Source organism: Heteronotia binoei, chromosome 5 (assembly GCF_032191835.1).
Source record: "Heteronotia binoei isolate CCM8104 ecotype False Entrance Well chromosome 5, APGP_CSIRO_Hbin_v1, whole genome shotgun sequence".
NCBI lineage: Eukaryota > Metazoa > Chordata > Lepidosauria > Squamata > Gekkonidae > Heteronotia > Heteronotia binoei.
This window is the reverse complement of record NC_083227.1, coordinates 60,902,429-60,964,051: the sequence shown is the minus strand read 5'-3', so window position 1 is coordinate 60,964,051 and position 61,623 is coordinate 60,902,429. Positions and strand designations below refer to the sequence as shown.

At 42.3% G+C, this 61,623-nt stretch overlaps 1 protein-coding gene across 1 annotated transcript; it reads right to left on the bottom strand.

The window, feature by feature from the left end:
- Positions 1-22,891: 22,891 nt before the first annotated feature.
- Positions 22,892-61,290, bottom strand: GXYLT2 (glucoside xylosyltransferase 2). Its single transcript, XM_060239556.1, has 7 exons — positions 60,778-61,290; positions 37,306-37,498; positions 36,982-37,113; positions 28,805-29,056; positions 27,847-27,970; positions 24,638-24,810; positions 22,892-23,573 (listed from the first exon to the last, which is right to left on the bottom strand). The coding sequence occupies exons 1-7, from the start codon at positions 61,080-61,082 to the stop codon at positions 23,391-23,393; spliced, it is 1,362 nt and encodes a 453-aa protein (XP_060095539.1). The 5' UTR covers positions 61,083-61,290; the 3' UTR covers positions 22,892-23,390.
- Positions 61,291-61,623: the final 333 nt, after the last annotated feature.

Sequence of the window (61,623 nt, the reverse complement as noted above, 5' to 3'; positions counted from 1 at the left end):
GATCTGTTGTGCCTACAGGAAACTCACAAAAAAATAAATGATAGAAAACCATTGATAAAAGATTTGAGGTGGCAGGTTTTAGCAGAAGCAAGAGGGTCTTTCAAAGCCAGAGGGGTAGCTACATTGATTCGTAAGGATACTAAGGTGGAGGACATTGAAAAATTAGATAAGGAAGGTAGATACCTGTTAGTTAAGTTTAAGCTGGAAGCCATAAAAATCACTATAGTAAATGTTTATGCACCAAATAAAAGTCAAAGGAAATTCTTAAACTTGGTTTTTAAGAAGATACAACAGTTTTCAGAGGGCGAACTAATCGTAGTGGGTGATTTAAATATGGACATAACCAAGAACAATAGTATTAAGCTAAGAGATTGGGGCTTGAAGGACGCTCATGAGTTTACCAACACGAGACCCAGCCCGACACACATTTCTACTAGACATAAAACAGCATCCCACTTAGATTATATAATTTTGGAAAAAAATAATAATATGGCGGTTAAAGAAATCAAGACCCATCCAATTTTGATTTCTGACCATGCCCCTTTAAGTATAGAATTAGAACTAAAACTTCCCTCGACAAACAGACCTTGGAGGTAAAACAACCTGGTAATGGCAAAATAAGAGGATAGGGAATACTTAATGACACAGTTAAAATTATATTTTAAGGAAAATAGAGGCACTGTGTCAACTAATATATTATGGGACGCTGCTAAAGTGGTAATAAGGGGCCATTTGGTTAGGAAAGAAAAAGACATAAAAAGAGAATGGTATAAAAAAAGGCAAACAAAACTTAATGAATTGGAGGAGTCACAAAAAGAAATAATGGCAAAGACAAAGATGCTGGATGGATGCTGACATGGAAGTAGGCATCCTTGAGATCCAATGTTGCCATCCAGTCCCTTTAGTTGATGAGGGGAAGGATTGTTTGCAGAGTAGACATCCTGAATTTCTGATACACGATAAACTTGTTCAGATTTCGAAGGTCCATGATTGGTCTCAGTCCCCCATCCCGTTTGGGAACCAGGAAATAACGAGAATAGAACCCTCCCGTTCTGGCTGCTATCGGGACCGGTTCTATGGCTTGTTTCTGCAAGAGGTTGCTTACTTCCTCTAGCAGAGGGGGGAGGGAGGTGTGGTAACAATCACTGACTGAGTCTATCTTGTAACCTTCTGCTATGATGGAAAGAACCCATCTGTCTGTGGAGATGGACTCCCAAGCTGGTAGATGGTGATGGAGGCGGATGTGATAAGAAAGAGGGGTGATGGTGTGTGCAGCGGAAAAGTCAAAGGCCCTGCTTCTGAGGGCGGGAGCCCTTAGATTTGTTGGTGGTCGCAGCAGGCGAGGCAAACCTGGACTTGTTGTTTCCCCGATGAAATCTACTCTCTATCTGAGAAGAGCAAGGTCTCCACGATTGGTCAGGGGAAAATTTCTGATAAGGCCTCTTGGGCCAAGATTTGTGCAACTGCTTAGGCTTGCCAGCCCTAGTTGACACCGGGACGCCAAGGTTCCTTGGGGTCTTTATACTTTTGTCCATTTCCTAAAGTACACTTTTAGTGGTGGAACTGAAAAGACCTTCACTCTCAAAAGGAAGGTCTTCGACATAAGCCCTGGTGTCAGGCTGAAGAGCTGTAGACCATAGCCAAGAGTGATGGCGCAGGGAGACGGCAGAAGTGAGGGTCTTGGCAGAGACATCCACCATGTGTTTTGACACAGCCAGCCGTTGTTCGGCCACAGCAAATTCCTCTCTTTGTAGCTTCTTAAATGAAGCCCACTTCTTCTCACTCAAGGATGACATCAACAGTGTGAGCTGCTCCCAAATCGAATATTGGTAGTGAGCCATACATGCAGTAGGGATTTTTACTCCCAGAGCTCCCGCTGAGTAGAATCATCTGCCAGCATTGTCGATTTTCTTGCCCTCTTTATCAGGTGGGGAAGAGTGGGTCTTATACACCTTTGAAAATGATGAAACCACCACTGAATTAGGCTTGGGGTAGGAGAACAGGAACTCAGCACCAGCCTCCTGAACACAGCACATGTGGTCCAGGCAACGCGTAGAGCTTGGTGCGGATGTCGGCTTTGCCCAGGGTTCATTCACTGCCTGCAGGATAACTTTAGTTACAGGAAGTGCCACAGCCATCAATGTAGCCCTCTGCATTATGTCAAATACAGTGTCATCAACGATTGGCTGTGATTGGACTACTGGAAGGGAGAGAAACTGTGCCATCCGCTTCACCAGGCCCCCATAAGACTTGAGATCTTCCAATGGAGATATGGGAAGGTCCTCAGCAATATGCGAATCTGGAGAAGGTTCCACTGCTCTGTCCGGATCATCGGTACTGACCTCGGAGTCCGATGTCGAAGGCTCTCTCCTCACAGAGTGTTCGGATAACATCGGGGTCGAAGCACGTTTGGGCAAACGAAGCGATACCGACGGATGAGCTTGCCGATCCCCAGACCGCTCTCTGCGTCTCTCAGGAGGAATCGACACTGATGCCTAAGGTGAACGCCGAGTGGCCGATTGATGTGAAAACCTCGAAAAAGAGGCTTCCGACCGCTGATCCCATTCTGGCAACTCATGGGGAGGGTACCATGGGTATGGTGATGAATACGAGTACAGTCCATATGAGCAAGGCCACTGTCGTTGGTCCCAAAATGGAGAAGGTGGGAAACGACGCATCACAGCACATGGCTTGAGCTCTCTCTGTCCTGTAATAGGCGGCAATGGTGCTAGAGGTTTGTTCGGCGCTGAAGCCTCAACTTCCGATACTGAACCACTGTCGCTCTGACGATGCGACCCCGACCTGGATGAATGAGTCCACTGAGTTAAGTCTATTTCCTGCTCCGATCCCAAAAGATGGAGTGGCTGCGAACTGTGGCTTCTTGGTACTGCCAGGCTTCGAGGACTGGGAGACGCCAGAATCCTCTGAGGTAGAGCGACTTGCGCTGACACCGACTCCATCGAGGCATCCCGAGAAGGAGTGCGGGAAAGTCTGTCCATCTTCCGCTTCTCCTTCGATTTCATCTTCTTCGGGAGGGACGATTGGGTCCCTGAATCGTCCTGACGTTTCTTAGATGGTGTGGATGCCGCTAACCCTTCAGGGGGTCGTTTTGTGGGTCGACCCCGCTCTGGTGACGATGGATCGACCGATGTCAAAGCCAGAGCCTGAGTAGCATTCCCCATCGATACTGACGGATCCGCAGCTATTTTAGGTGGGCGAAGAGCCAACTAAGGCCATCGATAGCCTTGCCGCATGATTTTTTCGGGTTTGTTTTGAAAACCTCAAACAATGCGGGCACGAGTCTACACAGTGTCCCTCACTCAGGCACAACAAGCAGAGGGAGTGACCGTCAGGGGTGCAATCTTGCTACCGCGCTTCAAGCAGCGTTTGAAGAGCCCCCAACGCCTTTCCATAGGACCGCAGCCCACAAGGGAAGGGGGAAATAAAGCCCCGAGGGGCAAAGTCCAACACAAAGTCCCTTTTTAAAAAACAACAACTACTACTAACTATTAACAGGGAAAAACAACAAACGGGCAAGAAGAGGAAAATCCAACGGATTACCAGGCACCAACTGGAGCAGTCAAAAGCAGATCCTTTCAACGCGGCAGTCAAGAAGGAACTGGCGGGATCCTCGCGCTGGCTCCGGTGAGCATGCGTACTGGGATGCCTGTGCATGCCCACTGGTGCCAAGCATGAAAAAATCCCGGGCTTTTTAGGTACCGATTCAATCCTATGAGTGCGAAGGACAGAGACCACGAAGAAGATCTGGGCCTGCATTCCCCGTCTGAGGGAACGCATTCCCAACTGCCATTCCCAGATAGGAAATCTTTGTTTTCTGTTAATAGTATTACAACAAAATAGTCAATTGCACCTTAAAGACCAACAGTTTTATTCAGAACGTAAGCCTTCATGTGCATGCACACTTCTTCAGGAATGGAGTATTACAACAATAAAGATTTCCTAGAACCAATATAGTGCTGGAGGACAAAACAACCCGAGTTGCGCTTCTATGACTCTCCTGAGAATTGTTAACTTTATTGCACATGACATGGGGTTCTTTCTCCTTTCTGCCACTCACAGAACTGCCTGTTCTGGTTCTTCTTCCAAGAGATATCATCTTTTCTTTCTCCTCAGACAAGAGCAAACAGCCTCGTCATAATTCAGAACCACAGCAAATGCATTCCTGTAGCTGCCCAGCTACTTTCTTCAAATCCAGGAAATTCTTGAGAGCCAGAGGAGTTGGGGAATCTCCTCAAGCGCCCAAGAATAGCATCTAACTCATCCAAGGGATGGGTTTCCTTTGACAGTAAGTACACTGAGCATTTAGTCTCTAGAGATTAATCAATTAATTTAATTTTAAAATTTGTCTTATCTCAGTCTTAAATTTCACAGGCAGACCCAATAAAACAATATCCCATCAGTGAATGGGAAGATGCCATGTACATGCTGCTCTAGTCTTCACAAGCCTGGACTTGCCCAGAGGTGACTAGCTGGCAATATCCATTCTGTCCTGCATCTCTAAAGAGGAAGAGAACTGATTCAGGCCTAGCCAGAAGAGAATAGAGACTTCTAAGACTTCCAGCAGGAATTAAATGAACCGAAAGGTGCTCTTGGCTAAATCTCATATCACAGAAATTCCACCTGTTGGAACTAGGGTTGCCAAGTCCAATTCAAGAAAAATCTGGGGACTTTGGGGGTGGAGCCAGGAGAAAGGTTGTGACAAGCATAATTGAACTCCAAAGGAAGTTCTGGCCATCACATTGAAAGGGACCATACACCTTTTAAATGCCTTCCCTCCGTTGGAAATAATGAAGGATAGGGGCACCTTCTTTTGGGGCTCATAGATTTGGACCCCCTGGTCCAATCTTTTTAAAACTTGGAGGGTATTTTAGGCAGAGGCACTGGATGCTATGCTGAGAATTTGGTGCCTCTACCTCAAACAACAGCTCTCCCCTGCAGTTTGGTGTAGTGGTTAAGTGCCTGTTTGGTGTAGTGGTTCAGTGTGTGGACTCTTATCTGGGAGAACTGGGTTTGATTCCCCACTCCTCCACTTAAGAACATAAGAGAAGCCATGTTAGATCAGGCCAATGGCCCATCCAGTCCAACACTCTGTACACACAGTGGCAAAAAATTTATATATATATATACACACACACACACACTGTGGCTAATAGCCACTGATGGACCTCTGCTCCATATTTTTATCTAAACCCCTCTTGAAGGTGGCTATGCTTGTGGCCGCCAGCACCTCCTGTGGCAGTGAATTCCACATGTTAATCACCCTTTGGGTGAAGAAGTACTTCCTTTTATCCTTTTTAACCTGTCTGCTCAGCAATTTCATTGAATGCCCACGAGTTCTTGTATTGTGAGAAAGGGAGAAAAGTACTTCTTTCTCTACTTTCTCCATCCCATGCATTATCTTGTAAACCTCTATCATGTCACCCCGCAGTCGATGTTTCTCCAAGCTAAAGAGCCCCAAGCGTTTCAACCTTTCTTCATAGGGAAAGTGTTCCAGCCCTTTAATCATTCTAGTTGCCCTTTTCTGAACTTTCCCCAATGCTATAATATCCTTTCTGAGGTGCGGCAACCAGAACTGCACCCAGTACTCCAAATGACACCGCACCATCGATTTATACAGGGGCATTATGATACTGGCTGATTTGTTTTCAATTCCCTTCCTAATAATTCCCAGCATGGCATTGGGAATTGAGGGCTTGTACTTGCACCTGCTAGCATGGCCTTGGGTCAGCCATAACTCTGGCAGAGGTTGTCCTTGAAAGGGCAGCTGCTGTGAGAGCCCTCTCCAGCCCCACCCACCTCACAGGGTGTCTGTTGTGGGGGAGGAAGGTAAAGGAGATTGTGAGCCGCTCCAAGACTCTTTGGAGTGGAGGGCAAGATATAAATCCAATATCTTCTTCTTCTCCCCCCTCCCCACCCCAGATACCCGTGTATTAATTCTCCATTTTTTCCTATGGGAATTGGTTTCTATAGGGAATAATGAGCGCCCAGCAGACATTTCCCTCTCCCTACCCCTTGCTTTCTAATGACCCTGAAGCGGGGGGAGGGCTCCCAAACCGGGGCATCCCCTTCCCCCACCTGGGGATTGGGAAGCCTAGCTGGAACAGAAGGCAGTATTTTGTCAGACTTCAGGTGAAGCCTAGAGTTCTCCCAGAATTATGATTACTCTCCAGTCTACAGAGAGCAGTCCTCCTGGACAGAATGGCAGGTTCAGAGGGTGGGTTTTATGGCATCACATATCTGCAGAGCTCCTTCCTCAAACTCTACCTTCCTCAGGCTCCACCCCCAAATCACTAGAAATTTCCTTACCCAGAGTTGGCAAATCTATTTAGAAAGTGCATCATCAGCTCACCCAAAACACTTCTAGAAAATCAGCTGTTCACTTTATATAAAATGTCAGCAGCAACTATGCCATCTCACAATTTGAGGGCTTGTACTTCAGTTTCCTTTCCTAAAATTAGGGAAACATGTAAGAAACTGCAAGTCCCACATAATGTCCATTTACTCTCTTGTAATTTGTCTGGTTAGACCGCCTCATGGCCAGCCAGTAAATCTCCTTCTATGCATGGCTCATATTTAAAGCAATACAAACTAAGATCAGGAAGTAGTCCTAAACAAGGCACCTTTAAAGGACATACTATTTGGGGCTGCCCAATGGGGCATGTATGTTTGAGAGTACATAAGCAGGCAATCATCAAAGTGTCAGAATCAGAAAAACCCTTCTATTCTAGAAAAAAAAAATAGAGGCTTCAAAAACAAGGGTTGCTCAAGGGTTCATTTATTTACACTAACAGACTAAAATTGCAAATGACTTTGAAATGCACTGTAATTACCTCCTTAGGAGCTATAAACATATGGTGCACTTGTCAAATAAAAAAAATACAAGACACTGAAGTGGTATGACATTGACTGTTAACACCTTACACACATACTAAGACTTATGGATTTATACATATGCAAATAAATTTCCATTTTCCACTACAGAAATTTGGATCATTGCCATATGCAACTGATACAGGCATTCAGGGTCAGGCCTTTAGTGGATTAGCCTTAGCAGGAAATACATCCAGTGATATCTTGAATATCTCCTTTCTCCCAACAAATATCCTTAAAGCAGGTATTACTGACCCAGTTGTGTGCCTAAGAATGGCAGCAGACTGTGAGGGGCCTATGGAACATGGGGGCATGCTGCAAGCAAATTGACATCACTTCTGGGGAAAACCCAGAAGTAACATCAGGCAGCTGTATGAATCATGGAAACTGCCCCCCACCGGCATTTCCTAGAGCTAACCAAGATATATGAATGATGGAAATTGTTTTTTCCCGGGCATTTCTTAGAAGTACCCAATGTCAGTACTGGGTTTTCCCCAGAAGTGATGTCACACACTGTTTTAAAAAAAAAGATCCTGCCACTTCAAGTGGTGGCAAGTAATACAGGCTTCCATAGCAGATAGCTTAAGAAACAGACAGTGCAATTCTAAGGAGAGTTACTCCAGTCTAAACTACTGAAATTTAATGAGCTTAGATTGGTGTAACTTTCCTTAGGATTACACTGAAAGTTTGTTTTCAGTTGTATGGTTGGACTCAGGTCTAATGCCACTGAGAAATCCTATTTGCCTTTTTTTCCCATATTGTACTGAAGATCTGTGCATGAAGCACAATCCTTTGGAAGTTTTATGCTAGAGCAACAGAAAGTAAGGTTTGTTTGCTTAGCAAACTAGCATGAACTATCAGTTTTGGGTTTGGGATCCAAACAAGCAATACTAATATGCTAAATACCATATTTACTAAGAGAGCTAATGACATGCTAAATGTTTGATTAAATGCTTCCTTCACTCATGACAGAATCTTCTGAGTTTGGTGGTGATAGAAAGTGCCCTCATGTCACAGATGGTGACTCTGTAGGGTTTTCAAAACAAGAGTTCAGAGGTAGTTTGCCATTGCCTGCCTTCATGCCATGACCTTCATATTCTTTGGAGGTCTCCCATCCAACTCTTGACCAGGGCCGACCTTATTTAGCTTCTGAGATCTGGCAAGATGGGGCTAGTTTGAGCTATCCTTCTGAGTTTAAGTTCTTTGAAATAAGGAATAGAGAACAATTGCAATCACAATCACTCTTGCAGCCCAATCCCATGTATTTCTAGGCATGCCAAAGATGGGCATGCCCACCTTTGCTCTGCTTAGGATGGGACTGCTCTGTGCACATGGCTCTGACTGATTTGAGGTAATTACAATATATGTTTAGGGCTGGGCAGAGCTTTTTTGTAGAAAAAGCCCAGCAGGAACTAATTTGCATATTAGGCCACACCCCCTGATGCCAAGCCAGCTGGAACTGCGTTCCTGCTCAAAAAAAGACCTGGGGCTGGGGATCTAATGACTTCTATAATACGATTTTAAGACCCACATTCAGTTTGCATTACTTATGCCACAAGCTTCCATATAGGTTTAGAGTCCATAAGGCAGAGGATCATAAGGCAAGTATTTGATCATGAGTTAGTCTGATACTGACCCTGCTTTTCAGTCCTGTAACCTTATATCCATTTATAGCTGTATCTTCCTAAGTCACAGTGAGGTCAATTCACAGCAAATACTTTCCCAGTAACTGTATCATAGTTCATAATATAATGCTACTTATGGATAATGAAAAGGTTACAGATATTGGCATCGGTCCAGTATTTTAAAATAAGTAATGGCTATTTTAAAAGAAATTATTATTATTATGTATGATATATAGAATAATAAGATGAAGATGGAAAAGCAAAACTACTGTTAAAACTGAAATGTTATATAGTTCTGAAAGTTGCAATAAAATATAAATTACTATTCTAAACTGACAAAGCAAAACATAAACATATTTATAGTTTTTTTTAAAAAAATCCATAAGTTTTGCAGTGCACCTCACAAAAAAGAATATACACAGAGGGGAAAAAAATCTTGCAGAATCCTCATAATATTGTGCAGATATCTGTTTCCATATTAAATCAAATCCTTCATAAATGAAATACAGATATTGTAAAAATACATTTTCTGGTAAAAGTTAAAACACAAACAACTGTGCATACACAATACAACATTGCAACTTCTGTAAACATATCAAGCACTTGTTAGAGATGATGCTTTTTTCAACAATGGACTCCAGGTTTTTTCCCCCCTTCCTTCATGATGAAGAACTCACTTACAATTTAGTGTAATGGTGTAACTGGAACTCAGTTTCTGAAGATGAGGTTACAGTGACTGAGCACATGATGTTGCCTTATAGGATGTCAGAATACTCGTCTAGCAAGATCAGCTTTGCCTATTCTCAGGGCTGCTGATAGATGGACACTGAGGGGACAAAATTTGGGAGTCTCAAGTCCTGGAACACAGTGCCACGCTGTATCCAGCAGAACCCAAACATCTTTTCATTTATTTTTCATGCAGTTCTGACTGCAGTCACTAGGGACGCAGGAAAGTCTGAGCATGGTAAAAGGCTCTACTATCAATTAGACTTCCTTTCTCCAAGACTGAAGTAAATGTGACCAACAGATCATGCTAAACCATCAACTAATCTTTTTAATAACATTAAAAATTACATTCATAACAAATACCATAGCCAGTCTTTCCCCCCAGTAGGGATTCAAAGCTGCATTGTTCTCCTGTCCTTCATTTTATCCTCACAGCAACCTTGTGAGGTAGGTCTGGCTGAGAGTGTGTCACCCAGCAACCTTCCATGGTGGATTGGGGATCCGAGTATTAGAGACAAATCACAGGTTCCTTAAAAGTGTTCTTATTACATGTGGCCTGTCATGAAGATAATCTGGTTCAGGGTAGTCGAATTCCCTTCCGGATCTGCAACTTCCATAATCATCTGGGGTTAGTGGCCAGTTTTCAGACATTTAGCATTATTTTCTGAGTTATGCCTGCCACAGAGACCCTTAGCTTCAGTTAAAATAGCAGTGTGGTGGTGGTTTGTCTCACCTGGGCTAGGATTCTCACATGCCATTAAGTTTTGGCCCTGGAGTTCACAAAATCATCCTGAAACTGATGGTCAATGTTAAGTCTCCTGGCTTTATTCACTGACAAGTTATACCTGGCAGTGCGGTGTAATGGTTAAAGTGTCAGACTAGGATCTGGGAAACCCAGGTTCAAATTCCCATTCTGCCATAGGAGCCTGCTGGATGACCTTAGGCCAGTCATGTACTCTCAAGCCTGACCTACCTCAGAGGGTTGTTGTAAGGATAAATTGGAGAAGAGGGGAATGATGTAAGCTGCTTTGGGTCACCCTTGGGAAGAAAGGTGGGATATAACTAAAGTAAACAAACAAACAAACAAACATGGACAGACAGGCCAGTTCTTTTATTTCTATATCTTCCCATGAACAGTGAGCCAAGTCATTTGCTCATTTTATTATGACATTTGTTTTGGATCAGGATCATATGGGTGAAGGCCCACATGGAATCTTTGTTCAGAGGCCCATGGTGGCTCTTGGCAGCATTGCCTACTCTACACCAAAGATTTATAAGTTTGACCTTGGAAGTAGAAGAGATATGACTTGCTAATTTTCATATCTTCTGTAAGATCTGTGTTTATACACAACCTTGCACTTTGTTCAGAATATATTGATTTTATCATTCTTATAAAGTTTTCACCCAGCTCCATTTTTTCCATTACTGCAAACATAAAGTTCCAATTTAAATTATCAAATGCTTTCTCTGCATCTGCAAAGAATAATGCTACTTCTTTTTCTGGATGTCTTTCATAATATTCTACAATATTTACAACAGTTCTAATATTGTCTCTTATTTGTCTTTTGGGAAGAAACCCTGCTTGATCTTCCTTTATAAAGTTTATCAAATGTTGTTTAAGCTGTTCTGCCAAGATTCTTGTAAATATTTTATAGTCATTATTTAATAGCGAAATTGATCTATAATTTTTTACGTTCGTGACATTTCTATCTTCCTTAGGTATCAACGAAATAACAGTTTCTTTCCATGTGTTTGGTACTTTCCCTTTTATTCTTATCATATTCATCAACTTCTGCAATTTTGGTATTAACTCATCTTTAAAAGTTTTAAAATATTTAGCTGTATATCCATCAGGCCCAGGTGCTTTTCCATTCTTTTTTTTTTTTTTTTTTTTTTTTCAATTTTTCAGTTTATTTAACCCATCATTACATACAGTTCTATAAGAAAAAAAAAATGGTTGAGTACAGACAAATCATCTATAACATTTTTAAACTTAACAATCTAACATTTCTGACTTCTTGTCACTTCCTTTTGAATTCCGGATGAGGTAGAACTGTGGTAAATAAACTAGGATCGACTGTTATCCACCGTTACAGACAGTTAAGCATTTTGAGTACAATAACTTATGAATTACTAGAAATAATATTATCAACTTCTTATTTCTTTTTAATTATTTTCTAACCATAAATAAACCTTTTCCCATCTTCCCTTTGCTTTTTCCTTCGTGTTGCCTTTAATCATGTTGGCTAGTATGTCCATTTCCACCACATTTAAAATTTTTTGCAAAATTTCTTCTCTCTCTGGTATAAGTTTAGATTTCCAGTACTGGGCAAATAAAATTCTAGCCACCGTTACTATATATATAGTGATAAATTCATCCTCCCTTGGTATCAGATCTCTAACTAATGATAACAGCATGAACTCTGGCTTGAGAGGGAAGTTTACCTTGAGTATATCCACTAGAATTTTGTGAATTTCCTTCCAGTATTTTTTGGACACACTACAGGACCACCATAAATGAAAGTACGTTCCTACTGTTACTTCGCATTTCCAACAAATAGGTGAAATTGCTTTGTTGATTTTATTAAGTAAGGTCGGAGTGATGTGCCATCTATAGAAAAGCTTTATAAAATTTTCTCGCAAATTTGTTGGTTTTATTATCTTGAAATTGTTCTTCCATAAAATCTCCCATTGTTCTAACGTGATACTAAATTGTAAGTTCTCAGCCCATTTTATCATTACATGCTTAACAGTCTCCTCCTCCAATTTTATATGAAGGAGGTAATTATACATTTTCTTAATTAATCTTCCAGTTCTAGCTGTTATTATTGTATCAAAGTCAAAATTTGATTTTGTAAATCCCTTGATTTTATCCGTATTGAACTTGGCTAACACTTGGGTCATTGTCCACCAATCCAATAAAAACCCTCTAGCTTCTATATCCTCCTTCTTTCTGATTCTGTCACTTTCGTCTAAAATATCCGTATATCTTATTATTTTCTCTGGAGACCACAATTGTGGGCGCATTGTAGCCTCCACCGGAGATATCCACCGCGGTGTTTTATCATAGATTTTTCTTTTTATTTTCAGCCATATTTTCAGTAAGGTTTTACGAACTAGGTGTCTTTGAAAATAACTTTGGGGTTTTTGAGTATACCACATATTGGCGTGCCAACCCGCTTGTAGATCAACGCCTTCAATTGTTAACAGCCGAGTGTCTTCTAGCAAAACCCAGTCCTTCAACCATAATATTGCACAGGCCGTATGGTAAATTTCAAAGTCCGGAAGACCGAGGCCTCCATTTTCTTTCCTATCTATTAAGTTTTTCCAGCTAATTCTTGGTTTTTTCCCCTGCCATACAAAATTTTTGGATAAGTGATTTAGCCTTGCAAAGAAAACATCCTTTACGGCAAAATTTGCCGTTTGAAACAAAAATAAAACCTTGGGAAGGATTATCATTTTCAACAACGCCACACGTCCCATAAATGATATTTTCAGATTTTCCCATTTTTTAAACAAAGTAGCTATCTCTTTCAGAAGAGGTTCAAAATTATCTTCGTAAATTGTACTGCATTTTTCTGATATTATCAAACCCAAATATCTTATTGGCGGTTTCCGGTTCCGGGGGGGCGGTGCGGCAGCGTTCTGAGAGAGCTCCTCAGGACGAGCCGAAATTCCAACCTTTAGGGGGGCCTTAGGGTCTGCACGACTTCCAGTCGGAGGAGGGAGTGCGTAAGAAGAGTGCGGTGAATAGTGGGGGCCTGAATTGGGAGCCTCCAAGTGTTCTACCTGTCTTCAAAACACCGAGGTTGGAAACGCGTGAAGCGAATTAGCCCCACCCACCGGATTAAGGAGGTGAACTGTGGACGGCGATGGAGGAGAGCTTGATGGTGTAGAGTATCGCAGTTGGACATTTTCTCAGAGGGGATTTTCTTGTTTGTCTTTCTGCGGCACTTTGTTCGTTCTGGCCTGTGGGAGGCTGTGTCTGTCGGCGCAAAGACCAGAAGAGGAGAGTCGGGGAGGCGAGATAAGCCCGGACGAGGCGACCTGGAAGCTCAGGTGAAAGAGGGCGGAGGGGAAGGCGCCCACGCTGACCGGTGTGGGCCAGAGAGAAGGGGCGGCTGAAGCTTGAAAGCCCTGAAACTTGCGAGGAGTTCCTAGGACCGGACAATAGCACTTTTGTTTTGTGCTGGGAATTGTTTGGGAGAATGACTGTCTAATGACTGTCTAATGTGGGAACCCCCGAGGAGACGACACCACGGAGTGTAAAGAGTTAAAAGAGCTGGTTGGAGAGACGATTTCCTACGCCCGTCGCATCTCACGCCAGGGGGAGAAAACAGCAGACTTATAATCGGCGTTAAACTGTAGGCTGCTGAGTAGAATTTGACTGCATAAAGACAGAGCTTTGCAAGAGACATTAGGCAAACCCGGCGGTGTTTGAAGGAAGACAGCTACTGATTGATGGGTCTTGAAAGAGCTGAAGACTTGGAGGCTTGAAGCCCCATTCGAGCTGGGTGTTTATTTTTTGTGCGGTTTGACTCTCCTGGCTAACTGCTTCAGAGCCGACACACTGAGCTTGAGCAGAGCGGATAAAGGGAAAGAGGGGGTGGGCAGGAAAGTTTAGAGAATCAACTTGGCGTCTGAGGCTTTCTACTGAGGGGGGGGGATAGTGCCCATTGTATATCTAGAGCAGTTAACAGTCTAAGAGATAAATCCTACAATGGGGTACATTAACTAAAGCTTAACTACTGTGGTAAATTTTTGCAGAGCTTCTGAATATATGGTCTGGTATAAGAAATAAGATATAAGAAAATAAGGAAAGCTATTTAGTGAACAGTACAAAGATAATGTCTCAGGCAGGGAAGGTGAAATTTTCGCCAGGTCAACCCAAGGCGGTTGGAGCAGCTCTATCACAGGATGCACTAAAAGACATACAAGTTAATTTTTTAGAGGCCTTAAATCAAATGAAGGAAACTTTAACAAAACAGATGGAGGGAGTTGTAGCTAAAATGGACAGTCTTGATGAGAAATTTGGAGAAACAAGAAATGATATAACTGAAGTAGTAAAAGTAACCAAATCTATTGATGGTAAACTTAAACTATTGGAAGGTAGAATAGAAGAACTTGAAGGAAATCAGGATAAGTTAGAGACAAAGAACATGCAAATGGAAATGGGGCAAGCTGAATATGTTTTAAGGTTCCTAAATATACCAGAGGAAAAGAATGAAAATTTGGTATTCTTAATGACTGAGGCGTTTGCAGAACTTTTGTCAATAGAACAGACTGAAATCGAAAAAGAAATAGATTGGGTTTATAGAGTCAGCACCACTCACGCCAGAAGGAATGGTCTTAACAGAGAGGTCCATGTGAGATTTGTTCGCAGGATGGTAAAAGAAAGGGTTTGGCGGGAAGCCAGAGATCAGCAGTTAACGATAAAAGGAATTAAGATAAAGGTGATGAAAGATATTCCATGGCTGATTAGATCAAAGAGAAAAGGCTATAGGCATTTGGCTCTGGCTTTACAGAGAAAAGGAATCTCTTATAGGTGGTTGGTGCCTGAGGGTATGATATTTACCTATTTAAATAACAGATTTAGGATAGACTCATCTGCTAGAATGGAGGAGTTTCTCAAAACGCATAGTAATAATTGGCAAAAAGGGAAATCAAGGGGGGACCAGTTTGAGACGCAGTTAGTACTAATAGACCCATCTAAAGAACATCAGTTACGGGATTTAGAAGAAAGGGAAGAGGGAGAGGTCCCTCAAGCCGAAGACTCAAAAAGGGAGACAAGGTTACAGAAAAAGAAAAAGAACCCAAGAGACTAAGTAAGAAAATAATATGTCACTCAGTTTAAAGATTATCTCGGTTAATGTGAATGGTCTAAACTCGCCCAGAAAAAGGAGAAGAGTTTTTTTGCAATTAACTAAACTTAAGGCAGACATTGTGTGTGTTCAAGAGACCCACATGAGGAAAAAAGATGACTTCCTTTTACATAATAAAAAACTTGGTAAAGCTGTAATTACCTCGGAGGAGGTTAAGAGAAAGAGAGGGTTGGTGACTTACGTCAAAGAAGGTGTGCATGCGGAGTTAATTTTTGAGGGCAAAGAGGCTAGAATACAAGGTATTGAAATAATAAAGGACACAAAAAAGTTTCTTCTGGTTAATCTGTACGCACCAAATGAGAATCAAAGATCGTTTTTTAAAGAACTATATCTAAAAGTAGGTAATGCTCAGTACGAGAATGTTTGCATTATAGGAGACTTTAACGCTGTGGAAAACCCTGATTTAGATCGAAGTTTTGGAAGTGATAGAAAGAAATCTAAGAAAAACAGGAGTAATATCTTACCTGAATACTTTCTAAGATTAGCGGATGAATTCGCGTTAGTAGATGTTTGGCGCACTCTTAATCCCAAGAAAAGAGATTATACGTTCTTCTCAAGTAGACATGCGTCTTGGTCAAGGATTGACTCAATTTGGATCTCAACAGGGTTAATGAAACTGGTACGAGAAACGGATATCCTCCCCTCTACAATAGCAGATCATTCCCCTGTCTTGCTAGTACTAAACTCAGGAAGAAGGAATACAGGTTGGAGAATGAGTATAAATTTGTTGAAGGAGAAGAACTTTATTCGATATATAGGGGAGGAAATGAAGTTTTTTTTTAAAATAAACACACAGAAGGACATTTCGCCGATAACAACTTGGGAAGCAAGCAAAGCCTACTTTAGGGGGCTGGTTATTAGCTATAATGCAAAAAAACGGCGTGAGGAGAAGTATAGCGTACAAAAATGGACAGATCTAATTAAAAGTAAAGAAACACTGTCAAAGGTAAACCCCTCTTTGAAGGAGCTTAGATCGGAGATCAGAAATTTACAACATAAGGTACAACTACTTTACTTAGAACAAATGGAGGCGAAGATAGCGTACTCTAAAGCATACTTTTTTTGACAATGCAAACAAACCGGGTAAGTGGTTAGCCTATAGGGTTAGGAAGGAGAGAGAAAAGAAATTGATTAAAACATTAAAGGACAAGAATGGACAGAATACCTCGAATTTGCAGGAAATGAAAGATATAGTGCAAGAGTTTTACAAAAATTTATATAGCAATGAGGAGAGAAATGAGGAAGAACAAAGGGAGTATATTTTGAATAAAAATAAGATAAAACTAACTGGTGAACAGAGAGATTTAATATCAGCCCCGATAGCAATGGTCGAAATCGTAGAGGCTTGGAATAAAATTAAAGGTAATAAGGCAGCGGGACCCGATGGCATACCCCCGGAATATTACATAACTTTCAAGGAAACTTTGATAGATCCCTTCAAAGGTTTACTAGAGGAGGTGTGGAACAAGGCCATAATTCCAGAATCATGGCAGCACAGTAATGTGGTGCTTATCCCAAAACCCGGCAGAGAAACTGATGATATAGTGAATTATCGTCCTATATCACTATTAAATATAGACTACAAAATATTTGCCACAATTCTTTCAAATAGATTCAAAATGATTATGAGGGAGATTATACATCCCGATCAAACAGGGTTCTTACCCGGAAGATATCTCCGGACAAACACCAGAATGTTATTTAACTTTTTGGAGTATGCCGAGCTTAAAAATGATAAACAATTGGTTTTGTTATTTCTCGATGCGGAGAAAGCATTTGATAATGCAGATTGGAGTTTTATGTTGGAATTATTAGAGAAATCCAATTTTGGAGATATATTTGTAAATAATGTTCGGAGGATATATGATAAACAATACGCAAGGATAATAATTAACGGAGATTTAACGGAGGAAATATGTCTAAGAAAAGGAACGAGACAAGGATGTCCTCTGTCTCCATTATTATTTATTTTCACGTTGGAAATACTACTGCAAACTATAAGGCAAGATAAGAGAGTTGAAGGCATAAATATCAGAAAGGAAAACTATAAAGTGTTAAGTTATGCAGATGATATGGTTTTTGTTTTACAAAATCCTTTGGAATCGATGGAGCAGGTTTTAAATCATTTAGCAGAATATGGTCGGGTAGCCGGCTTAAAGATTAATATTAATAAGTCAAAATTTGTATCTAAAAATATGTCGGATCAAGAAATTTTAGAGCTGGAAAGGAGATCAGGATTTCAAATGCTTTTCCATTCTTCATTGCATTAATTGCTGCTTCAATTTCTATTTTTTCAATTGGATCATTCAAGACTTTTCGCATATTTTCAGTTAAGGGCTCTATTTTTATCTTTTGTAAATATCCATCTTCTCTTTCTTTATTTTAACACCTTTAAACAATTTGGCATAGTACTTAACAATTCTCTTTTTATTCCCTCTTGAGTAACCACTTCTCTTCCATCTACCACAATTCTGTTAATAATTCTATTTTCTCTCTTTTTCTTCAATTGCCAAGCCAAACACTTTCCCGGTTTATTTGCTCCCTCAAAGGATTTCTGCTGAAGTCTTTTCAAACTCCATTCCACTTCTTTATTTCTCAAATGTCTCAATTGAGTTTGTAATACTGTAATTTCCCTTAAAATTTTCTTTTTCCCTGGTCTTTTTCTCAACTCCCCTTCCTTTTTCTTTATTTCATTTTGAATGTCCAACAACTGTTTTTCTTTTACTCTCTTATATTTATTATTCAAAGTAATCAACATTCCTCTCATTGCTGCTTTATAGGCATCCCAGACCGTCTGAAAGTCAATATCCTCTTTGTCATTCACTTGGAAAAAAGCTTTAGTTTCATTTTCTAGATATGTCATTGTTTATTCTGTAGCAAATCTTCATTCAATCTCCATCTTCTCACCTTCTTGGACAATTTTGTAATCCACATTATTGGGTTATGATCAGCACCAATTTTAGGTAAAATCTCTATTTTCCTTGTTATAAGACCTAAATCTTTAGTTCTCCACAACATGTCAATTCTAGAAAAAGTTTTGTGTCTTGCAGAAAAGAAAGTATAGTCTCGAACTTCAGGGTTAAATTTCCTTCATATATCTTCCAGATTTTCTTGCTTAACCAGTTCAAAAAAAGACTTTGGCAATTTTCCTTCTTTACTATTGTTTTTTCTCCCTCCCGACCTGTCCAATGAGTTCTTAACTGTTCCATTAAAATCTCCCATTATCAAAAGTTGGCCATAGGTCAATTCATCAAACTGTTGTATAATGTCTTAAAAAAAAATCCTTTGCACCATTAGGCACATAGAGTCCCAATAACAACTTTTTCCCCATCTAATATTATCTCTACTGCTACAAATCTTCCATCTTTATCTTTAAATACTAATTTTGGCTCCAATTCTTGTTTAATATAAAAAACCACTCCCCTTTTCTTCTGTTCAGCCAATGAAAAAAATTGCACTCCCAATTGTTTGTTCCATAAAAATTTATAATCCGTTTGTTTGATATGCACTTCTTGCAAACAAATTATATTACAGTTTTGTTTCTTAATCCAATGAAATATTGCCCTTCTTTTTTGTGGTGAATTTAGTCCATTTACATTCCAATACAATAATTTGTAATCCAGCATGGTGCAAATTCTTTATTTTCTTCAAAAAATCTACGCATATCTTGTACATTTGTAATTGTGATTCTTTTCCCCTGGAGTTCAAAGCTCAAGCCTTCAGGTATTATCCATCTAAACCTCATTCCATTGTCTCTCAATTTTTCTGTCAACTTTTTATATGTTCTTCTATCATTTATCACTTGCCTTGGCAGCTCCTTCATGATTCTCACTCTACTACCTCCCACTATCAATGTCTTTTCAAAGTTTTTACTCATGATCCTTCCCACCATTTCCTTTGTCATATATTTTATGACAACATCTCTTGGTAAGTTATTTTTCTTGGCATAAAGTGAGTTCACTCTATACATATAGTCATACATATTTTTAGACTCTTCAGGGTCTTCCTCTAAAAATTCTGCAATTATTTTTATTATATATTCTTTTAAGTCACCATCCTCCTTCTCTGGTACTCCTCTGATGTATCTGAGTATCCATCAATTTGCAGTCATGGATTGTCACTTTTTCTTGCATTTTCAACAAGGTGGAATCATATACTTTCATTCTGCCTTCTACCTCCTGCACTTTCTTAGATGTTTCCTCAGTTTCCTTTCTGAGATCTTCCATTTCTTTTTTAATCTTTGCAATAATTTTTTTCCCGATTCATTTATCATCTCTCTCACTCCTTTCATCATTTTGGCCTCCATTGCCTCCAACTGGTCCTGCATTTTTTCCAATGAAGTAGCCCTTGTACGGGGCTGCTTGTGTTCAGACATTTGAAAAACAACAAAAAGTTGGACCTCACCAATTTCCAATTCGACTATCAGATTCAAAAGAATAGCACTTGCCCTTTATAACAAGCCCAATTTCACCATCCTCGGAGCTCCCAAAGTCAAGATATTTATTTTTGAAGTTTTTAAATCTTCCAAAATGACGGTCACGTTTTTTTACTGCTCCTTACAATTTTTCTCCCCTTTTAAAAACATCCGAGGTCCACACAAATAATATGACCAATAGTATTTAACTTCTTACCCTCTTCTCAGTTAACTCTAATCATTTTTAATGTCCCGAATTCTTTAAAAACATTGTTTTTATTTTGTCCTCCCAGCAATGGCTGCCGATGTTTTTCAATGGTAGTAAATTCCTAGAGTAGATTTTCCTTCTGCTACTTCCTGCTTTTGTTGCCACGAAGTCTCATTCACACTGGTAAGAAGATCTCATGATACTTGACGTACTTCCTGTCTTGCTTGAATGTGCTGCAGGCCTGTGACGATGGTGCTCTTTTTTCAAAACCGCAAGTAGACTAAACAATAAATTCCTTTCCACTTCTTAGCACTTTTTAACACTGTCTTTTATATTTATAAAGTCCAAATTTCACCTCTTCCTCCCCTCTTCTTCCAGACTTTCTAGATTTTCCTTTCCCACCTTTTAAATTTATTCCATTAAGCTGTAAATAGTTTCGGAATGAAAGATAGTAATTTGTACCTTCTCTTCCAATTATCCAAGTTCCCACCGGTCTTGCAAAGCTTTAGATGTTTAGCAATGTCCAAGAAGGTTAGGATCCTGTCGAGCTTATGTCAAATAAATGACTCTGAAAACTTCTGCAGATGACGAAAATGCAACTCTTCCCGGAGACCCCTCAAAGGAGACCCCTCGGGACTCCCTTTTAGCCAAGGTAAATCTCCTCAAAGTTTCCTGTGCATATCTTGGACTAATCTCTGTCTGAGAAAAGTATGCAGTAGGCATTAAATTGCCTTCCACAACCCCGAACAGAAGTTCCAGAAGCTCCCGTTATGAGAAGCAGCTCAGCTCGACATTTTCCTCCCCCGGAAGTCCCTCAGGTCTCAGCTCATCTTATTATATATTGATCCACACTGGCTCAAGAGAAGTGGTGAGTACCCATACATAGCAATTAGTACAACTTCCATATTATTTATTTTATTAATTTATTAACTTCATTGCTCCTCATTGAGGACCCCAAAGCAATGCATATAGTTCTCCTTTCCTCCATTTTATCCTCACAACAAGCTGCTGAAATGGTGTGAATAGCCTAAGGCCACCTAGCAAACATGCAGGGCAAATTGGGGATTTGAACCTGGGTCTCCCAGATCCTAGTGTAACACTAAGCACTACACAACACTGGCTCTCTGCAAAAAGCAGCACTTAAGACCGTGTCACCTTCAACGTAGCAAGCTTCAGAACCTTTTGAGTTGGATAATCTGAGTTCAAACTTTGATCCAGAGCTTTCTTTTTAACACAGGAATGCAAAATTAAAGACACAGGAATATAACATTAAAAGAATTATTGACACAATTCAGAAAGATGCACAAAGTCTGACTTTGTTCTGTAATCTCACCTTGCATCTTCCTAAATGGGAGCACATACAGCCTGGACTGCGCGAGCTGCACTGGCTGCCAGTGGAAAGTAGGTCTTGTCAATGAAAGCTCATTCCAAAACAAATTAGCTAGTATATGAGGTCTCTTCAGTCAACATGCAATGAAAACAAAAAACTTATGTATGAGATCATGCTCTTAATCATCTTGCTGCATTACATTAATTGGAAGACTTTTCTGAAATTTGTTCCAAGTAATTGTTAGACATGGAAGTGAAGATTCATGTTGCAATAATAACTAAACTATGGAGTGCTGTGTCGGGGAAGGGGGACAGAATGTGATTTCCATGTGTGGAACATAATACCTGCTATGACTCCAGAATACCTTACTGTATACTTAGTAAAAAATAAAATTAAGGCTCATTTTATAAAGTGGAATTAACATAAGCAAAGACTGCTTTGAAACCATAACATTTTTCTAGGGTCAGGTGTTTCATGTAGAGCAGCAAAATATTATTTGCCTTTAATATCTGTGTAGTATGGAGAACTTTAACAGATATCGGCAAAAATATGCCCAGGTTAGATGCTTTCTTGTTAAGTCCACTTGAGCGCCTTTGGTAAGATTTCCCATATGCAACTGGGCTTTTCACCTGCTGGAAAGGTTGCCAAACTCCATGTGCTGCCTTGAGATCTCTTGGAATCGCAACTGATCTCTAGAGGACAGAAAAAACAAAAGCCCTGAAGAAAATGGCTGCTTGGGACAGTGGACTCTATGACATTATAGCCCACTGAGGTCCCTCCCCTCCCCAAATCATGCCCTTTCCACTTCCACCTCAGAGTCTCTCAGAGCTGGCTACTCTACCTGCTGGCAATGAGAACTGTGTTTTGTAAAACAAAACAAAACCCACTTTCCAGAGCCTTACCAATGCTGGCGAAACTTTAAAAACAAACAAAAACTATCTATACAAAGGGCCTGAAGATTGTGTGCTCACTTTCTCCAGGTGTGGCAATCCTGTAAGTTGGCCCCTGCATTCAGATGTGTACAAACAGTTTGGGGGAATAGACCAGCTGCCTATACTGCATTGCCATTGCAGTCATTCCACAAGGGTATACACAGAGACTGAAAGAGAGAGAAATGAAGTGACCAATCAACGGGGGATTCCTTAGCTACCCATGCACAGAAAATTACTAGAGGGGATTCCACACACATAAGACAGAGCAGTAGACTGGTAGTAGAATCTATAAGAGGATGTAGGTGCACAAAAAGGGATTGCTCAATCAGTCCGCATTCTTTTGAGGACAAAAATGGTCCATGGGGACTTTTTAAAAATCATTCTGAATAGAAAAGGGAACATCTATGGCAGTTGGCTCCACCCTCTAGATTCTCAGTGGTCTATCCCTATCTGTGTGCATTTATCAGTAGTTCCAGATAGACTGTTGCGAACAAGAACCCTATACTACAGTAACAATCACATCTCTGTTCCTACAGTGAACATAGCCTTGTGCTAAAATGTTAGCTTGCAAGCCCTCAGCCATATTACATTTCCTGCTCTTTTAATTTTCTCTGGAAGTCCTGACTCAGAGCAGGCTTTTGCAGCGACATATCTAAGCACATATTACGTCCCTTGCTTGCCTTCTGGCTCCTTTTCCTGGCACAAATCAGAGTGGCCTTGGTCATCTTGCTGAGTTGCCAGCTTAGTGCCAGGAGGAGAGCAAGAAGAGAGTGATGAAACGGAGCACAAAGCTTTTCACTGCAGGAGCCGGCACTGAGCAAGCCAGCAATGCTGACTTTAGAATGCTCATAGGCTGACCTTTTCAACAGACAACCCTACATGCTCAGAGGAACTCTGGTAATATTTAATACTAATATCTTACATTATGTCTGTGTTTGGCACACACAGGGCATGTCATGTGGCTCTTTCGATTGATGGAAACTGCAGTGCGGCTCTCTGTGAGCTGAGGAGTGAGTACTACTGAATTAATGCATCATCTCACAGACTAAATCTTTACAGTCTTTTTCCCTCTGAAGAGGGCCCTTCATTTCAATGGGCTTAACTCAGTCACGGTGCTTCATAAGCTTCATACAGAAGCAAAAAAGTTAAATGCTTAACAGTCATTTCCAAAGAATTCCGACAAGTACTACTGGAAATCCTTAGATCTTTAAGCCATATTCATCTTCATCAGGAAGTTCATGGATTGTGTGTTCAGCATTCAAAAATATCTTGACAATTCTGCTTAAGCTGCAGCTGTCTGAAACATTTTCCGTTCAGTTAATCTTCTTCAAGAGGTCTGGATAAAAAAGGTGACGACCATATTAAAATATATATTGCTATAATTACAATCTGAAATTGGCCCCAACATGGATGACCACTCTGTTTTCATAGACTTTCTTCATAGTTGTCTCAACCTGTTTCAGAAAAACTTGCGGAATTCGACCACATAAAGTGTGTACAGTATCAAGGAACTTTGACTGGAGTGGGTAGTACATTGATTGAAAGAGATTGTCTTCAAAGGAAAACTAAAGAAGAAGAAAACAGGGGGAGATAAACAGTATAAGATAGATTTGTCATAACATCACTAAATAACTATATGTCTGTGTATATAGAGAGTTTACAGCCAACCATTTCTTTGAAACATTAAACTTTGCACACAATCAGTGTTGAATCATACAGCTGTGAATCAACACAAACACTAACCTGTTGATGGTTGGATCCACTGGAACCAGGGCTTTTTTTGTAGCAGGAAATCCTTTGCATATTAAGCCACACACCCCGCTAATATAGCCAATCCTCCAAGAGCTTACAGGGCTCTTAGTACAAGGTCTACCGTAAGCTCCAGGAGGATTGGCTACATCAGGAGTGTGTGGCCTAATATGCAAAGGAGTTCCTGCTGCAAAAAAAAAAAAGCCTGACTGGAACATTTCTGTGAACTGAAGAATTCCCACCTGTGAGGTATGGCTTCTTCCTTCTGCTGCAAGCCAAAATGCTCCTAAATTGCTACTCCTTGTGGACAGGCATTTCAGTGAACATTCGGGGTTGCAGAAGGATGAACAAAAATCCTCCTATCTGTGAAAAAAGCCAAGCCTCTGCATTTGCTCTGCATGCAGCCCAATCCCAGAGTTAGGCATCCTAAAATACAATGGGTTGGATCCTACAAGTCCCATTAAGCCAAACCCAACAATTTAATTCCACCAAATCTTCCTCCAACAGAGAAAGAGTTCCTCTGCATACAAAACATGACCTCTGCCACTGAACCATGATCCATCCATGTCAGACTTCAGTCCTAATTCATTTTGCTGCTTTGCTTGCTGGCTGTCACAAATCAAGAGTCTCATTCCTCTTTTCTACAGACCCCTCTAAAAGTTTAGATAAACTACCAAATTTAGCAAATGGACACATCTTGTTTTTTTTTTTAACCCTGTTAAAAATGCTGCAGATGCCAAATGGATTTGGGGTTGTTTTAAACAGGAAACAACAAGATGGTGACCTGGGTGGCTACTAGCTAGAACCTTCACAATCAGATTCTGTAACACACATTGTAACACTATGTTAAGACTCTGAACTTTGGCATGGAAACACTTACATCACGTATCACTTCATAGAGGGCTTTGAAAGTAGGCTGCTTGTCATCATGGTAGACACCCCGATTCCCATGGAGAATGGATATGCCTTCTTCCTCTGCTCCTTTACAGTTACTCCCATACATGCAGTGATCTGGCCGATAGTTCCATTGACAAGGGAACAGATACAGACACTCTAGAAAGCCCAATTGAGGAAAAAAGCAGAGAGAGTTAAAATGAATACAAAGAAGTGAAAAAAACTGCTAGCTTCAACTTCCAAGGACATACACAAGAATTCAGCAAAAACACATAAAAATCAAAAACTGCTGAATAGTCTATGCAGATGGGGGACAGATGTTCCACTTCCAAATGTCTTTAACAGCCATACAATTTGAAGTAACAGTTTGGGAAACGGCAGGAAGCATAGAAGTGGTGACAGACATGTTCAAGGGCCTGGAGAAAACAGCAAAGGATATGAATGAACAGGAGACAATGAAGATTGTGGAGCTAAGCTAAACGAAAAGATTTCTCTTCCCCCCACCAAAGTCTACAATCTACTACTTCTAAACTTCCTGCACAACAATCTTAGGATAAAACCAGAAAACCAAGAGTGCTGCTTGAAAATATTTCCTCTAGGACAGTGACCCCCAACCTTTTTGGCACCAGGGACCGGTTTTGTGGAAGACAATTTTTCCACAGACCGGTAAGGGGGGGGCAGTGCTGGGGGTTTTGCCACCACAGGCTCCCGCCCATGCCACATCCCTGCCCCCCATGGGGATCTTTCAATGGTGGGAAGACTGGGGCTGTTTCTGCCTCCCCCTCCCATTTAAAGAGTCTATAAATGTGGGGTAGGTCTAGGGTGGCCATAATGTCTGAAGGTCAGCCAGGGACACCTTTGGGGGGGGGAAGGTAGGGGTGTGCGCGCGCAAAGCGCGCGCGCCGCCGGAAACAGGAAGTGACGTCACTTTCGGTGACGTCGTGCCGCCACTGGAAACAGGAAGTGACATCGCTTCCTGTGACATCATTTCCCCCCCCCCATGCCACCTGCCGGAAACAGGAAGTGACATCACTTCCTGTTACATCATTCCCCCGTGCCACCTGCCAGAAGCAGGAAGTGACATCACTTCCTGTGACATCATTTCCCCCAAATGACATCATTTCCCCCAAATGCCACTGCCGGAAACAGGAAGTGACTTCACAGCACTTCCTGTGATGTCCCCAAAAATCCCCCAAATATCACCGCCGGAAATACCAAGATTATTTATAGAGAGGGAAAGGGGGAAGTAAAGTTAAATGAAACTCTTTTTTTACTTTTTTCAAAGTGAGAAGACTAGAGAGAATGGGTTCCATGCTGAGAAGCCAGTCAGATTCCAGTGAGATTCCAGTGAGACTGTGCTGCATAATGCAGCCTATTTATTTTGTCCTGTTGGCTCTGTTGGCTCTATCTGCGCCACCTTCATCACTTTCGGGGTGTGGATCCCCCAGTGGGGTGGTCTCCTGACTCCCTCCGCCGGCTGTTTCTGATAGCCCTGCGCCCCCTCTTTCATTTGATATGTGTCCCGTGCGGGTGCCACCCTCCCGCCGGGAGATGCCGCAAAATGAGCCCCCTTGAGGCTTATGGCGGCAGGGCTCGGGGGAAGCGAGCTAGACTGCTGTTCTTTTGAGGGGTTATAGAGTGTTTCGAGCCCGTCCCTGTGGCATCGGTCCCATCGTTGTGGGACCCAGGGGGCCGGCGCAGCGGCACGCCGAAGCAGCCTGTCACTAATAACACAGGTTGAGATGCAGGACAGGAACCTGGAAGTGACCGACATGCTGAGAGGCTGAGAGGCCTCCGCTGGTCGGCACTGGTCGCTGGAGGGCCTCCAGAGTCTCTGGAGGGCCTCCAGGGACCAGCGCCGGCCTCTCCGCAGCCTCCGCTGGTCGCTGGAGGCCCTCCGCTGGTCGGCGCTGGTCGCTGGAGGCCCTCCAGAGTCTCCTCTCTGCGGCCTCTGCTGGTTGCTGGAGACCCTCCAGAGTCTCTGGAGGGCCTCCAGCGACCAGCGGAGGCCGCGGAGGGGCCTCCGCTGGTCGGCGCTGGTCGCTAGAGGCCCTCCAGAGACCAGCGCCGGCCTCTCCGCGGCCTCTCCGCTGGTCGCTGGAGGCCCTCCAGAGTCTCTGGAGGGCCTCCAGCGACCAGTGCCGGCCTCTCCGCGGCCTCCGCTGGTCGCGGAGAGGCCTCCGCCACCGCTGCCGGGCCCCACGTGTGGGCGGGAAAGGCTGCGAGTGAGGGAGGGAGCGTCCCCGCGCGTGCGCAGGGACGCTCCCTCCCTCACTCGCCGCCTTCCCCGCTGGCGCCCGCGGCCCACCGCCTCCAGGACTGGCTAAACCGGGACCTCTAATGGTCCCGGTATAGCCAGCCCGGGAGGTGGGAATAGGGGGCCAGAACCAGGACATTCCCGGGTGCCCAGGACAGTCTGGCCACCCTAGGTCACAGCAGTGCTGCCGCTTTTACTGGTCTGGGATCCTGCAAAGGGAGGCTGCCTTGGACTGAGGCCATGCTGCCTCTTTAGTCTGGGGCTGCTCTGCTTCACTCCATGGCCTGGTTGCTAGCTGGTCACGGACCCGGACCGGTCCATGGACTGGTGGTTGGGAACCCCTGCTCTAGGAATCTTGTGATATCTCTAAGCAACAGGAAAAGCTTCCATGGGCAACTCTAAACAGATAAGAAACTCATGAGTTCTGAACTCCAACCACTAGTGGGTGCTAGTAGATACAATGCCCTCTGCTTCTCTGCAAGTGTCCAGCTATCTTTGGTAAGAAACTCATGAGTTCTGAACTCCAACCACTAGTGGGTGCTAGTAGATACAATGCCCTCTGCTTCTCTGCAAGTGTCCAGCTATCTTTGGTAAGAAACTCATGAGTTCTGAACTCCAACCACTAGTGGGTGCTAGTAGATACAATGCCCTCTGCTTCTCTGCAAGTGTCCAGCTATCTTTGGCTCTTACAAGGCAGAAGGTTTTTCCACATTTACTATACCAAATATGTTTAAAGAAGCAAACACATGGTCAGTTGTCCTCATCCTTAGTATTACTAGACCAGAAATAGAAGTGAAATGTTAAAGTGAAACGTTTATCCTAAGTGAAAACAGGTAGCGGGAGAAGACCCTGCATCCCATCTCTCTCCTTATTAAGTATCTGGAGAAGACAGAGGAACGGAATATTTTACAAACATTGGGAATTTCTGCATTCTGTACCTGGGTTAAAGGAAAAAATAATATTGAGCAAGTCCTGGTCTCCCCACGTAATGTAGTTTTTATACTTCTGGTACAAAGGGTACAACATTTCTTCCCATGTCAAGCCCGTTGGTATCATGCTGTTCTGAAAGACAGGTATAAAAGTGAAAAAAGTGCTAGTAGAAACCACAACAGTAGGAGACATAGCAATAGTTGCTGAGCTTCTAGAACATGATAACCCTAAAAAAGGGTGGAATCGGGCAAAATCCCCTTCTCCTAACTCTTGTGGTAGGTGGGCAAGTCAAGCTTGCTCCGCTAGCAAAAGAATGAGATGGGGCAATTTTGTCCAATTTTCCCTCCTTTCTGCAGACCCCTCTGCCAGATGACATTTTGTTCACAGGGGTTTCTTGTGCCTTAGCAGAATCTTTAGAGGGCCAGCTGAACTCTCATCCCTTCTAGTGTGCCACATCAGAGGAACTTTAATAGTTTCACAGAGATCACAGCCTTTCACATGCCTTAACACTCAAAGCTTCTAAAATCCTTTTTTAAAAAATCCATCCAAAAGATATGAATTCACAGGAGGTCCTAAGAATCAAAAACTGGCTTGGCAAGAGTACCATCTGAAGTGTTTCTTACTCAGCTGGACAGGGAGTTATGAGGTGCATCAAACCAGAATCACCTTGACTGATGATATTCTCAATGTAGTAACAGAGAACTACAATAAAGATTCTCTCTCACTACTTGATTGCTCCCTTACTATGCTACCGCGTGCCAATGATTTAGTTGACTCTGTCCCCTTTTCTCAGAAGACCCTATACCCAGGACTAAAATGATCACAGGCTGCTTTTTCAACATGCAAAAGTCATCTTTATAAAAGTGCCCAAGGTTTTGACCCAGGATGATTTCCTGGAGCAGTCAGAAATTGAAGGAGCCAAAAATCAATCCACAACTGGTGGGGAAGACTTTTTTAAAAACTTACTCTGAACTGGGCATTTCTTATGCGGGTTAAATTCATCAGCATGACACCAGAATTGACCCCAGTCGTTCCATAATAAGGGTGACGAGCAAACCGACTGTACCAGCCAATCTTTGGTATTTCATGTTCTGGTGCCATTGCAGCCAGCTGCGTGGAATTAAATGCTTTCAGAAAATCCCAGATGTCATCAATAGGCCGTAAGAACAGAACATCTGTGTCCACATACAAAAGGGAATCCACATCTTTTAAAATCATCTAGGAGATTGACAGGAGTTGTAAGAAAACATGTGGAAAGAAAACAGTGGAGAGAGAAAAAGACCAAGGATTACAGACCAAGAACTCATTTCTTTTGGGTATACATGTCAACATGTCCTTTTGACTCTGCTTCATATTTAAATAAGGACATGCTTTCTAACCACTTCAAGGTCAACTGGACATTGTGAACTGATGACATTGTTCTTGTACTCACAAAGGTTGGGAGTGAGAAAAGGAGGAAACAAGTTTTTTGCCAAGAACAATCAATGATTTTAAAAAATGAAAAAGTAAGTTATAGATGCACAATATTATACCCCAGCTGTATATTGATAGATAATTTGTTGTTTATTTAGGATATTTCTATGCTGCCTCTTGATGCAGTGATTATGGCACTGGTTGTGAGAGCATGGTAAGAAATTCCACATATGGAAAAAAAAATCACCACATGATATAGGTTTAAAAAAATCAGACTACTTTCTGATAATCATGGTCTTCTCTTGAGTAATTCTGGTCATGTGACTTATCCCCAAGTAGTTTTATGCTAGGTAGCCAAAGTTTATTGTTTGGTTTCAACATCTGAAGGGGGGGGGGGGCTTAATAATAATAAAAAAACCTATGAACACATGATGCTGCCTTTCATTTATTTAGTCCAACAGTTTTTTACATGCAACGCTTTGGCCCTTCCTCAATCTGGCCACTTTTAAAAATGTCTGATTGGGATGACAGATTACCTCAGGGTTCATGTGTCATAAGGTAGAAAAATAACAACCAGCCTGTCATTTTTTGTTCACAGTGTGCCCTCTTGTGGGCATTCGCTTCTATATGCCCTCATTCATAGTATCAATGGTTTTATTTTAAAAAGATCAATTTTTTTTCAAAAGGTTGTTTAATGACTGTTTCATTATTTTACATTCCCCCTCCTTCTTTTGCAGTAAATATCTCTTCATTTTGTTTGCCTTATTTCTCAGACTAACTCTATGGGACTGGTCCTCTGGTGGAGTTTGTGAAGGGAAGGGATTTTGTGTTCATTTGATTCCTTTGTCACCAACACTCAAGCCAGAGCATACTTTTTAAAAAATGCAGTAAAACTCTACAATACATACAATAAACAATAAAACCAGGTTATTAGAACTGCTTAAAATTTTTTAAAAAACAAGATAATTCATACAAGGAATTTTTTCCCTGAGGTCACTTAATCAAGAAAAAAGAAAAATAAAGATTTATGAAGAAAAAGGAAGAAAGCTATCTGAGGAGAAGAAGATGTGTTTTGTACAAAGGAAAGTATAGCCTGGTGAGTTTAAAAGACAGCTGTAGTTTCTGGAGACATAGCACAGCACTAGAAAGCCAGCCAATCTGCAGAAAAGACTCAGGGAGACCGTGAGAAAGTGAGTAAAGGGCTCTACTACCTTTCTGGTTACAGCTGTAATTGTGTTGCCTAAGTTTAAGCATTTATATATATTTTCCCCCACTATGATCCCTGCATAGTTAAATAAATCCTATTCATATATTTAAGGTAATTTTGTTGAAGGATAAAAGGTAGTTCAAGTGTTTGTGGATTTGTTTCAAAACTATTTTTCTTTCATTTGTGTACTGGCATTTCTCTTCCTCACCTCCCTTCCTCCATTTAACTAAATGAGGCCCAGTAATTTATTCTCTCAACTGGAGGGAGTATGAGAAATTGGGGTTACACCAGATTACTCTTTTATTAGAGAGAGCCCACATGGTATACAGGTTCACAAGGGTTTGGATGTGAGATACTGTCAGCTTCCTAGTTTCTTAGCTGAAATGGCTGCTTAGTCAACTTTTAGTTAACTGTTATGTTTTCTCAGGAAGAATTCAGCAGCCTAACAAATCTATGCTGAAATGTCTCTTTTTAAATGCCAAGGGAAGTTCTGTATTCATCCAGGAATTTCAAGCTGGCCTCCAAGGCGGTGCATTGTATATGGGGTGGGAGAGAGAAAGTGTTATTGAAGGGCTTAGAATGAATGACATTAATTACTTTCCTAGCGGTATCCTAGATTCCACTGCCATGATATATGTGCTTTGGAGCTTTTGTGAATGAGTTAAAAGAGAAGAATAAAGGGTGAAAATCTGTGCAGAAATGCTATGCAACATCACACATATGATGCCAAGTGCCACCCTTATCATAATTGGAGAATAGCTTTAAGAGGATTTTTACCCTTAAGTGTGTGCTGGGTATGAAACACTGGTTCTTTCTACTGAAGGCTCATCATTGCTAGCCTATATGAAAAATTAGGGGAGAAGCCACTCCACCTCAATTAAATAGGCTTTTTGAAGAATATTTTCAAAATACTGTCCCTGGATTATGTGGTCCAAGAATGAACCTCAAAAGCTGCCTTCCTTCTTCCCTTGTGTGGAGACTGAAAACTTCCTGGGTTTGAAGCAGCCCAGTTCCTACCTCACAACTAACTGGTTAGTTCGCTTGTCTCCAGACCAAGGTGCTTGAAAATCCTTTGTAGACAATAAACCACTGTTCTCCCCCCCTCCCCTGTTTACATGCCACAGTGAACAGTGACATATTATGTAGCTGCCAGTCTTATTTTCTTTATCTGAAATCACTTTTTCAGACACTTAGAGCAGATTACACAATGAAGAAAAAATGCAATATTTTTCTTTTTAAAAACAACAACAATGAACCAATATTCTTCTCCAGCCTTTCTCTACTAAATACACAAATTAGGCTAACTAACTGGCTTAGCTGGATGAAGCACAAGAATAAAACAATCCTCAGAGTGGATGCTTCCAAATATTTAGTTCAGTTATAGTGCAGATATCTGGTGTTTTTTTACTGTAATAGCTAAATTCACATTCCAACTTCTCCACAGCCAGAATCTTTTGATAGCCTGAATTAACCTGATCTGAAGAAGCCAGACATAGTCTTAAGTGCCCAGTTGAATTATTTTGCTATTTATGTGCCAAGTAAGCTGAACTGTAATCTGGATTTACCTATGCATCAAAAGAAAAGTCCTGTCCCACAGGGGTCCATTTCCAGAAGTAATTATTGAAGGTACCATCTTACCAAAACAGCCTTGGATATAGAGGATGGCAATCTTCCCTTTCATCTGTCTACCACAACCACTACTTAATAGTGTTTTCTCAATAAAACCCTCAGATATACCAATGACTGCTCCCTAAAAACTCCTCAGCTCTGGGCATTCCACTGATACCTCAAGACTCTACCTCACAGGGCACCTCCATTTTGGATCCCTGTACATATGTACATTCTAGCAATGAAAGATGAAGTCTGGATCAAACTGATACCAAAATGACAGTGAGTCATGCTGACACCATGCAAGGAATGTGAAGACAGCTCCTCCACTGATTATGCACAAGAACATCTTTGGTGGGAATCAACTGAAGGGCTTTCCCCCCCAAGGACCTAAGGAGTACTCTCCCTGATTTGGCCCTAATGAATGACCCAGATAACCAAGACAAAGAGCAACAAGCCAGCCCTCCTTGTCATAAGAGCTAGACAAAAAGATTTCTTCCCCTACTCCATTGTGTAAAATACTTAGCTATCAATACTTGCCTAATTAACCTCTCAGTCTCCCTAAAGGAACACTCCTTGATACTTTTACTTTTAATGCACAGAAAACCCTTTTCAAATTAGCTCATCTCTGGAGAGAGGGACTTTTCATTCCAATGCCAATACCCTTTCCCCTTGTCAATTTTAGCAAAAATGTATAAAAAGTTATCTCTCAGTCCATCCAATTTGTAGCCGGTTGTGGAGCCCACTCTTCTACCCTAACTGTATGGCTAGCTTCTCTACTTTTTTACCCCATTCTGCTGCACTTCTTCAATCTGTTCAGTTGCCATCTCTGAAGCTGCCCCACTGTCCTCAGAAAGCAGGTTCTTATGTCTTTGATTCTTGCCTTTTATTTCTTTCCTTAGTAACAGGTAGTTTATTTACTTTCTTATTTTCCTTTCTATAGTGCCCCTACTTTTATTTACCTGGTTTAACTTGGTTCACTTTCTTTGAATTCAGTAAATTAATTTATTTTTTATTTAAGAAGCTTATGTTCCTTCATTTATTTTGAATGTTGTCTGCATCTCGATCTTGGTATACACAGGTTTAAGATCTCAGTAATTGATATCCCCCCAAATATGCAATTTCTTCTTGCTAGCTACAGGGCTGCACATATACTACTGATTTGGATAATAGCACCATAAGATGGCCAATCCCCAGTTTAGGGCAGGGGATTCCCCAGTTTGGAGGCCCTCCCCCCACTTCAGGGTTATCAGAAAGCAGGGTGGGAGGCACTATGGAGACCAATTCCCACAGGGTATAATGGAGAAGATCTGTAGTATATGAGGCTGTTTTTTAAGGTAGAGGCACCAAATTTGCAGCATAACATCTGGTACCTCTCCTCAAAATACCCCCCAAGTTTCAAAAAGACAGGATCAGGGGTCTAATAATATGAGCCCCTATCCTTAATTATTTCCAAATGGAGGAAAGGCATTTAAAAGGTATTCAGTCCCTTTAAATTTGACTGCCAGAACTCCCTTTGGAGTTCAACAGTGCTTGTCACACCCTTGGCTCTTGGCTCCACTCCCAAAGTCCCCAGATATTTCCTACTTGGCAACCATCACAACCATGCTGTTTCCGGAAGCACCAAGAGACACACTAGACTCCTGAAAACGTTAATCTCAGAGCCAAACTAGATGTGGCATCCTCAAGTTCACCATGAATGAAATTTCCTTTCTTTACAAATGTTGCAGGGGCCCAATCCTGTTGGGGTCCATGGCACAGGGACAGATGAGTGCCTGCTCCTCCTGCCCATGTGTCATTTTCAAGATCTCAAATGCTAAGAATTTGGGCTTCTGAAAATGGTGTAGGGGAAAACAGGACCCCTCCCCACATTCCATGGTCCCAATAAGGATCAGGCCCCTGCAGCTTTTGTAAATAGAGGGAATTTCATCCCTAAAATGGTAGAGATGTCCCCTTGGTGGACTCAGGGATAGTGTCACATCTAGTTGCGCTCTCAGAAGTCAACCCAGAACTGTAGCAACACTTCAGGTTAACGACAGTCTACCACTGTCATTAGTTTATGTTTGCATTCAGATGACAGTTCAAAGTATGCTTTGTTCTTAGACCAGACAGCAGATATCAGGCTTGTTAACTCCAGCTGCCATGCACAGCAAGGATATTGAAAATTTCCTGGGCTTGGGGCAACACAGTTTGATGTCCAAATCAGATTTTTAAAAAAGAACTGTGATTTATTGTCTCACCCGGAAGAAGAGGGTTTCAAATGCTAATCTTGGTTTGTAGACAATCCAGTTTATTGTTTAGCTCAACTCCTATACCAGAATGAACTACGGTCTAAGGAAATTTTCAGTCTTCACATAAAGGAAGAGCATTTTTTGAGGCTGTTTCTTAGGCCACATAAATCATAGTTAATTAAGTCATCAGAACGCAGCTTTAGTCTTGCTTCTAGCTCCCACAATCTGCTTTCTCAAGTCCTGATGCTGGAATGCCATCATATCTTCTTCACTGTTACCTGCCAGGCTCTGCAACCTAAATGTGTTACTTGTCCCACACAACTTGCTGACTATCGGTGGTCACAAAATTTCATCACTAATTGCAGCCATGGTATTTCTTTCTAATACACTGAGGGGTGTGCATGAATAGTAGCCTAAAGAAATCTAGTAATAAAGACTAGAATGCTTGAAACTACACCAACTACAGTCGTGCAATAGCAATGGGCTATTGCTAAGTACCATAAGGATGAGCATGAGCATCACTGCAAAATGGAAAGTATTTAGAGGCCACAAGGTACTATACCCACAAAATGCATGAAATTTTCTTACATGAAATTCAACATTAAAAAAAAATATTTTGCACATTGTCTCATTTATTTAGAAGACCACAGCTGTCCCTGAATAAACAAAGCAGCAAGATGTTGGGACACACAAATTCAATTAACTTCCTCAAATTCTTAATATGAAGCAGCTTGAAGCTTTTGTATATTGTAGCACTTACCAAGAAGGAAATGTTTCATTAAAAAAAAAAAAGAAATGTGAAAATATACTACTACTGATCCAAGACATGGCTAGTGCTGCTTGCACTCATAACAACCAAGTCTGTGAGATACAGAGCTACTTACATATCAAAGGTCATGAGAACACACAAAGCTGCCTGTCACTGAATCAGATCATTGGCCCATCAAGGTCAGTATTATCTACTCAGATAGGCAGTGACTCTTCAGGGTCTCAGGCAGAGGTCTTTCATGAGAGCCACTTCGGTGTGGAGAGTCAGTTTGATGTAGTGGTTAAGTGTTCAGACTCTTATCTGGGAGAACCAGGTTTGATTCCCCACTCCTCCACCTGCACCTGCTAGAATGGCCTTGGGTCAGCCGTAGCTATCACCAGGGCTTTTTTTTGAGCAGGAACGCAATTCCCGCTGGCTTGGCATCATAGGTGTGGCTTGATATGCAAATGAGGTCCTAGTGGCCTTTTCTACAAAAAAAGCCTGTATGAAACAATGGTGATGTCAGGGGGTTTGCACTAATATGCGAATGAGTTCCTGCTGAGCTTTTTCTACAAAAAAAGGCCCGGCTATCACAGGAGTTGTCCTTAAAAGGGCAGATGCTGTGGGAGCCCTCTCAGCCCCACCCACCTCACAGGGTGTCTGTTGTTGGGGAGAAGATATGGGAGATTGTAAACCACTCTGAGTCTCTGATTCAGAGAGAAGGGCAGGGTATAAATCTGCAGTCTTCTTCCTCTACCTCTTAAATGTAGATGCTGGGGATTGAACATGGAACCTTATGCATGGCAAACAAATGCTGTGCCACTGAGTCAGAGCCCCTCCCTAAAATCTAGGTCAGAGCTTTGCTAGTAATGCTTCTTTTGCTTTGTTTTCCAATTGCTGGAAAGGAGATGAGCAGTGAATCCAGTCATTCAATGCCATCCTCCTCCCAATTAAAAATAAAACAAAAGCAACAACTCAGGCTAGCAACTCGGAAGTGGGAAGGAGGAGTGAGTGCCTGACAAGTTAGCAAGGGAGAGAGGAACAATTCAATCAGTCTTCCAGATCTTTATGGCCATTTAACTCCAGTCAAATTCCATCACATATATAGCTCAGGAAATGATTTCTGCTGAAAAGGTTACTCAGAATCTGCTACTTATTTCCACCTCTGGCAGATCTATCCTAACATTCAAACTTTATTGAAAAATGAGTTAAGATCAACAATCAGAAGACTAGTAAAATTAGCAATAAATCACAACCCTTAACTGAGATACTGGGCTGTATCTCATGTTTCCTTTCATTTAAAAATTAACAATAAATGTACTGACAGTAGTTCACAGAATCATAGAGTTGGAAGGGACCTCCAAGGTAATCTAATCCAACTTCCTGCACAATGCTTATTTAGCAATGGCAGAAAAGGGGGTGGGGAACGAATCCCTGCTGAACTGTTCCGGATCCAGAGAGCACTAAGGGCAGGAGCCTACAATACCTTCAACTCCAGCAAGTAAAGCCAGTAGTAGTAGTAATTTTATGAAATAGTGGAGGCCAATTATCAAATTTTTAGAGAAATTACCATTAAACAGAAACAAAATTATTACCATGTCATCCTTAGCAGAGCTGTACAATTCTAAGTCCACTGAGGTCAATAGGTGTAGAATAGCACTTTTAGTAATATAAAACGTTATGTTTATAACAACTATTTTACTTTTTAATAAACTATGGGGGATAGATTAGAACTATAAATTCAGTATGATTCATCTGTTCTCTTTTCTATTACAACTATGCCATTGTTTATTTTTAAAAAATTAAATTAAAATTTAACTAAAACATTTTAAGGTCAACACACCACTCTCACACAACTTCGAAAGGTGTAACTGGGCTTTGGGGTACACTGCCAGTTTCTTAGGCTCCTTCACTTATGGGAATCTGGGTACCTTACCGGAAGAAAGAGGCGTTGGGCAGCGCATGGCTTGAATAATTTTTTCCATTCCTGAGCATTTCCTACTGAAAAGGCAATTGGGTAGACATTATGCTCAAACTTCTTGGTATAAGAGGGAGGCCAGTCCTGCAACTGAAGAGCGCAAACAGGCAAGGGATTAGAATTCCTTATGGACAGTTTCTAGAAATGCTATTTGCAATGTCAAACATATTAAAAGAAAGCTCTTTTAAGGACATATAACTCAAAAGAATTCATTTTTAATCAAATGTAATGTCTAATCAAGTGTAAGATCAACTGATGAAAAAATGAGCAAAGGGGACTCACTTTCCTCTCAAATTCAGGCTTCAGGGAATCCTCAGCAAAGATGTGAAACTTGAGTTTCCTGTTACTGAACAGAATTGCTGATTTCAGCATGATGAGTGTTTCTTCCAGTCGGTCACCACATGCTACAACTGCCAGATGCATCCACGCTGGAGATGAGAGCTGAACTGTAGACGGCTTCTGGTCCTTTGGTTTCCTAAAATAATTGGAAAATACATTTAGGTAAGAGACTTGGTAATTTTGTCTCCCTTTTTTGGATTTTTGGTATATTTGTGTGTGTGTGTGCGTGCACCTGGAAGACATGTCAACCTCTGGTGATTGGCTCCTACTGGGGGCCTGGAGGATATTCAGAGAGGCAGCTGAATAGAACCTGGCCCTGTCCTTCCAACTGGATATTTCAAGAAAGTCTCCCATCCACTACTCACATAGACTTGGCAATTTTGAATTGTCAACATTAGAGTAAGCACAATATGTTTTTTTAAAAGGGGGAGGTGCTCATGAACGAGATAAAAACTTTTAATTAGTCCTCGTTTAAATAAAGTATTAACATTCTCCTAAATGATTTTCTGCTGTCACAACTGTTTCATTACAAGGCAACTATAGTAGATTACAAATAGCTGTAGACTGCAATCCTAAAAACAGTTCTACATAGAATTCTACTCTATATATACCCAGGAAAGGATAGTGAGGATGGTAGCGTTAGTTTCAGTTTTTGCTTCTAAGAGAGGCAGAAGACTGAGAAATATATTTGTGATTGCCAAGTAAACTTGGGGCAGCTTCAGATTTTACAGGAAGCACCAAATCTGCCTCTCACATCTGACTAACAACTTCCTAGCACCAGACTGAATACAAATTTTCTCTTTCACTATTTTGCATGCTAACTCACTGACCACTGCCTATATGTAGCACAGCAAAGCTCATGGAATTTTCCACTCTCACAGCCCAGTGAACCACCTGCAGTTCTGCTCCTGGTAGGCAGAGGACCCTCAAAAACAAATGCCCCCCACTACTCCTGGAAATATCATTCGGCAAGCATCAGTACCATTAAAATGTTGAAAGAGCACCTGAGGATCCAACCGAGTGTCTGCATGTTCGCAAATGTCGAAGGCCCAATATTCAGTGTGGTGTTGTAGTTAACAGAGGTGGAGTCTAATCTGGGCAACTGGTTTTATTCCCCACTCCTTCACATGAAGCCTGCCTGCTGGATGACCCTTGGCCAGTCACAGTTCTCTTAGAACTCTCTCAGCCTCACCTATCTCACAAGGTGTCCGCTGTGGGGAAAGGAAGGGAAGGTGATCTTAAGGTGCTTTGGGATTCCTTAACAGTTTCTAAACCCAGCACAGCTCCTTCTTCCCTATAATATACCCTTTCTAAAGACTCGCTCCTTTCTTTCTACCTCTGTCTGATATCTCTCCTCATGCTTCCACCCAGCTCAAATAATTCAAACGTCTAAGATGCACAGATACTAGGTAAGCTCAAAAGATGCTTATGCAAAATTATGGCTTCATTAATTCAAAGAATTTCTTCTCAGCACATAAATATGGGTCTCTTGGGGCAAAATACAAACAGGCCTGGGTTTGGGACTCTTCATTCATAAAGTGAGAAGGCTTTTTCCTCCTCCTCCAGAAACTAAAATAAAGTCCGTAATAGCTGTTGCTCTATATTGCAGCATAAATCTTCTTATGCCTTAAGGGACATCTGCCTTTGGTACCTGACTGGCTGCGCAGTGCAATATATTTCATTAATTGCTTAAAAGTCCATAGGTTTTTGTCTTAATTAAGCCTCAATTTCTGCAGCGGATAATGACATACTACATTTATGCAAATAGTATTTACTTTCCAGCCAATTAGTGTGAAACCTACTGAATTATTAAAGGACATAATTGGCTGCTTGCATGGATTGGGCTCTTCTGCCTTTCTTATTACTCTGCTTTTCACCTACTTTCTTCAGCGCTTATTCTTAATTGCTCCTTTAAATCAAGAGGTACATAAGAAAGCAAAAAGCTTTGATATGCCTCCTGCCCATACATTTCCACTGAAGCAAGCAGAAGCCCTGGTCATTTGTTATTGCAATGTCAAAATATCATGCTTAACTAAGGACACTAATTTTATAAAGGTAAAGGTTGTTCCCCGTGCAAGCACCAGTCGTTTCCGACTTTGGGGTGACCATAAATCAAGTAGACTGACATAAGAAGTTTTTACATTGAGACAACTGGTCCATTTAGCTCAATAGTTTCTACTATCTGTCAGTCACCTTTTTATCCCGCCCTTCCTCCAGCTCAAGGTGGCCCATATGGTCCTCCCCTCTACATTTTATCCTCATAACCATCCTGTAAAGTAGATGGCCTGAGGCTGCCCAGCAAGCTTCAAGGTCAAGTGGAGATGTGAACCCAAATCTCCCAGATCCTAGAGTTTGACACTGTAAACACTAGACACAGGCATTAACTCCTCTTCTCTCCGGGGTTTATAAAATCTCATTACATGTGCTAAACACATTTTCACCAAATAGAGTTATACATTCACTGTAGTATTATGTATTTCTGTTTTATATTAGTGTACTGGAATAACGTTTATAATACTAGCTACATGTTAGAATGAAATTAGATGGACAGAAACACCTCTGAGAGAAAGCTGTTGTTGAGAGGAGATGGACATTTACTCTTTACAATTAAGTAACCTTATGATAGACACCGTCATTCTCCAATTCTGACAAGTTTATCGCCTTTGCTGTTCTACCACTGAACCCATGCAGATGGGTTAGACCAGACTAAACTTGTCATTCTTTTAATCTGTTAAAAACAGTTTAACTATTTTGCATGCAAATTCACTGCCCACTGCCTGTATGCAGCACTGTTCATGGTATTCCATTTCATTGCCTGACAAAGTTTGTATGCACATGAAAGCTTACACCCTGGGTGAAATGATTACTGTAGGACAATAGGGAAATGGCTGAGAAGCTAAATACATTTTTTTTTTTGCCTTTGTCTTCACTGTGGAAGATGAGCATTACTTGCCCACTCCAGAACTGCTGATTTCGGGAGGGGTGTTGAAAGACCTGAGTTAGATTGAGGTGACAAGAGAGAAGGTTCTATGACTGATAGACAATTTAAAAACTGATAAATCACCAGGCCTGGATGGCATACATCCAAGAGTTCTGAAAGAACTCTAAGGTGAACTTGTGGATCTTCAGACAATAATATATAATCTTTCATTAAAATCTGCCTCCATTATCGAGGACTGGAAGGTAGATAATATCACCCCCATCTTTTAAAAGGGTTTCAGAGGAGATCTGGGAAGTTACAGGCCAGTCAGTTCAACATCAATACCAGGTAAGTTGGTGGAAACTGTTGTTAAAGAGAGAATTAGTAAACACATTGATGTAGGCACACTGATGAACAAAAGTTATTGAAGAAGACTCAGCATGGGTTCTGTAAAAGAAGATCTTGTCTCACCAACCTGTTAAGAGTTCTTTGAGGGGGTGAACAAACATGTGGACAAAGGGGACCCAATAGATATTGTTTACCTTGACTTTTGATTAAGTTCTCATCAAAGGCTCCTAAGGAAGCTCAATAGTCATGGAGTTTTATGCCAGAGAGGGTATACAGTCCAGTAAGACTGAGGTAAAAAAATCAGATTCCCTTCTAGAAATGCTTTGGGTTGAAATAGAGGGCCCAAAAGGAAATTTAACTATGGGAGTTTGTTATCACCCACCAAATCAAAAGATAGAGGACAATTATAATATGATGGAAGGATTAAAGATAGCGGCTAAATGTAAAAACTGTGTCATAATAGGTGATTTTAACTACCCGCAGATTGATTGGGTCACTATGTGTTCAAGTTGAGAGAAAGAGATTGAGTTTCTAGATGTTCTCAATAACTGTGCTGTGGAGAAGATGGTCACAGAACCTACCAAGGGTGGGGCGATCCTGGATTTGGTTCTAAGTAATGCCCAAGACTTGGTGAGAGATGTAAACGTGATCGCACTGCTTGGGAGCAGTGACCATAACATTATTGATTTTACCATATTTATAAATAGGGAGTTGCCCCAAAAGATTAGCACAACCACGTTTAACTTTAAAAGGGGTAGATTCTCTGAGATGAGGAGGCATGTGAAGAGGAAACTGAAAGGAACGGTAAATACGGTCAAAACCCTTGGGGAAGCTTGGAGGCTATTTAAAACTACAATCCTAGAAGCTCATATAAAATATATACCACAAGTTAGGAAATGCATAAACAGGTATAAGAACAGGTTAACAAACAAAGTAATGGAAGCTGTAAAAGGTAAGAAGGACTCCTTTAAGCCGTGGAAAGCTAGTCCAAGTGAGATTAATAAAAAGGAACACAGGCTGTGGCAAATCAAATGCAAGACTGTGATCAGGCAGGCAAAAAGGCACTATGAGGAACATATTGCAAAAAACATAAAGACCAACAATAAAAATTTCTTTAAATATATTAGAAGCAGGAAACCAGCCAGGGAGGCAGTGGGGCCCTTGGATGACCAAGGGGTCAAAGGATTACTGAAGTAGGATAGGGAAATGACTGAGAAGCTGAATGCATTTTTTGCCTCCGTCTTCACTGTGGAAAACGAGAAGTGTTTGCCCGCTCCAGAACCACTAATTTTGGAAGGGGTGTTGAAAGACCTGAGTCAGATTGAGGTGACAAGAGAGGAGGTCATACAACTGACTGATGAATTAAAAACTAGTAAGTCATCAGGTCCGGATGGCATACATCCAAGAGTTCTGAAAGAACTCAAAGTTGAACTTGTGGATCTCCTGACAAAAATATGTAATCTTTCATTGAAATCTGCCTCCATTCATGAGGACTGGAAGGTAGCAAATGTCACCCCCATCTTTAAAAAGGGTTCCAGAGGAGTTCCGGGAAATTACAGGCCAGTCAGTCTGACTTCAATACCGGGAAAGTTGGTAGAAACCATTGTCAAGGACAGAATGAGTAGGCACATTGGTGAACACAAGTTATTGAGGAAGACTCAGCATGGGTTCTGTAAGGGAAAATCTTGCCTCACTAACCTGTTACAGTTCTTTGAGGGGGTGAACAAGCATGTGGACAAAGGGGACCCAATAGATGTTGTTTACCTTGACTTCCAGAAAGCTTTTGATAAAGTTTCTTATCAAAGGCTCCTTAGTAAACTCAAGAGTCATGGAGTAAAAGGACTGCTCCTCTTGTGTATCAAAAACTGGCTAATTAATAGGAAGCAGAGAATGAGTATAAATGGGCAGTCTTCGCAGTGGAAGATGGTAAGCAGTGGGGTGCCGCAGGGCTCAGAACTGGGTCCCATGCTCTTTAACTTGTTCATTAGTGATCTGGAGTTGGGAGTAAATAGTGAAGTGGCCAAGTTTGCAGAGATGACTCTAAATTGTTCAGGGTAGTGAGAACCAGAGAGGATTGTGAGGCACTCCAAAGGGATCTGTTGAGGCTGGGTGAGTGGGCGTCAACATGGCAGATAAGGTTCAATGTGATCAAGTGCAAAGTAATGCACATTGGGGCCAAGAATCCCAGCTACAAATACAAGTTGATGGGTTGTGAACTGGCAGAGACTGACCAAGAGAGAGATCTTGGGGTCGTGGTAGATAACTCACTGAAAATGTCAAGACAGTGTGCGATTGCAATAAAAAAGGCCAACGCCATGCTGGGAATTATTAGGAAGGGAACTGAAAACGAATCAGCCAGTATCATAATGCTCCTGTATAAATTGATGGTGCGGTCCCATTTGGAGTACTGTCTGCAATTCTGGTCACCACACCTCAAAAAAGATATTCTAGTATTGGAAAAAGTGCAGAAAAGGGCAACTAGAATGATTAAAGGTTTGGAACACTTTCCCTATGAAGAAAGGTTAAAATGCTTGGGGCTCTAGCTTGGAGAAACGTCGACTGTGGGGTGACGTGATAGAGGTTTACAAGATCATGCATGGGATGGAGAAAGTTCACAATACAAGAACTTGTGGGCATTCAATGAAATTGCTGAGCAGTCGGGTTAAAACGGATAAAAGGAAGTACTTTTTCACCCAAAGGGTGATTAACATGTGGCATTCACTGCCGCAGGAGGTGGTGGCGGCTACAGGCATAGCCAGCTTCAAGAAAGGATTAGATAAAAATATGGAGCAGAGGTTCTCTTATGTTCTTATGGGTTTTTTTAAAAAAAATAACAAGTTTATTGAGAAAAAAATAAAACATTACAAGAAATTCCGCTATTTAGATTAGTATAAAATCAGTACACAGACAAACTTGAGATTTAAGTTATACATTACATATGCACAATTCAGCCCTTCCTACCCACCCCCCTCAAAAAAGAAAGAAAAAGAAAGAAAGGTGTTAATTAAGAGGTCAAAAATATATCAGACTCCAGTAAGACGGATTATTAGGTAAAATTTCATGTTCCATCAGGTATGAGACTAAGGGGAACCAGACTGCCATAACTCTTTATTCATAGCAATCTACTGATATTTATAAGTATTGTAGGCTAGTTTGTGAAGAAGGAATAAGTCCCAAAGTTTGAGCAGCCATTGCTCAATGGATGGAGGAGTTTTGTCAACCCATTTTGAGGCTATTATAAATCTGGCAGCTGCTATTAGAATATTAATTAATTCAATATTGCTTAGTAAGCTCAAGAGTCATCAGTCATGGAGTAAAAGGACAAGTCCTCTTGTGGATCAAAAACTGGCTAATTAATAGGAAATAGAAAGTGAGTTATAAATGGACAATTTTCACAGTGGAGGGTGGTAAGCAGTGGGACAAGTGCTCAGTACTGGATCTGATGCTTTTTTAACCTGTTCATTAATTATTTGGAGTTGGGAGTAAGCAGTAAAGTCACTAAGTTTTCAGATGACACTAAATTGTTCAGGGTGGTGAGAATCAGGGAGGATTGTGAGGCACTCCAAAGGGATCTGTTGAGGCTAGACGAGTGGGTGTCAATGTGGCTAATGAGGTTCAAATGGCCAAGTGCAAAGTAATGCACATTGGGCTAAAAATTCTGACTGAAAATGCATGTTGATGGGGACTGAACTGGCAGAGTCATGGTAGATAACTCACTGAAAATGTCAAAACTGTGCAACTGAAATTTTAAAAAGCCAATGCTATGCTGGGAATTATTAGAAAGGGAGCTGAAAACAAATCAGCCAATATCATAATTCCCCTGTATAAATTGATGGTGTGGCCTTGTTTGGAATACTGTGTGCAGTTCTGGTCAACACACCTCAAAAAAGATAGCATCAGAAAAAGTGCAGAAAAGGGCAACTAGATGATTAAAGGGTTGGAACACTTTCCCTATGAAGAAAGGTTAAAAACACTTGGGGCACTTTAGCTTAGAGAAATGATAACTTGAGGGGTGACGAAGTTTACAAGATTATGCACGGAATAGAGAAGGGAGAGAAATAAGCACTTTTCTCCCTTTCTCACAATACAAGAACTCATGGGCACTCAATGAAATTGCTGAGCAGTCCAGTTAGAATGGATGAAAGGAAGTACTTCTTCACCCAAAGAGTGATTAACATATGTAATTCACTGCCACAGGAGGTGGTGGCTGCTACAAGCACAGAAGGCTTCAAGAGAGGATTGGCTAAACATATGGAGCAGAGGTCCCATCAGTGGCTATTAGCCAGAAGGTATAGTTAGGGGTGTCATATGTGCGGCCCACAGGCCTAATCCATGCCCCACAGGGCTCCAATCAGGCCGCAAGCAAATGGCTCTCATCTGCTTCCTTCTCCCTCTCCTGCTTCCTTTGGTCACCATTTTTTCTGTATCTCTGTGCAGAGCAGCCAAGCCAAGCAGCCTCTTGCTCTTTCCCTTTTCCTCAAGGGAGGAGGAGCCTTAGCCAATGGAGGGGCTTGGATCTGTAGCTCTGCTGTGTGATTGATAGAATCTGGCTCTCTTAAACAGTAGAGCTACAGATCCAAGCCCCTCCATTGGCTGAAGTTTCTCCTCCCTCCTCCTCCCTTGGGGAACAGAGAGATGGAAGAGGGAAAGAGTGGAGGCTGCTTTTCTCAACTGCCTCAATCCCACTGAATAAATGAAAAAAACACCACTAAGACCTTTAACACAGTTTTATTCAAGGTATGAGCTTTTTGCCTTCCTTTTCTGTGTGTGTGTGTGTGTACCTGTTCTTAAGCTCCTTTTGTCAGGGGTCTCCTAGGTGCAACTCGGTTCCCTCCCGTTTTTCACTGTATTCATGCGCTGATCCAGTCTCATATAAGTTACAGTTTTTTTTCTGGGGAAGATTATAGTTTTACAGACAAAAAAATAGTCCTCAGTCTGTGTCATGGTGCCTTTACATGTTCTTGATCAGTACATAAAACAATATATGTACAAAAGCTCACAATGCCCAGCCATTTCATGTTTTCCCCTGGGTCCTAAGGCACAGAGCACTGACAATGAGATTTTTTCAGTGAATTTCAATAAATCAAAAGTAGGCTTGCAATTTACAGATACATATCTTATCAGCATACTCAAGATTGCTACAGCACAGATACTGTCTCCAGATTTTGATACAATTCAGAGCAAGAGGTGTCAAACTGCTAAACAAATTATTGCAAACATGCTAATGTTTTAAGCATGTTTTATTTTAAGAAAAAAAATCCTTAGTTGTATTTGTCTGTGCCCTAAAAATTTTATATCTCTGCTACCTGGAATTACATTTTATGACACAAATGGCCTGGCCCAACAAGGTCTCATTTATGTCAGATACAGCCCTCATAACAAATGAGTTTGATACCCCCTGAGACGGAGCATGTGATGCTCTGTAATCTTGGTGCTTGAGCAGGGGCAACAGTGGGAGGGCTTTTAGTGTCCTGACCCACTGCTGGATCTCCTGATGGCACCTGTTTTTTTGGCCACTGTGTGACAGAATGTTGGACTAGATGGGCCATTGGGCTGATCCAACATGGCTCCTCTTATGTTCTTATGACCTAGTCTAGGGAAGAGATGACTGTATCCATGCATTTTCTCAATTAAAACTCTCTGCCCCACAGCAGCAATTACTACCAGTAAGGGCAGAGCAGGAACTCTCTCCTTACCTGTCTTTTCCGCTTCTGTGGCTAACAGCAACCCATGGATTTCTATCAAGGAAGTTGTGTATTACTGTTGGAGGGAGGGGAATCCCTGTTACAATGCAATAGCTCCAGTCCAAACCCAGGCCTCCCAGTGCTGCTTCTGAATATTAAAAAAAAAGTCAGGATAGCCACCTAATGTGTACTTCCATCCCAACATTCTTAAGTTAGACTAAGTTGGAATCTTCTGAATACAAAGCATCTGCTCCATCATTTAGCATGCTATCAAATTGATCCAACGTGGCAGTACATGTACTGGATTCCCAGAAAAGTTGGCTTTATTAAAGCTTACAGGCCTCACCGTTATAAATACAAAGATTTAAAGTGTCTGTGGTCTGGCAAAAGTACTAGCTAACTTCTTCAATATTCATATATGCAAACTCCTTTACTGCACCTATGCCCTGCCAGCATTCACCTTGCCTGCCATTATTCCAGTAGAGTACTTACTGTAAAATGAACAGCAATATTATTCAGAATAAACCATTTCCAACCAGTGTTCCCTCTAAACTGAGTTAGCTTGAGCTAGCTCACAGATTTTTAGCCTCAGCTCACACATGTTTGTCTTAGCTCAGGAAGGATGACCCCCAGAGCAAACTAATTTATGCAGCAGCTCACAACTTTAATGCCAGTAGCTCACAAAGTAGAATTTTTGCTCACAAGACTCTCCGACTTAGAGGGAACATTGTTTCCAACTATAGTAATTAAGATTAAAATTGGGGCTACACTGTGTGAAAGGCTGTGCATATGCACAAATGCCTTCTACGCAAATGTCTAAGTCTTTTTTCCTCAACAGAAGTGGTTTCTGTGTAAGGGAAAGCATTTGTTGATGGGAGAAACTTTATACATCATAGCACCTTTTAAAATCTAAAGTGACACAAGATGTTCCTCTGTAGTCTGCTTCTGATCAGCAGTGGCTACAATACATATGTTATGTCTTTACTTCTAAGAGAATGCATCTGTCTACAAAATAGTACGAATACTCCCCTGTCTTCTCACCAAATGGAATTCAAAATGCATATCTGTGGAGTGTGCAATGCTGGGGGAGGGGGTGTCACAACAGGTGGTTCAGTGTGAATCTTCACTATGAGAAGAAGTTGCCACACAGTGGTAAAAACAACCCAATTTCACCCTCAGAGAAGACCTGTTTAACTGAACATGGGGGACAACACTGGGGGAAACTGCCTGCCCCAGACATGTGCTCCTCACATGAGAAATGCAATGTCTGAATAGAAGGTGAACTTGGGAGACTTTCTCAGCACAGTCTTTCCTGTTCCTCTTCAAAGTAAAGCAAACTGTGACAGCAAACTTCACTTTTAATGGCACACAGTGACCACAGAAGCATGGCAGGTGCTCTGTGTTTGCAAAGTTAGGCAGCTGACTGGAGTTGACACATATCTGGCTTTACTGAGGATATGGTGAAATACCCAATCCTGTCACCCACTGCTCTCCCAAAAGGAAAGCTGCCATGGGAATGCACATAAGTCCACCAAAAGGGGAGGACTGATATATTGGGCAACACATTGTTCAAACTGGCTTGCAACTGCCCTGGGGTGAATACTGAAGATCTCCTGAATCTTTGGGGAGCTTGAAGGTTTTCCAGATATCTGGCAGATTCCTAAACTGGTAAAGGGAAGGGGTATTTGAATGGTAAAGGAAGAATGTTGAATAATAAAATGCAAAGTTTACCCCAAAGCACTGGTTCTCTCATCATATTTCCATACTCTACACTTCCCTTCTGTTGCACTGAAATGCATGGCCTGAAGATATTCCTGATGAAAGTGCTGTCAAAAACCCACCTCCAAAAGTGACCTAGGGCATGCTGTAGGTGGAAAATGTGGCCAATATTTTGATACCAGATAAGTGAATAAGAACATAAGAGAAGCCGTGTTGGATCAGGCCGATGGCCCATCCAGTCCAACACTCTGTGTCACACGGTGGCCAAAATACACACACACACACACACACACTGCGGCTAATAGCCACAGATGGACCATAAGAGTGACCAAAAAAAAGGGGGGAGGGCAAAATAAGCATGTGTACCAGAATAAAAGAACTGCTATATTTCCCAAGGATACAAGCTGTGCTTAATTCCCCTGAGGGAGATTCCCCACACCATGCCACCTAAACAGAAGTGCTGCTGCCACTGAATGGGTGTGGTAGCTGGCTGCAGCAGAGCAAGGAATTGCCATTATTGCTTCTTTGCCTTAAGCTGAAGGAAACACTTGAAACTTCAGAGGTTAATTCACAGGGCATGAGAGTTCGATTCAAAGGGCAACTCAGTATAAGTGTGGGATGAAGAGAGGAAAAGGGAGGAGGTTGGGTCGTAAAAGAGTAGGGTTGCCAATCCCCAGGTGGGGGCAGGGGATCCCCCAGTTTAGAGGCCCTCCCCCCCCCCGCTTCAGGGTCGTCAGAAAGCAGGGGGAGGGGAGGGAAATGTCTGCTGGGAACTCTATTATTCCCTATGGAGATTTATTCCCATAGAAAATCATAGAGAATTGATCCACAGGTATCTGGGGCTCTGGGGGGGCTGTTTTTTGGGGTAGAAGCACCAAATTTTCAGTATAGCATCTAGTGCCTCTCCTCAAAATACCCCCCAAGTTTTAAAAAGATTGGACTAGGGGGTCCAATTCTGTGAGCACCAAAAGAAGGTGCCCCTATCCATTATTTCCTATGGAAGGAAGGCATTGAAAAGGTGTGCCGTCCCTTTAAATGTGATGGCCAGAACTCCCTTTGGAGCCTTGATCTTGGCTCCACCCCCAAAGTCCCCAGATATTTCTTGGATTGGACTTGGCAACCCTATAAAAGAGGCAGAAGTAGGTGGGTGGCCTGACATAAAGCAGAAGGAATGGAGGAAAAGCAGAGGGCAGCAGGCAGAGAAAAAGGGCAAGGGGCACACAGGATGGCCCAAACTCTCTCTCTCTCTCTCTCTCTCGGCTTGGCTTCGCGAACGAAGATTTAAGAAGGGTGCAATAGTCCACGTTTGCTGCAGGCTCGCTGGTGGCTGACAAGACCAATGTGGGACAGGCAGGTCCGGCCACAGCGGCTGCAGGGAAAAGTCTGATTTAGGGTTGGTCCTGTAGCAGTGCGATTCTTCCTCAATCTCCTTTTGTCCTCAAGACCAGCTATGCGTGTGTTCTCAAAGGAAGAGACAGCCTGGTGGATGGTGTGCCTCCATGCTTTGCGATCTGAGGCTAGGTCAGACCACTGGTGATGGTTGATGTGACAGGTGCTAAGGGATTTCTTCAAGGAGTCCTTGTACCTCTTCTTTGGTGCCCCTCTATTTCGATGGCCGGTGGAGAGTTCGCCATACAGGGCAATCTTGGGAAGGCGGTGGTTTTCCATCCTAGAAATATGCCCTGCCCAGCGCAGCTGCGTCTTCAACAGCAGTGCCTCGATGCTGGTAACCTCTGCCCGCTTGAGGACTTCAGTGTTGGTCACAAAGTCACTCCAGTGGATGTTGAGGATGGTGCGAAGGCAGCGCTGATGAAAGCGCTCAAGGAGTCGCAGGTGATGACGGTATAAAACCCACGATTCGGAGCCATAGATGAGGGTTGTCATCACAACCGCTTTGTAAACATTGATCTTTGTGCCTTTTTTCAGATGCTTGTTGCTCCACACTCTTTTGTGCAGTCGGCCAAATGCACGGTTTGCCTTTGCCAGCCTGTTGTCAATCTCCTTGTCGATCTTGGCATCTGAGGAGATGATGCACCCCAGGTAGCTGAACTGCTGGACTGTCTTCAGAACTGATTCACCCACAGTGATGCAGGGAGGGTGATAATCTTCCTGGGGTGCAGGCTGGTGGAGAACTTCTGTCTTCTTCAGACTAACTTCTAGGCCGAATAGCTTGGCAGCCTCTGCAAAGCAGGACGTCATATGCTGCAGAGCTGATACCGAGTGGGAGACGAGTGCAGCATCATCAGCAAACAGTAGCTCTCGGATGAGTTTTTCCATTGTCTTGGAGTGTGCCTTTAGTCGCCTCAGGTTGAATAGGCTGCCATCGGTGCGATAGCGGATGTAGACACCATCGTCCTCATCTAGATCTACTGCGGCTCTTTGAAGCATCATGCTAAAGAAGATCGTAAAGAGAGTTGGCGCGAGAACGCAGCCTTGCTTTACACCTGTGCCTATTGGGAAGGGCTCCGAGAGGTCGTTGCAGTGTCTGACTTGGCCTCGCTGGTCTTCGTGTAGCTGGATGATCATGCTGAGGAACCTTGGGGGACATCCTAAACGTTCCAAGATTTGCCACAGGCCTTTCCTGCTAACGGTATCGAAAGCTTTGGTAAGGTCGACAAAAGTCACATACAGACCCTTGTTCTGTTCCCTGCATTTCTCTTGGAGCTGCCTGAGAACAAATACCATGTCGGTGGTGCTCCTGTTAGCTCTGAAGCCGCACTGGCTCTCTGGGAGGAGTTCTTCTGCAATGGTGGGCACCAGTCTGTTCAGGAGTATTCTGGCAAGGATTTTGCCTGCGATGGAGAGCAGGGTTATCCCCCGGTAGTTGGAGCAGTCTGACTTTTCCCCTTTGTTCTTGTATAGGGTGATGATGATTGCATCGCGAAAGTCCTGTGGTAATTTGCCTTGTTCCCAGCAGGTGACAAGTACTTTGTGAAGTGAGCTATGTAGTACTGTGCCCCCATGCTTCCAGATCTCTGGTGGAATTCCATCAACTCCTGCTGCCTTGCCACTTTTCAGTTGCTTGATGGCTTTAACAGTCTCTTCTAGGGTGGGGATCTCATCCAACTCTGTTTTCACCGGTTGAAGTGGGGTGAGGTGGATTGCTGAATCTTGAACTACGCGGTTGGCGCTGAAGAGAACCTGAAAATACTCTGACCACCGGTTCAGTATGGATGCCTTGTCTGTGAGGAGCACTTGGCCGTCTGCACTATGCAAGGGACTCTGAGCCTGATATGATGGACCATATACTGCCTTCAGGGCTTCGTAGAACCCTCTTAAATCACCAGTGTCTGCACACAGCTGGGTTCTCTCTGCAAGCTTGGTCCACCACTCGTTCTGAATGTCTCGAAGCTTGCGCTGGAGGTTGCTACATGCAGCGCGAAAGGTTGCTTTTTTCCCAGGACAGGAGGGCTGAGCAAGATGTGCTTGGTAGGCAGATCTCTTTTTTGCCAGTAATTCTTGGATCTCTTGATTGTTCTCATCAAACCAGTCCTTGTTCTTCCTTGTGGAGAACCCGAGGACTTCTTCAGAGATCTGCAGGACGGTAGTTTTTAGGTGTTCCCAGAGTGCTTCTGGAGAAGGGTCTGTGGGGCAACTGAGGTCCTCAATTCTTGACTGGAGTTTTGCCTGGAAGGCAGCTTTAACTTCGGCTGACTGGAGGCTGCCAACCTGAAACTTCCTCCGAGGGATACCTCCTTTCCTGGGTGTGGGTTTAAAGTGAAGACGGAGATTGCAGCGTACAAGACGATGATCCGTATGACATTCTGCGCTGGGCATTACTCGGGTGTGTAAGACATCTCGAAGGTCTCTCTGGCGCACCAGAATGTAGTCGATAAGGTGCCAATGCTTGGACCGTGGGTGCATCCAGGTTGTCTTCAGACTGTTCTTCTGCTGGAAGATAGTGTTGGTGATGGTGAGCTGGTGCTCCATGCAGAATTCTAGCAGGAGGCGCCCGTTGTCATTGCAGTTGCCAATGCCGTGTTTGCCAAGTACTCCTTTCCAGGCTTCCGAGTCTTTACCTACTCTGGCATTGAAGTCACCAAAAAAAAATTCCTATGGCCCAAACAGATAAAGGAAAAAGGGAAGAAGAGAAAGACAGAACTGTTTCTCCAAGCATGCAACCATTTTTACAAAGCTGCCATTGTCAGCTCTGACAAAGCTGTCTTTCTTGGCACCGAGTTGCTGGTGTTGGGGTTGGGTGGGGGTTCACTGGAATTCCCCCTCAGGGGATTCCACAGGCCACAGCACAATCTTTCCTCCACCCCATTTATTTCATTTTGGAACTGAACAGAAAAAGATCAGAAAAGCACTCTGCAAAAGAAGGCACTGAAATTCCAACCAACACCAGCTCCCATTGACAGCCCCAACACCTATTTCTGTCTTATATTTGGTCATTAGTAAAAACTTAAATTGCTTGGGTCAAAAAAGTTTGGGACCCCTGCTTTACACTGTTTGCTATAATAATTATCTTTGTCTCTACAAGGTAGTCCCTGGAACACTGACAGCCTAAACAACATACACTTTTTATACTACAACCTGGCAACCCAACCTTTTTGAGCCTGCAGGCACCTATGCAATTCTGACACAGAGCAGTGGGCACAATCACAAAATGGCTGACACAGGCGATGGAGCCAATAACAAAAAAGCTATCATAGGAGAGCCAAAAAAGTCAGGGAGCGAGGTTATAAATAACTCAAATAGTAAAATTCGACATTTCTGGCAAAAGTGCTGTTTAACAGGATGCTTTTTAATCTGCTTAGCCAATCAGAAACCCTGCTGGGCAAATGCCCCACCAAGTCCCTCCCACTTTTTCAAAGTGCTTGATGGGCACCAGGAGAGGCGTTGCTGGGCACCACAGCACTTATAAGCACCACAGTTTGGTGTAGTGGTTAAGTGTGCGGACTCTTATCTGGGAGAACCGGGTTTGATTCCCCACTCCTCCACTTGCACCTGCTGGAATGGCTTTGGGTCAGCCATAGCTCTGGCAGAGGTTGTCCTTGAAAGGGCAGCTACTATGAGAGCCCTCTCCAGCCCCACCCACCTCACAGGGTGTCTGTTGTGGGGGAGGAAGGTAAAGGAGATTGTAAGCCGCTCTGAGACTCTTTGGAGTGGAGGGCGGGATATAAATCCAATATCATCATCATCATCATCATCACCACACTGGGGCCCCTGACCTAGAGAAACATTTCCTAAAAATATCACTTGATACCTGGCATCAAATGTGCAATGGGATGGACTGCACCATCTACTTCTGCCCCTCAAGTGCATCTAGAGTTGCCAGCATCCCCAGCAGTGATGGATTTAGTGCATGTGCATTCTGTGGCAAAAGACCAAGAGGGATTTTTTAATCAAGGCAGTTCACTTCATCTTTAAATAGTTTGAATCCCACCAGTCTCAAGCCATTCTGATTCCAGTTTTTAAAAGCTTTCTGACAAAGATAGGCTTAGAAGTTCTATTGCCTTGTCTTAACCATGTGTGGGACATAATCGGGCATTAGAGTCAACTAGGCTGGCACAGTATGTCACTTTCTGCTTGCTTCCCAAAGATGAAACTGATAACAAATTCTGTTCTTTGGAAATGTGCTTTACAATTTTCATTTGTAAATAAATACTAAGTTGTCTCCACCTCCTATGACAGCCATTTTGTTACTGGCTCCACCTCCTGTGTCAGCCATTTGGTGATTGTGCCCACTGCCCTGTGTCAGAATTGCAAAGCTGCCCACAGGCTCAAAAAGGTTGGCGTGTCAGGCTGTAGTATAAAAGCGTATGTTGCTTAGGCTAATACTAAGCAAAGAAATACTAAGGCTACAATCATGCACACACCTAACAAATGTGCACTGCTGCCTTATACAGAGTCAGATCATTGAGTCTACCAAGGTCAGTACTGTTTACTCTGACCAGAAACACTTCTTCAGGATTTCAGAAGTCTTTTACATCGCCTATGGTCTGACTGTTTTAATTGGATAGAGACTGAATTGAGGACCTTCTGCATTTTAGCTTAGAAATGCTGTGTCTTAATGCATGCAAAGCAGTTGTCCTATCAAGACACAATCTCACCCCTTAACAAGAACCATCCAAATGAACATAAACACAATTCTATGCATGGTTATATTCATTTATTTAGTAGAGCCACCATGGATCAAACACAAGAGACCATTTCCTTACCACCAAATACCTTGTAGCAGCCATACAGCAATTAATTTGAATCCCACTTGTATACTGCTATATGGTATAATCCACCGGTGTCAAACATGGAATTTGAGGACCGAATCTAGCCCCCAAACAACTGCTTTCTTCTCCCTATATCTTGCCTCCTTCTGCATAACAGCTTGCTTTTCAAGGCTTGCTCTTTTGCACATCAGAGCTACTGAGCCAAGCCTCCTTCCTTCTACTAGCTGAGGCTCCTTGTCCCCCCAGTCTCCTGGGGAAGGAAGGAAAGAGCCAGAGCTTCCTTTGCCCAGTTCTCTGGATCCCATGAGAGAAATACAAAGAAAGCATCTTTAAGACCAATGAGTGCTAACGTTTTAAGCATGTTTTAAGTTGTGTTTTTTTTAAAAAAAAAATCTATTTAAGACTATTTAAGAACAGTGTTCTTTATAAAATTTATATCTCTGCTACCTAATCTTAAATAGGTACACACATGGCCCAGCCCAACATGGCTCGGCCCAACAAGGTCTCATTTATGTCAGATCCGACCCTCATGAGTTCAACACCCCTGGTATAATCCTATACGGATCCAGCAGCCCTCAAAAAGGGTCACTATGATGAAATTTCAGAACTTCTGCGGCTCTTGAACTGGCACCATTCTAAAACAATTATTGCATTTATAGAAATATAAATTAACTGTCAGGCCATACAGATCCTCAAGCACAAAAAAGCAACTTTCCCAATCTGCAAAAATGGTCTCAAGAACAGGTAAACACAAAGCTGATCTATGTGTTATAAAGTATTCCTTTCTCCCACATGTAAATCGAAAGACATGTATGGGATGGGATGGGATTTAATTGCTTAGAATCTCCTGTGCACCTGCTGGGCCAACATAGATAGGGACTGTGATGTCCAGAGACAGAATGTTTAAGTTCCCCTCGACACCATTTTCTCAACCTCAAATAGCCTTTGGAAGCAGCTGTTTGCCTAGCTGGGGATACTTATGTGTAACCATTAGTACATGCGAGTTTCCCCAGCAGGGCTAACAGCAGCTCCCTAGTGCCATTTCAGATCTGAAAAATGACATAGGGGTGGGCTTAGTCCTTTGTCCCCATGCTCTGCAGTCCTAATCCAAATTGGACCCAAATGTACCAAGGAATTCAGTTCTGAATTCCCAACAGAAATACTTGTAGCAGCTATGTGGGGCCACAAATAAATTAGCCCCAAGGCTTCTTTCTGCATCCCCTTCCTTCCCAAGAGAGGAGCCTCAGTCAATGGAGAAAATAGAGGTTTTGCTCTGTAGCTCCTGTGCAATTGTGCAAGCCTTGCAAAGCAGGCTGTTACTTCTCAGTATGAAAGTTCCAGACTATTGACTGAGCTGCAATGCTATCACAGTTACAGAACTGAGACTCAAAACTTCCATAAAAATTCAATGCCTTAAACTCCTGGGAACATACATGTGCTTTTTAGCCAATATATAGAATACAACTCACTAAATTTATTCCCACTTTAATCAACAGATCTTCGGAGAATTAACTCCTGCTTTGTATTTAAAAAGGTATATACAGTATGTCACAGAAGTGAGTACACCCCCTCACATTTTGTAGATATTTAAATATATCTTTTCATGTGACAACACTGAAGAAATAACACTTGGCTACAATGTAAAGTAGTGAGTCTACAGCTTGCATAACAGTGTAAATGTGCTGTCCCCTCAGAATTATGCAACACACACCCTTTAATGTCTAAACTGCTGGCAACAAAAGTGAGCACACCCCTAAGTGATAATGTCCAAATGGGGCCCAAAGTGTCAATATTTTATGTGGCCACCATTGTTTTCCAGCACTGTCTTAACCCTCTTGGGCATAGAATTCACCAGAGCTTTATAGGTTGCCACTGGAGTCCTCTTCTACTCCTCCATGATGACGTCACGTAGCTGGTGGATGTTAGAGACCTTGTGCACCTCCACCTTCCATTTCAGGATGCCCCACAGATGCTCAATAGGGTTTAGGTCTGGAGATATGCTTGGCCAGTCCATCACCTTTACCCTCAGCTTCTTTAGCAAGGCAGTGGTCGTTTTGGAGGTGTGTTTGAGGTCGTTATCATGTTGGAATACTGCCCTGCGGCCCAGTCTCCAAAGGGAGGAGATCATGCTCTACTTCAGTATGTCACAGTACATGTTGGCATTCATGGTTCTCTTAATGAACTGTAGCTCCCCAGTGCCGGCAGCACTCATGCAGCCCCAGACCATGACATTCCCACCACCATGCTTGACTGTAGGCAAGACACACTTGTCTTTGTACTCCTCACCTGGTTGCCACCACACATGCTTGACACCATCTGAACCAAATAAGTTTATCTTGGTCTCATCGGATCACAGGACATGGTTCCAGAAATCCATGTCCTTAGTCTGCTTGCCTGCAGCAAACCGTTCTTGTGCATCATCTTTAGAAGAGGCTTCCTTCTGGGACGACAGCCCTGCAGACCAATTTGATGCAGCATGTGGCGTATGGTCTGAGCACTGACAGGCTGACCCCCCACCCCTTCAACCTTTGTAGCAATGCTGGCAGTACTCATACGTCTATTTCCCAAAGCCAACCTCTGGATATGACGCTGAGCACAGGCACTCAACTTCTTTGGTCGACCATGGTGAGGCCTGTTCTGAGTGGAACCTGTCCTGTTAAACAGCTGCATGGTCTTGACCACCGTGCTGCAGCTCAGTTTCAGGGTCTTGGCAATCTTCTTATAGCCTAGGCCATTTTTATGTAGAGCAACAATTCATTTTTTCAGATCCTCAGAGAGTTCATTGCCATGAGGTGCCATGTGGAACTTCCAGTGACCAGTATGAGGAAGTGAGAGCAATAACCTGCTCCCCCCTCACACCTGATACCTTGTACCACTAACGAGTCACATGACACCAGGGAGGGAAAATGGCTACTTGGGCCCCATTTGGACATTATCACTTAGGGGTGTACTCACTTTTGTTGCCAGCAGTTTAGACATTAATGGGTGTGTGTTGCGTAATTCTGAGGGGACAGCACATTTACACTGTTATACAAGCTGTAGACTCACTACTTTACATTGTAGCCAAGTGTCATTTCTTCAGTGTTGTCACCTGAAAAGATATACTTAAATATTTACAAAATGTGAGGGGGTGTACTCACTTCTGTGACATACTGTAACTGAGTGAAAGGTACCATAGTATAAGAAAATGGAGAGCTAGGTACTCTGCATCCCTATTTCTGTATTCTACAGCTTTCTACATTGATTAACAGTCCCTGCCAGCCCAAACTTTGTAAGAAATATTTAAAATAAAACACAGATAAAAATCAAGCTTCAGAACATCAGATTGTACATATTAATTTAAATAGGAAACTCAACCTGTTTACCCTTTCCAGGATAGTTTTTACCGCGTTAGCTCCTCATTCATTTAGCGCTGCTCAAAAGTTCCCTGATAATCTAAGATATATGTTCTGAAGAAAAATGACTTTGGGAGGTACAGTCGCTAATGGAAAATAATCCTGCCTTAATATATCCATTTGAATTCAGTCCGTGAGCCTGTCCTGGTCACAGTAAACATCCCTTGCTCTCAATCAGATACAATGCTGGTAAGAAACCAGATGCATTAATAGGGCAGAGAATAAGATCTTGGAGAATAGGGCAATCTTTCATTCAGGATATCACTGTGAAATCATGAATCAAAGACACACAGGGTTTATTTGATAGATAAGGTCACAGCAATGCTGAAAAGAGACAGGAGCGCAGTCTCCAAGTCCAGAGAAACTACACAGCAATTATCTATACTTTTCTGAATTAAAAATCTATTATTTCCCAGCTTTTCAGTTTCACTTTTTTAAAAACAACAGCAACAACAACATAAAAGCTATAAATTGCAATATGTTTTGCTAACTAAAGTTATATCAAAAAAGAGTCCAATTAATGTCTAAATTAAAGAGAGTGGCCATGCAGTGAATTCTTCAGCGTCATGTTAGCCTTGCTAAGTATAGAAAAAGCTGCATACCTGTCATGACTCCCCCCCCTCCATTTTGATTCACAGGGTGGGGGAGGGAAGACAGCACACATTTAACTTTTAGCATTGACAGTTATTCTGAACTATCACTGAAACTTAAATAGTGGTATTATTGAATGAATGAATTCAGTAAGGGTCTTCATCCACATGAAAGCATACATACATTCTGAATAAAACTCTGTTGGTCTTAAAAGGTGCCACTGGACTCCAACTTTGTTCTGTTGCTACAGACTAACATGGCTGCCCATCTGGATCTATGTTCATGCATCTATTACCTATGCAGGAAGCTGGGACTATCATGGATGGGGAAAATGCATTGTCAGCGCCAACCATTTTCACTGTAGCTCAGATACAGCTTTTTGCAATACTTTGTAATTGCAAAATTTCTCTTAAAAATTTAAAGGGATAAAGTACATTTATACCTCAATCCTAAACAGACCTATGTCTTTCTAATCCCATTTAAATCAGAGGATTTAAAAGAGCATCACTCAGGTAGGACTACAATACAAAGTATCTAGAATATATAACATATAATACAAGAAAGTGTATTTCACTTGACGGACTTTCTTTTGAAGCTGCTGTGTCCTAGCAGGATTATTAATATTATTATATTGATGATGATAATAATAATAATATCCATGCTTAGACACAATGGTTCAAAAGAAAGCCTGTCAAGGGAAACATGCTTTTTAAAAAGGTCTGCTTAAAATTCTGCCTAAATATTACCTTACAAGAGACATCAGTACGCTCAATGAGACTTGAGAATGGGAAACGGGGAGAGGCATAATGCCTGCAGCAGTCTAATATGTTCTAAATGAATGGGGGGGGTGGGAATTGAAGGGGGAAGCACAATATTTCTGTCCTTTACACAACACCATTCTGGAAGTTTTTATGCATCAGTGAGCAAACCCAAGAAAAAGTCTCACTTTGCACAAGGCAATGAAAAATATGTCTGCTCTCACTACTGAAGTGCAGGGTAAATGTTTATTTGGCATGAATACATGGATCAAGAAGCCACGGCATACTCTACTTCACCAGTGATAGTGCACATTTTTTCTGAACTGAAAATTATTTCTGTGTAAGAAAATAATCAAGATTAAGAATAGAGGGGAGCACCATTAGTCTTCAAAATGAATTTATTCAGGACAGCTTTAATTGCTGATCCAGGAAAACCTTTCTGGGAAGGATCTATATTTTTTATCCCATAGCTTCTGGTGGCAGACCAAGTCTTCTGTCATCCATTTCAGTGTATGGGTTGAGAGCTATAGACTAATCTAGTAGATCTCCAAGGGCACATCTCACTTGACATTTTATATTCAGGTATGATACAAAACCTTCTACTGATAAATACTAAATCTTGCTTTTCAGCAAACTCCATGGTTATTAGTGTTGAGAAATGGATCATATCCATCTGTTTGTTGTATTTTAATATAAGAAGAGCCCTACTGGATAAGACCGGTGGTCCACTTAGTCCAACATCTTGTCTCACTCTGTGGCCTCCTCTGAAGGGCTAACAACACAAAATCCTGGACTTTCCACTGATGTTGTCTCCTGGCACTGATATTTAGAGGTTTACTGCCTCTGAATGAGGAGGTTCCATTCAATCACACAGCTAGTAGCCATTAACAGACCTTCCCTCCACAAATCTCTCTAATCCCCTTCTAAAGCTCTTTGCAGTGGCCATCACTACACCCTCTGGGAGCAAATTCCACAGTTTAATCACTTACTGTGTAAAGAAGTATTTCCTTTTGCTCATCCTGAATCTACTGAGAGGGAGAAAAAATTATCTTTGTCAACTCTCTTCACCCCATGCATAATTGTATAAACTTCTATCACATCTCCACCTTAGCCATCTCTACCAAAAGTGTGCATACCTAGTGCATACCCCAACCACAACTCAGCCCTAATACCTGACATCAAAGGGTTGCACTGTGACTCACCACTTTGCATGTAAAAGTTCTCAGATTCAATCCCTGGCATCTCCAGTTACTAGCTGCTATGAAACTCCACAGTGAAGTCTCTGGAGAGCCACTAACCAGCCAGAGTAGACAATACTGACCTTGACAGACCAATGGTCTAACTGTGTCTAAGGCAGCATTATGCATTCCTGTATACCATGGCACATGTCATTATACATAGGCCACATTTTCTGTCACCGACCTGGCACTTACAGCCAAACACAGCTCCCCAGGGAGAAGGAACAGGGCATGCATCTTCTTCCTATGGTGTGGCACTGTGGCATGCATGCTAATCTGTAACTTGTGAAGTGGCTCTAGCCCCCCACATTCTTGCAACTCGTTTCCATAGAAAACAATGGAACTTTCATGGAATTCTTGTCAGGATAAGGCTTCTGGGAGGCAAAGCCCACTTCCTTGGGTGGGAGGGCTGACATGCTGAGGAACACCATTTCTTTTCCAAGTTGAGGCTGGAGCTTCCAGAGGCCCCTCTCTGCAAAACGCCCAGCCCACCCTCCCAGACTCAAACATACAGTCCCTAATTCGTGGCCATCGACATACAAAAGACAATGCGCGCAAAGGAGGGGGGGGGGAGCAGCGAATGCGGCTTTACCTAACGTTTGCAAACTTCCCTCTGGCAGCGCTCCGTTTGCCTGGCTTTTTGTGGAGACGTGGCTCCCGCCTGGAAACCTGAGCTGCCTCTTCCTCTTGCTCCGCTGCTGCAGGCGGGACAGGTCGGAAATGCGCCCGGAGCGCCGGAGCCACCAAGTCCGCCCCCGGCCCAGAGGAAACGAGAGCCAAGCGATTCCCTTTGGCAACTTTCAACGGCGGCTCGTCCGCGTTGCCCACGAAGAGGTAAAGCAAGAGCAGGATGCCCAGGCAGAGCGCCAGGGCCACCACTTTGCAGTAGAGTTTCATGATGCGCCAGGCAGCCTCAGCCCCGCGGAGACGCCGCCGCCTCGCCCCTCAGCATCCTCCTCCCGCTGCCGCCGCTCGCACGCTCGCTGGCAAATTGGATCCAGCCTTGACATTTTAAAGCTGCTTTTTCGCTGCCCGAGGCATTGTGCGAAAGGAGGGAGTTGGTGGCGCACAGCGCCACGCTCGCTCGACTCCGAGAGCGGCGGCCGGGGCAGCGACGAGGGAGGGAGAGGAGGAGCGAGTGTCGCCCCTACCGTAAAGTTCAGAATAGCGCCTCCCCCAATTATGTCCTCAAGGAATCGGTTCCATCTAGACCGGAAAAGTTTATTCAGACTGTGAGTTTTCGTGTGCCATGCACGCTTTGTCAAACAGGATGGAATCAGACTTGAACAGCAAATTACAATATAACGTATATATATATATATATATATATATATATATATATATATATATATATATATATATATATATATATATATATATTTGATTCTATTGTATGTATGTATATTGTGTGTGTGTATATATATAAAACATTTGATAA

Bases quoted from the DNA above. Each gene is read 5' to 3' on its own strand.
- GXYLT2 (XM_060239556.1), bottom strand. From the start codon at position 61,082: ATGAAACTCTACTGCAAAGTGGTGGCCCTGGCGCTCTGCCTGGGCATC. The intron at 29,057-36,981 runs GTAAGGTACCCA...TCAATCTCCTAG, and splicing joins CCCAACGCCTCTTTCTTCCG to ATGATTTTAAAAGATGTGGA. The intron at 27,971-28,804 runs GTAAGTTTTTAA...CCTGTCTTTCAG, and splicing joins TAAGAAATGCCCAGTTCAGA to AACAGCATGATACCAACGGG.